This window comes from Odocoileus virginianus, chromosome 15 (assembly GCF_023699985.2).
Source record: "Odocoileus virginianus isolate 20LAN1187 ecotype Illinois chromosome 15, Ovbor_1.2, whole genome shotgun sequence".
Taxonomy (NCBI): Eukaryota; Metazoa; Chordata; class Mammalia; order Artiodactyla; family Cervidae; genus Odocoileus; species Odocoileus virginianus.
In genome coordinates this window covers 10,827,184-10,899,272 of record NC_069688.1, presented here as the reverse complement: position 1 = coordinate 10,899,272, position 72,089 = coordinate 10,827,184, and the positions used below count along the sequence as shown (strand labels likewise).

At 45.1% G+C, this 72,089-nt stretch overlaps 1 long non-coding RNA gene across 1 annotated transcript; it reads right to left on the bottom strand.

Annotated features, from left to right (window-relative positions):
• Positions 1–31,055: 31,055 nt before the first annotated feature.
• On the bottom strand, positions 31,056–57,928 carry LOC110125886 (uncharacterized). Its single transcript, XR_002310219.2, has 3 exons — positions 57,638–57,928; positions 32,732–33,008; positions 31,056–31,225 (listed from the first exon to the last, which is right to left on the bottom strand). It is a non-coding gene; the product is annotated as an uncharacterized lncRNA (long non-coding RNA).
• Positions 57,929–72,089: the final 14,161 nt, after the last annotated feature.

Below are 72,089 nucleotides of genomic sequence, written 5' to 3'. Positions count from 1 at the left end.
GGAAAAAGAGAGCAATCAGATCTTTTGACTCCCTCTTGCTCTCCCCAAGGCACCGCTCCTTCTGAGTTGATAAGGGTGAGAACATTCGAGCCACAGATAAGACTTCAGCTCCCCAGCTCCCTCCACTCCCTTGGATCAGCTTTGAAGTTCCCCAAACCCTGCCTCTCTAACCTGATTGTGTTATCTTGGAAGCCAAGGTAAGAGAGCCAGAATGACTTTATGGCTTCCCGTAAGCAGTCTTCCCTGGAGCCATGACTTCTTATAATGGGAGGGAAAGGAACTGGGGGCCGAGGACTGGGGAGGGAAGACCAGCAGCTTCCTAGCAATTAGAGTGCTGTCTGGCCTGGAGTAGGGCTTCCCGGGTGGTTCCGTCAGTAAAGACTCTGCCCGCAATACTGGAGACCACCTGCAATGTAGGAGACCCAGGTTCTGTTCCTGGGTCTGGAAGATCCCCCGGTGAAGGAAATGGCTACCTACTCCAGTTTTCTTGCCTGGGGAATCCCGTGGATGGAGGAAATTTTCGGGCTGCAGCCCACGGGGTCACAAAGGTCGGACACGACTTGACTAAACCATCACTAGCAGCTGGCATGGAGTAGGGGCCTGTGAGGGTTTAGAGAGTGGGAGAGAGGCAGGTAACAGGTACTCAACTGAGATCAGAGCAGTGGTTTTCAACCAGGATGACTGCACTCCCCTGGGGAAATTTGGCAAAGTCCGAGACATATCTTATCATTACAGCTTGGGGGATGCGTGTCACTAGCATCTGGTGGGTAGAAGCCAGAGAATTCTAAATATTCCACAAAGTATGGGACAGCATCCCTCATCAAATACTTCTCAGGCTCAGAATGGAATAGTGCTGAGGTTCAGAAACCCTGCTTTAGAGAATGGAGGAAAAAGAAAAGGAAAGAGAGAAAGGAAACACATAGATCTCACTTTTACTGTACCCTCTTTAAAATTAGAGTGGGATTTGGGACCTCTTAAGAATGCAGATACATGAAAATTAAAACATAGCAGAATAAGACTGCCAGAGCAACTTGCTTTTATATTAGTAGAAAGATCACCTGTGCTTACAGTCCATTGGTCAAAATTAGGCATCTGGCCACAACCAACTGCCCAAAGCCTAGGACAGGGAACCTAGCTGTGTGCTCCAGAGAAGGAGAAAATGCACTGCCAAGAGGCGGTGGCAGGTTCTCTCACAAGGGCTTGGTGTCCTGTATGGGGTCCTTGCCTTTCAGAGTGGCTCAGTGAAGTGTGCAAACACTCCTCGTGGCCTCGAGGGGAGGTCTGGCTGGCCCAGTCAGGATTCTGGCCAGTAGATAGAGGTCAAGGTCAGATTCCACAAGACTGGAGCTGGGAGCCAGAGGAGCAAGCAAGCCAAAGGCTACTGGGTGGGGGAAAGCTGAATTGAATCCTGCAAAGACCAGAGTCCGGAGAGGGGAATTAAAGTTGAGTGGCAAAGCCAGAAAATCAAAAAACAGGAAAAAGAAGAGGAAGGAGAATGGGGAGGGGAAGGGGAGGTGGAGGAGAAAAAGGGTAGAAATTGGGAGAAGAAACAAGAGCCATTCAGAAGGGAAAAGGGGGGAAGGATGCAAGCACAATGAACCCAAACTCTAATGGAGGTTCCTGAGCCATATTTAGAGGCCAGTGGCTGTATAGTGCGGACACAGGTTGGATTGGCTCAAAAATCTAGGACCAAGAACTTTCTGGAAGAGTGAGGAGAGGAGCACATAGTTGACTATCATGGGCTGAATTGTATCTTCCTCCAGATTCACATATTGAGGTCCAGACCCCCAGTCCCTCAGACTGTGACCTTATTTGGATATAGGGTCACACTATATGCATTAATTAATTTAAAATGAGGTCATAGTGGAGTTGGTTGGACAGCTAGTGCAATCTGACTGGTATCCTTATAAAAAGGGGAAATTGAAACTCAGACACACATGTGGGAAGAATGTCATGTCAAAATCAAGGTGAGACTTCTATAAGGCAAGGAATGCTGATGATAGCCAGCAAATCACAAATCACCAAAAGCTAGGTTGAGAGGAATGGAACAGTCTCCCTCACGACTCTCAGGAGGAGCCAAACCTGGCAACACCTTGATCTTGTACTTTTAGCCTCCAGGCCTGTAAGAACATAATTTGTTGTCATTTCAGCCACCCAGCTTGCAGAGCTTTGTTCCATCAGTCCTGGCACACAAACGCCCATGGTGTTTCAGAGGGAGTCTCCAGGGAGTGCCATGTATGTGCTAAGTCACTTCAGTCGTGTTCGACTCTTGCGACCTCATGGACTGTAGCCCACCAGGTGCCTCTGTCCCTGGGATTCTCCAGGCAAGAATACTGGAGTGGGTTGCCATTTCCTCTTCCTGGGGATCTTCCCGACCCCGGGATCGAACCCACGTTTCTTAAGTCTCCTGCATTGGCACGCAGGTTCTATACCACTAACGCCACCTGGGAAGCCCCAAGGGAGTGCAGAGGAGATGACCTCTGCCCAGGGTGGACACCATCTCCAGCCATCGTGGGACAGTAAGGGACAAAAGAATGCAAGGGCGGAACCAAAGCAGGGCCACCCATTGCCACTGACTATGTTTGTTATACTCCGCTTTCTGTCAATTGTTTCAGAATAGACTGTGCTCCCCGGACGTGCCTGGCTCCGAGGATCTAAGGAAAGAACACAGCTGGTGCTGTGACGTCATCTTCCCAGGTGCATCCCCACTGAAGGAAAACTGGCGTCTTCATGAGGGTTGTCATCTGAGCCTCTGAGTCAGCAGCGGTTAGCAGGAGGACAAGTACCAAAAGTAAAGAGGGGCTGAGTGAGTGGAAGGGAGATCAGAGGAGAGGGAACGGGCTGTGCCCAAGGCTGGAGGAAATGGGGACTGACCTGAGCCTGGAAGGTTGAGTTCATCAGGAAAGCAGAGAATAGAGAGAGAAAATGCTGGTGCTGTGGACCTCTCTGTAGTAGTCCTGCCACACGTGGTACCGCTTCCTCCTCCATCTCTGCTGTAACTATAGCAACAGAGGATGCTGAACAAGCCGGCTGCATGGGGTGCAAGCAGAAAATAATGTCATCCTGTTCTCACTGTCCCTTTAAAGTATATTCAGGGACTTTCCTGGTGGTCCAGCGGCTAAGACTCCACACTCCCAATGCAACAGGTGGCCCAGGTTCAATCCTTGGTCAGGGACCTAGATCCCACAGGCTGCAACTAAGACCCAGCCCAGGCAGATAAATATATAAAAAAATAAACTTAAAATGTATTCGGTTGGGGAAGGCAATCATGCTCTAGGAGGAAAACTTATACAACCCAATGAGTTCTCTGATCACTCTTAATTCATAAAAATTGATGTCCCTTTACACCACCAGAATCTGTATTCAGATACTGGAATGTCTTGTCATACAATGATTTTTACTCCAAATTTGATTCCAGCTTAAATCGTGTCTCCTTCCTGAGGTAAGGTTTGTGCTAGATGAGAAGCTTAGACCTGGGGTTCTCATCTTCTTCCATCAACCTGCTAAGAGCTTTCTTTCCCTCCAATCCCCACCACCCACCCAGAGTCAGAAGAAGGGGAGGCAGGGAGGCAAGAAGTGTATGAAAATTCTTGCTTGTCTGGTATTGCTGCAAGCTGGCTTCAGGCTAACTGAGCCTAGCATATATTTAATGCTGACTTGTTTTCTTAAGGGATGCTTTTGTGAGTCCTTTGGTCCCAATTGCTGAGGAACCCTGGCCCATAGCTCCCTTGATGCTGGAGATGGAGTGCTTTAGTTCCAGCTAATGGGCTATTCCTTCCACATGTCCCAGGAGAATGGCCATAGTGTCAACTTGAGGTCCTAGGTCATCTTTGTGAACAGTATCAGCTAGTCTCACAGCAGCTCTCCTGCACATGTATCCCAGTCTGGTCCATGAAAACAGTCACGCATCCTTATTGCTGACAACTCCCAGAGGATAGGCTACCTTTCCTTTGCAAAGCCATCAGCAGCTGGCCAGCCCATCTCTAACCCCTCAAATGTCTCAGGTGGGAGTCAGACTTTGGTCCAATGCAAACTCTAACTTCTAACCACTCTTCTGGGGGACCTTCCAAAGCCCCCCTCCAAAGACATAAGGTAAGGTAAACATCTTGCCCTTATCATTTCGCAGCATCACAGAGCTCAACAAGCAAGCTGTTCTGCTTCCTTCCCATTAAATCATCTCTTCTCACAACACTTTCATACCCTGATGTGGGTCAGGGGCTTAAGAGATAGCTAATTGACTCTTCACTGCACACTTTTTACAGATTCTTTGGATGGTCCATTTCAGCACATCATGATGCATCAGGATCTATTACCTTAGGGTCTCAACCAAAACGTCCATGTTAATATCCTCCTATAACTCTTCACTATTCTGTAAATTCCCCACAAGCCAAGTCCCCATCTTTTCATCTTTGTAGCCCAGCCCTAGACACATAATTCAAGAGTCGTTAGTTGAATGAATGAACTGACGATATTGGAGAGTTCTACACAGCATGTTCCTCAAACATTAAGACAGCAACCTGGCTGGAGGAGAGTTTGTTTAAGAAGGATCGGGAGCTACGGTAGAAAGATTCAAAAATATTTGGAGCATAGAAAACTATAGATTGGAGACTGGAGAGCAGAGCTGGAAAAGCATGAATTTCAGGAACAAATGAATGCAACTGGACACAGTCTATTGCTGAGGTTAACTGTAGACCAACGGCAAGTTAGCTAACTTCTGTGACTCTCAGTATTCTCATTGCAAAATAAATACTACTGTTCCTATCTGGTAAGGTTGATATGAAGTTTCATGGAAACAGTGGGTACAAAGCACCTGTTGCGGAGCTTATCACAGTAAATGATTGACATACAGTCATAATAACAATTTAAAAGCCATCTTTGAGTGCTTGCTATGGGTCAGAGACTGTGTCAAATACTTTTCAGGCAGTATTTATTTAATCCTTACACAAAGCCCACAAGACAGGGAGCATGTTAGCCTGATTCTAGCACAAGGAACTGAAGTTCAGCACCTTGCTCAAAGTCACCAAGCCAGTGAGAAGCAAACTTGGGATTCAGAGGCACATCTCTCCTTCTGCAGAGCCGGCTGTCTGTCAGCTTGACATCCTCATGCATCTTTAACAAAGGATCATTGCATGTCTCCCATTTAGAGACTCTAGGAAAACACGTGAGAAACGAAGCCAGATCTCAAGGAGCAGACATGCTTCAACCCCCACGATAAAAGCAATTATGAATTCTCTTCTATTAATTAAGAACAGATCAGTGATGTTAGGACCAAAATACGTGTTGAAACTCTCTAAAGACATGGGCCAATATTAGTGTGATTGAACCACACCCTGTGGATAGCGACCCCTGGAGAGGGTCAGATGAGCAAAATGGGTTAAAATACTTGGAAATCTGTGAAGTGCTTTTAAAGAGGGAGGCAGAAGCTTTCCAGAAGATTTGGGAGAGTGAGGTGACTCTCCTGCAGGCTTGAGTCCAACTCTCCCATCAAGATGTTTCTCCCACTGAAAGCAGAAGAAATTAACACTAAGGAGAAAATGAAAGGCCAGGAGAGAGGAGAATATTGTGAGATTCCCTTTCCAAGCCTGCTATGCCCCAGTCACTGTTCTAGCTATAGAGGATACAGCTATTATTTAAAAAGCAATCTCTGCCTAAGGGGATTTATAATATAGTGGCTGCAGATAGGTAGATAGGTAATAAATACACGTGTCAGGTTCTGTTAACCTCTGCAGAAAAAAAAAAAAAAAAGCTATGGAAAGACACAGAGGAAGGAAACTTAAATGCATATTACTGAGTGAAAGAAGCCAGTCTGAAAAGATTACACCATATGATTCCAACTATATGCCATTCTGGAAAAAGTAAAACTATGCAGACCGTAAAGAGATTACTAGTTGCCAGGGGATGGGCATAAAGGGAGAGATGAATAGATGGAGCACAGAGGATTCTTAGGACAGTGAAACTACCCTGTATGATGCTATGATGATGGATACATGTCATTATATATTTCTCTACATTCATAGACTGTATAACATGTACAGTGAACTCTAATATAAACTTGAACTTTGGGTTATAATGATATATCAGTGTAGGCTATTTAGATGTAATAAACCTACCACTCTGGTGAGGAATGTTGATAATGGGAGAGGCTGTGTGTGATGGGAAATCTCTGTACCTTCTTCTTAATTTTACCATGAATCTAAAACTGCTATAAAATAGATAGGTGAGTAGATAGATAATAGATGGGTGAATGGATGGATAGATAATAGATAGGTGGGTGGATAGATAGGTAGGTAGATAGATAGAGCTGGAAAAGAGACGAGCATGACAAAGAAAATAGAAAGTTCTTTCTTTTCAGGTGGGTGTTCATGGGAGGCCTGCCTGACAGAGTGACATTTGAATAGAGATGCCTGAGACAAGGTGCTCCAGGCTGGTGCACTGGGACGACCCTGAGGGATGGGATGGGGAGGGAGGTGGGAGGGGGTTCAGGATGGGGAACTCATGTACACCCATGGCTGACTCATGTCATTGTATGGAAAAATCACTACAATATTGTAAAGTAATTAGCCTCCAATTAAAATAAATTAACTTTTTTAAAAAAGAAGTAAGCCACCCACATGGAAATCCAAGGGAGAAGCACTCCAAGCAGAAGGAACTGTAAATTCAAGGCCCTAAGGAAAAGTAAGGAGACCGTGGGCAGAGTGAGCGCAGGAAAGAACCATGAGTGATGAGATCAGAGGTGCAGCTGCAAGGGGTGTCCATCAACCCTGTAAAACACTAAAATCTCTGGATTTTTCTCTGAGTGGGACAAGACATTCTTGGAGGATTTTGAGCTAAGGAGTATGGTAATTGAACATTTGTTTTTAAAATGTCATCCAGAGAATAGGCCACAAAGGGAGACAAATGGAAGCAGGGGGAGGAGTAAAGAGGTCACTGTAATAGATGAGGCAAGAGAGGAAGGTGGCTTAGGCAGGGTGGGAACATGAGGTGTGATAAATGGTCAGATTCTTTATGTATTTTAAAGATAGAACCGCTGAAATTTACTAATGGATCCAATGTAAAGAGAAGAAAAGTCAAGGATGACTCTAGATCTCCAAAGTGATCACTTGCAAGAAGGAGATAGTCACTGGCTAAGAAAGGAAGACTGGGGCAGGTATGGTCTTGGGAAAGATGGGGAGTTCAGTGTTGGACATACTATGTTTGAGATGCCTATTAGGCCAGTAGTTGGATATGTAAAAGTCAGCAATCCAGAGGAAAGATTTGGGTTTGACATAATTCAGGGGTCATAAACATACAGATGACACTTTTAAATGTGCAACAAAGAGAAGAGAACAAAGACAAGGACAGAGCTCTGCTGAGGCCTCTAACACTTAAAGGTCTGGAAGGCAAGGAGGACTAACGAAGCGAGACTGAGAGCAGCCTCAGCGGTGGAGGAGGACCAAAGGAGAGGGAGGTTCCAAGGGAAGAAAGGATTCCACAGAGAATGGCCAAGTGAGGCCACTTCAAAGATGGAAGATGAAGCTGAGGCTGAGGGTGCTGAATCAATAACTGGACTGAACAATGTGGAGGCCATTGGTGACATTGATAGAAGCTGGATTTAGTGGAATCGTGTGACCAAGTTCTGCTTGGAATAAGTTCAGAGGGACTAGGAAGAGAGGAAATAGTGACAGTAAGTCTAGACAAATCTTTTGAGAATTTTTCCGCAGAGGTTTATAGAGAAATGTGGTGGTTGCTGGTGGGCATCCAAAGTCAAAGACAAACTTCAGTGTCTTTTCATTCCATTTTCCAAAGACAATAATTGTGGAAAAAATTCATTTCTAAGGGCTAGAAATGCTCTACTGATTGATCCATGCTGACTATTTAATTATCTAGGGGTCTAGACTAATGAGACAGCTCCCTGGATGAGATACACTGGACTGCCCATATTTACAAAGACCAAAGAGGTCATGTTGAAAGTGTCCCATGCTGAGGTGGGCACAACACCAATTATCTACAATATTCCTAAAGAGGAAGGCAGGAACCTAGTTTTTGTTTTGTTTTTTGAATGGAGCAAATATATAGGACTAGGAAAATAATAAGATTGAAATTCTGAAAATCTTATCAAATCATTGTTTAAAAAGAAACATTCTCCTCACCAATCTCCAGGCCTACACTAGACAAAGGGTGGACTCATTGATTCTAAAAACAACATTTAACATGTATACACCATTATGTATAAATAGATAACTGTTGAGAACCTCCTGTATAGAAGTCTACTCAATGATCTCTGGTTACCTAAATGGGAAGGAAATCCGAAAAAGAGGGGATACATGTTTGAGTAGAGCTGATTCACTTTTCTGTACAGTAGAAACTAATGCAACATCGTAAAGCAACTGTACTCCAATAAAAATTAAACAGATAAATAAATGTCTTACATTTACATGTTAACCCATTAAAGCCACACAACAGCCTGTGATGTAGATTAACTGTTGCCCTGCATCTACTGCTGTGTAACAAACAAGCCCCAATGTAGGGATAGGATCACAGCTATTTTATTACACAAACAGAATCTGTGGGTCAGGACACACAGTTCATAGTGTGGGATATGGCTCGTCTCTGCTCTTTATTGCCTGTGGCCTCAGGTGGGAAGATGCACAAGGGCGACTCAAGGTGCTGGGGGCTGCACTTATCTGAGGTTCATTCATCCACAGGTCTGGCTGCTGGGCAGGGAGGACTCACAGGCTGTGGACCAGAGGCCTCTTCAAATAGGCATTCTCATCATTTTGTATATGCATCTCAGAGCTCCATAAACAAAAGTTCCACCAAATGAGACAGAAACTGCTTGACCTTTAAAATCCCATCTCAGAAATTATAGCCTCACTTCTTTTTTTTTAATTTATTTACTTTTTAACTGAAGGATAATTGCTTTCCAGAATTATGCTGTTTTCTGTCAAACATCAACATGAATCAGCCATCACAACCTCACTTCTGATGCCCTGTATTGGTCAAAGTCTTCATCCAAATTCAATTTCCCCAGTTCAGTTGAACTCTGCCCAAATTCAAAGGGAGGAGACACAGACCTCTCAAAGAACTCGCAGCCATGTTTTGAAATTACCACACTCTATTTTTGCAGAGGGAGGAGAATTAACACCAGGTGCTTAAGTAACTTGCCCAAGGTCATAGAGCTGAGTTAAGTCTATCTGAACTACTCACCCTACTCCTTCCTGATCTCCTGTACGAAGCAGCAATCCCAGCCCCCTTCCCAAGATTTACCCTGGTTGCATCACTCTTTTTTTCTCCATAGCACTAATCACCCCAGACATGACCTATGATCACGGGGACTTTGTCTCGTTTAGTCTTACATTCCTGTCTACCAAGACAGTATCTGGCATGTCTTTAAAAAATGATGCTTTTAAAAAAATGGGAAAAAAATCTTTTTATTTTACCAATACCAAATATTTAAAGAAACTCAAAAATTCCCAAGAGGTCAATCTTTCAAAATTAAATTTTGCTCAACCACAAGCCTTTTTTTTTAATTTTTATTTTTCATTTATTTTTATTAGTTGGAGGCTAATTACTTTACAATATTGTAGTGGGTTTTGCCATACAATGACATGAATCAGCCATGGATTTACATGTGTTCCCCATCCCGATCCCCCCCTCCCGCCTCCCTCTCCATCCCATCCCTCTGGGTCTTCCCAGTGCACCAGCCCTGAGCACTTGTTCAATGCATCCAACCTGGGCTGGTGATCTGTTTCACCCTTGATAGTATACTTGTTTCAATGCTGTTCTCTCAGAACATCCCACCCTCGCCTTCTCCCATAGAGTCCCAAAGTCTGTTCTGTACATCTGTGTCTCTTTCTCTGTTTGGCATATAGGGTTATCGTTACCATCTTTTTAAATTCCATATATATGTGTTAGTATACTGTATTGGTCTTTATCTTTCTGGCTTACTTCACTCTGTATAATGGGCTCCAGTTTCATCCATCTCATTAGAACTGATTCAAATGAATTCTTTTTAATGGCTGAGCAATATTCCATGGTGTATATGTACCACAGCTTTCTTATCATTCATCTGCTGATGGGCATCTAGGTTGCTTCCATGTCCTGGCTATTATAAACAGTACTGCGATGAACATTGGGGTGCACGTATCTCTTTCAGATCTGATTTCCTTGGTGTGTATGCCCAGGAGTGGGATTGCTGGGTCATATGGCAGTTCTATTTCCAGTTTTTTAAGGAATCTCCACACCATTCTCCATAGCGGCTGTACTAGTTTGCATTCCCACCAACAGTGTAAGAGGGTTCCCTTTTCTCCACACCCTCTCCAGCGTTTATTGCTTGTAGACTTTTGGATAACAGCCATCCTGACTGGCATGTAATGGTACCTCTTTGTGGTTTTGATTTGCATTTCTCTGATAATGAGTGATATTGAGCATCTTTTCATGTGTTTGTTAGCCATCTGTATGTCTTCTTTGGAGAAATGTCTGTTTAGATCTTTGGCCCATTTTTTTATTGGGTCATTTGTTTTTCTGGAATTGAGCTGCAGGAGTTGCTTGTATATTTTTGAGGTTAATCCTTTGTCTGTTGCTTCATTTGCTATTATATTCTCCCATTCTGAAGGCTGTCTTTTCACCTTGCTTATAGTTTCCTTTGTTGTGCAAAAGCTTTTAAGTTTCATGAGGTCCCATTTGTTTATTTTTGCTTTTATTTCCAATATTCTGGGAGGTGGGCCATAGAGGATCCTGCTGTGATTTATGTCGGAGAGTGTTTTGCCTATATTCTCCTCTAGGAGTTTTATAGTTTCTGGTCTCACATTTAGATCTTTAATCCATTTTGAGTTTATTTTTGTGTATGGTGTTAGGAAGTGTTCTAATTTCATTCTTTTACAAGTGGTTGACCAGTTTTCCAGCACCACTTGTTAAAGAGGTTGTCTTTTTTCCATTGTATATTCTTGCCTCCTTTGTTGAAGATAAGGTGTCCGTAGGTACGTGGATTTATCTCTCGGCTTTCTATTTTGTTGCATTGATCTGTATTTCTGTCTTTGTCAACCACAAGCCTTAAAGATAGAGATTATAAGCCCCTAAAACACTCTCAACTTTATCCCTATAGACTCCTGGACTCATAACACTGAAAGGCTGCATATTTGTGGGCATACTTTTTTATTAGTGATAAAGAAAAATGGAAGCCACCAAAACAGAGACTGGTTTAGCTAGCCTTTGTAAGAGCCTGTGGTTCTATTCTACTTGCTAGATCATTTGCTGAGACTCTCTGGTGTCTCATCCCTTCCCTGCATCCAGCATCAGTCTCTCATCTGTCCAACACAGACCCAGTCATCCCCAAATCCTTATAGTCCCCCGGAGATATCGTGTTTCACCTTTACCAGAATATGTTTCCCTCCACTCTTCCTTGCTTTCCTGGTTCAAATGAAGCATATGGGCTTCCACAGTGGGCTGAATGGTGCCCCTCAAAAATGTTAGTTCCTAATCCCTGGAATCTGTGACCTTGCCTGATTTTTAAAAAAAAAAAAAAGTTGTAAATGGGGATTAAAGGGAAGATTTGGAGATGAAAGGATTACCCTGAATTATTCACATGGGCTCTTCAATGCCATGACAAGTATGCTTATAAGAGACAGAGGGAGAACAGATAGTAGAGAAGAGGAAGTGGCCACATGAGCCCAGAGATGCAAACTGGAGTGATATGTTATAAGTAAAATAAACAAACAAACAAAATAGCAGCCACTAGAAGCTAGAAGAGGCAAGGAGGGGTCCACCCCTGGAACCTCTGAAAAGAGCCTGGCTGACAACGCCTTGATTTCAGCTCAGTGCACTCGATTTCCAACCTCTGGCTTCCCAAACTGTGGACCTCCAACCACAGCTCTGCCAGCCCCCAGAGGTTAGAGTTACCTTCGGCTCCCACTCCAGACACTGAGGAGTGAAGACAAGCCATCCCTCTGTGTTCCTGTTCAGATTCCTAACCTGCAAAATCTCTGAGCCTAGTGAGGTAGTTGCCTTATCCGCCTAGGTCTGGAGACAATCTGTAACTCAGTTCATAAGTCATGAGAACATGCTGCTACTACTGCTCAACGTCCTCTATTTCCCCCCAATGACACGAGTGCCTAGATTAGCTGAATATTCTACTGTAAAAAAATCCAGAGTTTTTCTTCTGATTTTTAAATTTTAGTAACTAGCCAAAACTTTTTCTAAAATTCAGTGGAGGGTGAAGAAATTCCATCTGCACTTCCCAATTGGCCCATGAGTCACCGATTTGCGACCTCCTAAACTGTAATTAAGTACTATCTGCCATTACCCCAGAGGTTTGTAAGCTCACAAATGCTATCTTCATGTCCCTCACACTTTACAGCCTGAAGATGAGGTTAACCAGGGACTTGACCTACAAGCCCTGGATGAGGTCAGGAGACCTAACCAGCAACCCAACCTAGGGCTTCCCCTCTCTTCCCTTAACTGACAAGTGAGGGCAGAAGTATCAACCTTCATTGCTGTGAAGTTAGTTATAAACAAGCATGTGTGTAAAGAAGCAATTTGTAACGGATGATGTGCTAAGTACTTTTAATGGGTGCATGGTGGATCCCAAAAAGGTGTGTCCTAATCCCTAGAATCAGTGAATGTGACCTTTCTTGGAGAAAAGGTTTTGCAGAGATCAGCCAGGCCCTAAATCTATTGAGAAGTGTCCTTATGAGAGACACAAAGGGAAACACACACACCCACAGGAAAAGGCCACGTGCAGAGATGAAACAGATGTAGCCGCAAGCCAAGGAATGAGAGTGACCCCCAGACACTGGAAGACACAAAGAACGAAACCTTGTCCTGGAGGTTCCAGAAGGATCACAACCCTGCCGAAACCCTGACTTCAAACTTCTGGGCTCCCAAACTGTGAGAGAATAAATTTCTGTTGTTTTAAGTCACTCAATCTGTGGTCATCATTACATCATCTTTTTAGAACACTAATGCAGAACATAGCAGAACGGTCATGGCCTCACTATGGATTCCTTTGAGTGTTGCATCTTGTGGGCACTTTGTAATCCATTGGTCATCTGTCTGGCCAATCTAGCTTGAGGAGACTCCTCCCTGAAGTCACCCATCTGGTCATTAATCAGTAATGCCTTGTGAAATCACATCCATTCTGGGAGGAATTACTCAAATCATGCATTGTTGTTCAATGTTGTATTATCTCTCCTATTGAGAAGCTCCTAGAGGTGGTGAGTCATATAACATAAGAGACGTCCTGGAAAAGCGGTCCCCAAACCACACTCATCAGAACTGCCTGGAACAGGTCCTAGAAATGCTGAACCTCAGACCCTATCCTAGACTTAGTGAGTCAACCGCCAGAGGTGGGTAGGATAAGAGAGGGGATTGAGGATCAGTAGCTTGAATAAGCTCATTAAGTATCTGCTATGCTCACTAAAATTTGAAAACCACTAACACGGGAAGGATCTATCATGGCCTTCAGTCGGATAGCCTGGGACTGATTTCTAGCCCTGCTCATCATTATCCATAAAAGCTGAGGCTCTCTGGGACTTCTCTGGTGGTCCAGTGGTTAAGATTCCATGCTTCCAACACAGGGAGTCCAGGTTCAATCCCTGGTTGAGGAGTTAAGATCCCACCTACCTCACAGCCAAAAGAACAAAACATAAAACAGAAGCAATATTGTAACAAACTCAACATAGACTTAAAAATGGCCTAAAACAACAGCAACAAAAATCTTAAAAAATAAATGTCTAAGGGTCAGTTTCCTCCTCTGTAAAATGGAGATAGCCAGGATGGCGCATCGAAGGGTTGTGCTTGCTTAAACCATGCATGTAAATTTCCTAGTGCAGTTGCTTAATAAACTCCAGATATTGTTAGCCATGATGGGGGTGGCGATGATGACCCTGCCCCCACTAAGCAAGTAGTCTGAGGTCACCCATATTTAATACCACGTGAGCCTCCTGATTTTTCCAGTGGTCATGAATGGATGTGAGAGTTGGACTGTGAAAAAAGCTGAGTGCCGAAGAACTGATGCTTTTGAACTGTGGTGTTGGAGAAGACTCTTGAGAGTCCCTTGGACTGCAAGGAGATCCAACCAGTCCCTCCTATTGGAGATCAGTCCTGGGTGTTCATTGGAAGGACTGATGCTGAAGCTGAAACTCCAATACTTCGGCCACCTCAATGGAAGAGTTGACTCATTAGAAAAGACCCTGATGCTGGGAGGGATTGGGGGCAGGAGGAGAAGGGGACGACAGAGGATGAGATGGCTGGATGGCATCACCGACTCGATGGGCATGAGTTTGAGTAAACTCCAGAAGTCGGTGATGGACAGGGAGGCCTGGTGTGCTGCGATTCACGGGGTCGCAAAGAGTCAGACACGACTGAGCGACTGAACTGACCTGAACTGAGCCTCCTGAGTGGTCCCCCTGTTCAAATCCACCATTCGCCATCATGAGTCATTCACTGCAAAGTTCTAATCCGGATCCCATTTAACTGATGAAATTTGTACCACATTCTCCAAGAAAGAGGATGAATATAGTAATGATTCAAATCTCTCTCTTTTTTTAGATCTTCTAAGACTACTATTAAGTCTTTGGTATTTGTTGCTGTGCTTAGTTGTTCCAACTCTTTGCAACCTCATGGACTGTAGCCTGCCAGACTCCTCTGTCCATGGAGATTCTCCAGACTAGGGTACTGGAGTAGGTTGCCATGCCCTCCTCCAGGGGATCTTCCCAACCCTCAGTATATGTTCTTAAGGGTAAAAGAAGAAAATTTTGACTTTGTCAGTCTTTTGCTTAAAGTCATCTGTCTGAGCGTGACACACAGTAACCCATGTGACCCCTTCAAACTGCTTCCCCCATCTCAGCTCATTCTGCCTTCTTCCTTGAAACATTTGCAGTTTCTAAACAGCCTGGTACAATTTCAACCCTCTGTGCCTTTCTGCCTTCTCTCTCCTCTGTCTCCGATGCCCTCCTCCTTCCCTAGCCCTCATCCAGTCATCTGTAGCAATCGTATTCACTTTGCAGGGCTCAGCTAAACCGTCACCTCCTTTCTGAAGGCTTTCCTGAATCCTTTATATTACTCCAATGATCCTCAGGACTGAGCTCTTCTTGCCTTCTCTGCTCCACCCTCTTCCCAGCACACACACTACATAGCAGCTAGAGTCCCAAGCTAAAACCACAGACTACCTGTCATTAAATCCTAGGACCATGACTTAGTAGTTAGTCGTGTGACCTAATCTTTCTGGGCCTCTGTTCCCTGATTCATACAATCTGAATTGTTGCAAACCTTCAATGAAGTGATTCTCAGTAATCATTGAACATGGTGCCTGACACAGTAAGTAACTAGAAGTATTTACCACTCTGGCTATTATACTTTGGCATCGTCTAAAAATAATAATAAAGTCGCCTCTGTCTTTTGCTTTCCAGACACCCACAGAATAGTTTTAAAGACCATCAGTGATTCGATATGTGAGTCACAGAAGCCTGGGCTTGGAAGGAACCTCAGAGGTCATTTGCTCCAACTCACTTTTAACCACAGGAGGTCAACATCACTGTCACTCAGGGTAGAAGCCAGAGGGCTCTGTTTACATGACTGATGGACCCAAGCCAAAACAAAACACTCTGCAAACTTCACTGTCACAACTTCCTTGAGAAGCAGGTGTGGAGCAAGGACGCAGAGCCCCAGTGTCTCAATGAAGAAACTGAGTCACACAGTGAGGCGACCAGCAAAAGGTCACACGGTCGGCCAGGAGGCCAGTTCCTAGAGAACCTCCTCCACCTATCAGTTGACAATCTCAAGACCAGGAAGTTGTTTGGGTCACAAATAATGTTCTTATGGGAAACGAATGTGAGGATATAAACATGAGCTTATGAGAACCGAGCAATGAGGTAACGTTCAGCGCTTTGTTGTTCTTTATTGGACCTTTGTTTGCTTTCATTTCAGAAAAGCCTTGCAATGGAAATGGATGATGAAGCATCCTGGGAAGCAGCATGGGCTCAGAGAAAATAGGAAAGTGTTGTCATTAGACACAGCTCTGCCTCAATCCCCACACTGCCTGTCACTGGATGGATGGATCTGGCCCCATCCTGCAGACCCTCAGAGCTTCATCTTCATCTGTAGGATGGCAGTAATGGTAATGCCTCCCTTATGGGGTTGTCAGTAGAATCTTGGATGATGTATCTAGAACCCTTGACACATAATAGACGCTCTATAAATAGCTACTATTGCTATGATTGGGGGTGTTAGGACACCTATAAGTGTGAACTCTTTAGAAGGAGGTGGAAAGTGCTAGAAAAGACTGATGAGGGTTAGGGAGTTAGTACCTCCAGGAAGTAAATATTTGTGGAGCACTGGCTGTGTGCCAGGAACTGTTCTAGAACCCTACAAGTGTGCCTTCACATTTGTAACCTCCTCCCCAGGTATGGTGCCTAGGAAGCATTCAATAAATATTTGCTACTTATTGTATAAGTTGAAGGTATGAATTGAATGAACCATTCATTCATATAATCCTCACAGATCTACTAAATAAATATTATAATTTTCACCTTAAAAATTTAAAAAACAGAAGCCTGGAGCAGAGAAACTACTTCTCCAAAGTCACATAGTAAGCAGAGGAATTGACCAGGTAAGGCCTCTTTCAAAAGTGTGTTTAAAACCTCTGGTGGCTCAGACAGTAAAGAATCTGTGTGTGACATGAGAGACCCAGGTTTGATCCCTGGGTCGGGAAGATCCCCTGGAGAAGGGAATGGCTACCCACTTCTGTATTCTTGCCTGGACAATTCCACGGACCCAGGATCCTGACAGTTGGACACAACTGATCATCTTTCACTTTCAGAAGATGAGATGGGTGTAGCTAAGGCAAGAATACGAGGGAGAGAATTCTAGGTAGAGGAAACAGCCCATGTGAAGGCTGTGAGGTAGGCTGGAGACCAGCGTGTTAGAGGGGCAAAGAAAATGCCAGTGCATCCAGAGCACAAGGACTGTGGCCTAAGATGAGTTTGGAGGACTTCTCTCATGGTGCAGTGGTTAAAAATCTGCCTTGCAATGTAGGGGGACACAGGTTCAATCCCTGGTGGGGCAACTAAGATCCCACAGGCCATGGGGCAACTAAGCCCATGAACCACAACTCCTGAGTCCTTGTGATGCAGTTACTATAGCTTGAGTGCCCTAGAGCCCAGGCTCCACAACAAGAGAATACCCCCCACTCACCACAACTAGAGAAAGCCAGAGACAGCAACGTAGAGCCCATGAGCCACTACAAAGACCCAGTGTAGCCAAAAATAAAAGATAATAAGGTGATTTGGGGGAGCAATGTGGGAGTCAGAGCAAGTAGGAGATTATGAGATCTGGTCAAGATTTTTGGATTTCATTCTAGGCACAAAGGGAAGCCTTGTCTTTAAAGCAGAGGAGGGACATGAGTCAAATCTCTTCTTGGTGTTGGCCAGGAAGAGAGACAGGAATAGACTCCAGCAGGTTGTCCTAGCAGAAGCCCAGGCAAGCACTGCTGTGGCCGGTCCCAGGTTGAGAGGAGCAGGATAAAGTGGACAGTCGGGAGGGAGCTTTGGACAGTGTACCCAGCAGGCTATGCTGATGGCTGGTGTGAATGGTTATGGGAAAGTGAAAAGTGAAACACAATCCTCTGGCCTAAGCCATTTGGTGAGACTCTAAAACCTAAATGAAAAGCAGAGGGAGAGATTAAAAGCCTCATTGGGGCATGTTAGGTCGAAAGGCTTGTGAGTCACCCAAGTGGAGGTGATGTGATGAAACCTAAGGGCTAGCTGGAGACCTGCCTTAGAAAGTTCTTCATATAGGGATATTTAAAGCTGTGGCAATGCATGAAATCCCCTGGGTTTGGAGTGGAGGATGAGGGAGTTCAATATAGCATAAGAAGTGGACCAAACCCTGGGAAGCTTTCCTGGTGGTTCAGATGGTAAAGAATCTGCCCACAATGCTGGAGACCCAGGTTCAATCACTGGGTTGGGAAGGTACCACAGAGAAGGAAATGGCCACCCACTCCAGTATTCTTGCCTGGAGAATTTCATGGACAGAGAAGCCTGGCAGGCTACAGTCCATGAGATCACAAAGAGTCAGACACAACTGAGCAACTAACACTTTTACTTTCAAATCCTGGGGAACCCTAACAGGAGGCTGGGAGGAGTGAGAGAAGGAAAATAAGGAGCAATTAATCACCAAGGAGGAAAACCAGGAGGGCCTGGGATGCTTCAGAAACCAGGGCCAGTAAGAACAGCCATCATCAAAAAGCCTACAAATAAATACTGGAGAGGATGTGGAGAAAGGGGAACCCTCCTGCACTGTTGGTGGGAATGTCAACTGGTGTAGCAGCTATGAAAAAGAATCTGGAGATTCCATTTAAAAAATTAACAATAGAGCTACCAAATGATCTAGCAATCTCACCCCTTGGCATCTATCTGCAAAAGACAAAAACTGTAATTCAAAAAGATTCACGCACCCCGATGTTCATAGTAGCAGCACTGTTTACAATTGCGAGACATGGAAGCAACCTAAATGTCCATCAACAGATGAATGGGTAAAGAAGATATGGCATGTATATACAGTGGAATGTTAGTCATAAAAAAGGGAAATATTGCTATTTGCCACAATAAGGATGGACCTAGAAATATCATACTAAGTGAAGTAAGTCAGAGAAAAACAAACGTTAGACGATATTACTTATTTATGAAATCTAAAAAGAATAAACAAATTACAAATGAACTCATTTGCAAAACAGAAACAGACTCACCAACATAGAAAACAAACTTAGGATTACCAAAGGGGAAAGGGTAGAAGGATAAACAAGGAGTATGAGATTAACAAGGAAAAAAAAGAAAGAAACCAGGAGAAAAACTGGCACTGGCTCAAAGGACACAGAAGCCTAGAATCAGAAGGTCAGGTCAACTCGTTCAACGGCCTCGTTTTCATATGGGAATCTGCAGTGCAGATAGGGGAAGTGACTTGCCCGATTGCACATTTAGATAACCTCAGAACTTTCTAACAAGGATAATTATCACCCTGTAGTGAAATAGACTCTCTCTCTCCTCAGGCAGTGGACCCTTTGCCACAAAGAGAAGCTGGCTAGGACCACTCAGTGTGACTGAAGAGTCCTATGTGTTTCCAGGGTAAGGGGTGGCGGTGATTTCTCTTCATTTTAAGGTTGTAAAATAAGTGGCTCTCAAGTATAACTGGAACACTTTGGGTCTCAGGATCCCAGAGGTTTCTTGCAATGAATTAAAACATCAAGATCCATAAATGCAAATAAATGACCCTATTGATGAGCAATAGAATATTTGCCCAAATCAGTTTGCGAAAAGCATGCACCACAGAAGTTTCTGGCTGAGGCTCTCTAACGATGCCAGGAAAGAGATAAAAGGTATTAGCAGGCTTCACTATGGTTGTCATAGCAGAGATGGTTGGATGGCATCACTGATTCAATGGACATGAACTTGGGCAAACTCCAGGAGATGGTGAGGGGCAGGAAGGCCTGGTGTGCTGCAGCCCGTGGGGTCGCAGTCAGACATGACTTGGCAACTGAACAGCGACCATAGGGTTGTCCCCTCTGTTGGGGAATCTCTCTGCACCTGTATTGTGACTGAAAAGTATCAAGAGCTTAGAGATGGAAGATCGTGCGTCTCCAGTGTCCCATGAACTCCAGAGGGGAATCCCAGATCCCCCCACTCCCGGGAGCCCAGGTGCACCCTCCCCACCAGGGCGCACAGGCTAAGACTCTGCAGGCATCTGGGGGAGAGAGCACGCTGCCTCTGTAAACGTTATCTGCTCAACTTCTTCGTGAGAGAAGCCGGTGAAGCAATACATCCCCAACGTCTGGAGGGAAGCAGGCGAAGATAAGGCCGCTGAAAGAAGGCCTCTTCTTTCCTGGCCGCAGAAGTAAATCCCTCAAAAAACCCTTAGAACATTTTAGCCGAGGCGTTGGAGGGTGGAGAGGACTAAGAGCCTCTCTCACTTCTCTTGCTTTTGTTACCATATCCCCAGCCTTCCGACAGGCTTTCTCTTTTGCTCCATCTCCTCTCTCCTCCTCTTCCCTTCGCTTCTCTTAGGATCCTGTGCGCATGTCATCTGGCTGCTCTGTTTAGTCCCAGGTGCTAGGAGTAGCAGGTCCTGACATAACCAAGGTGATTTGGTCCCTGAAACTTAGAAGAAGGAGGCAAAGGTGGGTGTGAATAAGACATATAAAGGCTATTGACACTAGGTATAAAGTAGGTAACTGACCTGAACCTATTGTATGGCTCAGGGAACTCTATTCTATGCCCAGTGGTACCCTAAACGAGAAGGAAATTTTTGAAAGAGAGGATATAAGTTTAAGTATAGCTGATCTACTTGCTCTACAGTAGAAAAGGACACAACGTTGTAAAGCAATTCTCCTCCAATAAAAATTAATTTTAAAAGAAATTTGTAACTGTGCAGGGGATGAAAGAACCAGAGAGAAACTGCACTAGGGGCAGTGATTCTATTTTCTCACAAAGTGATGATATAGAATGAGGAAGCTGAATCAGAGCTACAGAGGAGAATAGGAGTGAGAGCTAGCCAAGGGTCACCACGAGGACTGTTAGAGGTCACTGGGCATCAGCTGAGTCACGATGCTGCGAAAGTGTGGTGGCACCCATCAGCCTAGTCATGTATTTCGCTCCAATAGCACTCAGAAGTCAGGGTACAGGAGGCTGTATCCTGATCACAAATGATCAGCCTGGGAGTTTTACTGAACAGTAGTGGCAGAAAACCAAGGAAGCAAAGCTGTTACACAGAGAACACTTCTGATAATCAACCAAGTGGTCCAGGTTAAGTGGGCAAGCAGTCACGGTGGGAGCCACTGACTGACCAAGAGGAAAATGGAGGAGAAACCCGAAAGGGGCCAGACATTTGGAAGCCAGAGTCGGAGGAAGAGAGGCTGACAGTGAAACTTTCAGAGCTGGAGCCCTTTGGGGCTAACATGAGATGAAGTATGACCATGGGGTTGGGATGGAGCAAGTGTGAAGGCCACTGAGGTCAACAAGGTCAAGGAATGAGGAAGCAATGATGCTGAAGGCAGTTTCATTGCCACTGAGGTCAGTTGTGATGATGGAAAAAGTGAGATGAAAGGAAAGACACTGAGCCAGGACCAGTCTCCAGTAAATGGTGGGGAAGGGACAACAGCAGGTAAAGGCTGGTGTGAGCCTCCAAGGAGAAGGCGTCATGATAGGAGGAAGGAGCAACAGAAGTCTGAAAGTAACAATGGGGATCAATGAGGGAGCTGGTCCTCCACTGTGAAGCCACCCAGGTGATGGCTTCACACAGGATCATTATGCTATTAGTCTCTCTGTTTTTGAATACATTGGAAGTCTTCCATAATAAAAAGTTGGTGGAAAATGGATTTTGATGGGATAATACCAAGAGGAAGATATTTTAATGGGCATACATAAATTCTATGTTTGAGCTTAGAATGGGGGAGGGAAACCAGGTTTCGAGAATTCTCATGACTATGATCTGGAAATTATTTGGCCCCAAATCAATGGGTCAGCAAAGTGAGGCATCTGTTACAAAAGTCAGTCCCCCTTTTGGTCAAGATCCCAACAGGATCCTCTGGGTCTAGCTTTGCTAAGGCATATCTGGGGTAGAGTGCTCAATTCTGGACCAAGAACTTACAGGGGACATTGTCAAACTCAAAGCTACTTACTGCCAAGTTCAGCCTGGAGAAGAGAAGACTTGGTTAAGGACACATAAGGACATGATGGTGGAGGGAGGCAGCTTTAGGCTACGTAAAGGGTTTTTTTTCCACATCAGGAAGTAATCTGGGACATCACAGTGCTTCTTGACATTTTCCACTCTATCATCCCTAAGAATAGAGGAGGAGAATAAATATATCCCTGGAGGTAGCAGCACAGACTAGAAATGTCTCATAAATGTGTCTGGTCTTTAAAAACCATGTGGATTTGCATTCTATTCAATGATATCTTGAAATGGCAAAGATTGATCTAGAACCTTGCCTTCACCATGCAGCTTCCTCTGCCACTGGCTCATGATCCCATATTGGGACGTAAGTGGTGATTTACCCCCCGGGTTAGGTTCATAGAAGTGTAAACAGAGCTCTTGCCCCTTCCTATCTCTGTGCTCGTGAGCACGTGAGTTAACCTCTTTGAATCTCAGTTTTACTCTTCTGTAGATGAGATTATTTATACAAACGTTACTGGGGTTTAATGAATGGATGAGAGATACCCTATGGAACAATTACTAGAATTCTTCATTGAGCACTTACTGTGAATTCTGTATAGTCAGTTCTGCTACAGCACTTTTTTCGAAACATGAATTTGTCTCAGCACAACTGATGTATCAGAGAACCACTGGAGCATGGTGCAGAGTCTGTTTTCTTATGTGAGATTTTACCTGCGAGAAATGCTGGATACACCCAGCTGAACCAGGCTAAGTCGGAGTGTGCGGAACACCTTTCAAACATCTGCCAGTGATCTCAGTTGCAAATGCAGGGTGTGTGTGATGAGCCACACCTGTGCACATCTGGTATAACAACTTCCCTCTTGACTTCAAATAAGCCTCCTATCACTACTCCACAATAACTCACAAACTGCATGGCTTCTGACACCCACTTAATCAAGTAAATTTTAGGTCTCTCTTAAGATAAGCTATCCTACTTATTGGGGCTTCCCAGGTTGCCCAGTGGTAGAGAATCTGCCTGCCAATGCAGGAGACACACAGGAGATGCAAGTTCGAAACCTGGGTCAGGTAGATCGCCTGGAGAAGGAAATGACAACCTGTTCTGTATTCTTGCTGGGATCATTCCATGGACAGCGGAGTCTGGCAGGCTACAGTCCATTGGGTCTCAGAGAGTCAGACATGACTGAGCACGCACACCCTATTTATTTTTATTTTTTTACAGTATTTAAGCAGGTCTTAGCCATTTAACATGTAAAACTGTATTAACTGTTTTATTAGGTTTGTATATCTATCTATCTCACCGGTGACATTTTTGACTATTTTCCCTTAATCCTATTTTCCGACAAGCCCTGTGGTTTTCATTGTGTGATTTTTTGCATAGCACAGTGATTTTTAGGAATGCATATGTCGTGTTATAACAGAGCTGGCTGTACTAAGCAATTTGCATGCTTTCCATTTTCACTAACTCAGTGAGATGGATGCTATTATTGTCTTCACATTGTAGGTACTCAGTAAATGACAGCTGCTGCTGTTACTAATAATAACATGAAGTACATCCAGGATTGTTAAAAAGTGCCCTTGCCAGCTGCCATGGCACGTCCCCTTACTGATGGTCAAGCACTTGAATGATCAATGATAGATGATAATTTGGATGTCGTGGGCTCTTCCATTTCTCAGTCTCCAGTTTGGGGGCTCTCTGACCAAAGAGCCCTAATCAGAGGCCTCGCTGAGCCAGCCCCTTGGCCGCCACTCACCCACCAGACAGGTCAGGCAAGTCCACAGCCTGGCGGCTCTCTCCTGTTCAAACCTGAGAGATGTCTTCCTAATCTGTGTCTTCCTCTGTGACTCAGAACCTGAAAGATCAACTTGATCAATTTGTTGCAGGACCTTATTGCAACTCCGCCAAATACTTTCCATAAAATCTGCATGACTACTTGTGGCCCAGATGTCTGAAACATCTGTCACTTCCTGCCCTATTTTCTCTGTGAAATGAAGACCCAAAGTGAGTCACTGGAAGATTCATGCTGCGGACCAGGGTCTGCTCCAGAAGCCCGCCCAGGAACTGTAATTCCCAATGTCTGTGTCACCAGCCACCCTTCTGGATGGCTTTATTGGAATAAGCAACCTCTTGAAATCAAAAGCTAAGAAGGTCGTTTGTTCATCAGTCAACACATTTGATTGACAGCCTCCATCCCGCCGGGCTCCCTGCAGGGTCCTGGGAATGGAGCTGAAAGCAGCACAGCTGACACTGTCTACCCACCTGCAGCATACAGTCTAATGAGCTCATAGAAATGATTTAGCACAGCCTGCATATGTTAGGCATGTTCTCAATTTACACTGTGGGAAGGATGCCCACAACTCTTCTCTTCACTCCGATTTCTAGGGCAAAAAAAAAAGTTTAAAATCTCAGATTTGTTGTTTTCCAGATTTATCACCTTGAATAAATATTTGGGTTATTCCATCTAAACCTCTGTTTCCTCATCTGTGAATGGGGACCATGCCTATAATGAAGTGCTGCTGTTTGAATTACAAAGTATATGGTAGACGAAGCATCCAGCAGGGCTTCCCTGGTGAGGAATCTGCTTGCCACGCAGGAGAGCCAGGTTCAACCCCTGGGTTGGGAAGATCCCCTAGAGAAGGAAACAGCAGCCCACTCCAGTATTCTTGCCTGGAGAGTCCCACGGACAGAGGAGCCTGGTGGACTCCACGGAATCGCAGAGTCGGACATGACTGAGCGACTAAGCACATGGGCACAAAACATCCAGCACCTCGTCAGATGACACTGCAGACGTGTCAGTTACCCTCCTCTTTCAACACAGCTGGCCCTCATCCTTCAGGGTAGCAGACAGTTAGCGCAGTGGCCTCCAGCCCATAGTTCCTGAATGTTCATCAGGAAGCAGGGCTTCTCGTAGGCTGGGAGCCTCAACCCAGCACTGCTTCTTGTGGATTGGGATTCAGAACACGAGGAAGTAGCCTCAGGCTACATTTCGGAAAAGCAGTTGACCAAAACATCACGGCCTGAGATAGCCTCCCCACTCTGCAGCCTCCCCAGCTGAGCCCCTGAAGAGCCTTCAGTGTTCTGGGTGTGATGCAAATCAACCAGTGGCTTGGACAGGAAACAAGCAACAGAGGGATTTCCCCGGTAGTGGGAACTCTGTGCTTCCACTGCAAGGCGGTGCAGGTTCCATCTCTGGTCAGGGAACTAAGATCCCGCGTTCCACACAGCACAGACACACACACACACACACACACACACACACACACACACACAAGAATTTCACGATGGTGACAGCAGAACATTAAATCAAGTGTGGGACTTCTTTTAAAAAAGAGAGAGAAAGAACAAATGAAAAGAAGGAAGCAACAGAGCCATGGCTCTCCCCCTTCCCCATCTGCTTTTGTTCCTCTAAAACTGAGTTCTCTTTACCCTTCTTAAATGGTCATTTTAATCTGTGAATCCACTTCTTACCTGTTTGCCACAGAAACGCTTAGTTGCTGACTCATTTTTCGCCAGGGGCTAAAGAGGGAATGATTCTGATAGCCATCAAGTTCACAGAAGTTTTTGGTGTTTTTTCCCCCCTTTGTGAAATAAATGATACCTTATTTTCCCCACATTGTCAGGAAATAGTTGTGAGAAATTAACACCTGTTACTTACATGCTGTGACTTTAGGTTTGGGTCTAGGTCCACCAACATGCGAGAGAATTCCAACGCAGCATCATCACACTTCACTTTTCCTGAGGACTTACCAGTTCTGCGTTAGAAGATATTGAGTGAACTATGTCCTAGAAACTTTCAGTACATTGTCTGTAAGCTCTCCACAACCCTTGGGAATAAGAATGATTATTTTCAGCTTACAAACAAGGAAATTGAGGTCCAGAGAGGTTGAGACCAAAACATAAGAAAACGCTTGTTGGCTCACTTCTTGGGACAAGTCAAGAAAGAGATGGCGTTTCTTGACTCTTTTGGGTCCCCAAAGAATTTGGGTCTAGCCCTCCCAACTATGTTCATATAATTAAACTCATCAAAATTGTGTTCAACTATCCATTTCATCTCTTCTTAAATGCCTGTTTCTCTCCTAGTCAGTGAGTCTACATGGGTAAGGATGGTGTTTGTTTTGCTCATTTGGTCAACAACTATGTGAGCCCCCTGGACACCAAACTCTGGTCTCACTGCTGGAGGATCAGTGGTGACCACGGTGGGGTTACACCCTCGAGATGTTACAGTTCAGCGCCGAACGCTGCAGCCCCAGCTCCCAGCCCAGAACCTGGCGCACAGTAGGCTTTCAGTAAATGCCCTTCACTTCGTAAGTGCCTGGAAGTCAGGTTCCCTGCTTGAGTCCTCCTGTGCATACACCTTCACCGACGTGCCTATTGGTGAGTCCTTCACAGTCTTTTGTGATCTGATTACTTCCTCCGGCTTCATTCTCACCCTTTACAGCCCAGTGGTGCCAAAGCAAACAAACCTTAATCAAACAAGTCTCTCCCAGATCTCTCTGCCTTTGACCGTGCCATTCTCTCTGCATGGACTACAAAGTGCATCTGATCAAAAGTCCACCTAAAGCCTCCTCCTCTCTGAAGCCTTCCCTGACCCTATGTTGCAGACCAAGCTTACTCCCCTATGCCCTCCTGGAGCACCTGGTTTGCACCTGTATTCAGGCGTGCATCACACTGTGCTGGCATCAATTACGGCCTTGCTACTTTTGAAACCAGGCTGTGAGTTCTTGGTGGGTAGATGGGCTCCACGTGTTCCTCACTTTCGCATCATCTTGCATGTAACAGAGAGAGTCGCTCAGTTGTGCTCGGCTCTTTGCAACCCATGGACTGTAGCCTGACAGGCTCCTCTGTCTGTGGACTTCTCCAGGCCAGAATACTGGAGTAGGTAGCCTTTCCCTTCTCCAGGGGATCTTCCCAACCCAGGGATCAAATGCAGGTCTCCTGCATTGCAGGCAAATTCCTTACTGTCTGAGCCAGGAGGGGGGCCCTGCATGTATCAGAGGCTTTCAACTGTAATAGCCAGCGCAACTAAGTGGCTGGAACAACAAAGACACTTCACAAAATAAGAAGCCTTGCAATAAGAGACAGCTTAATTCAAACTCTCAATGAACCCTTTAGTATCTTCTCCAAAGACCCTCTCTGTCCTTCCTGTCAGCAATAGATCTCCTTATCATTATAGGATGGTGGTCATAGCTTTGGCATCACATGTGGACATAGCAATGCCCATAAAGGAAAATGTGGAAAATGGGGAAATACCACCCCCACACACCGATGTCTCTAAGACTGATAACTCTTTCTCAGTCATCCAAGCAGATTTCCCCTTATTTATAGGCCATAAATATGTCACATATCCATATCCAAACCAGTCTCTGGCCAGAAGAATGAGACCACTCTGATGGCTGAAATAATTTTTTTCTCCCCTTCTGAAAGGTCAGTGAATGAGATTAGGGCTTTGCTAATAGGGAAGAAGGGATGGGAATGGATTAAGCTGACACACCAGTATGTGTCTGAAACCCCCTTTATGACTTTTTACCACACAGGTTCACTATTCTTTTAAATAACTCAGGTATGCTGGCTACAATGAAACTCTTGTTTATGGTGGCATTGATTTAGTCACTAAGTCATGTCTAACTCTTTGCAACCCCACAGACTGTAGGCCACCAGGCTCCTCTGTCCATGGGATTTCCCAGGCAAGAATACTGGAGTGGGTTTCCATTTCCTTCTCCAGGGGATCTTCCTGACCCAGGGATGGAGCCTGCATCTACTGCACTGGCAGGAAGATTCTTTATGGCTGAGCCTTCAAGGAGGTCCTTTTGCCTATGGTAGACCTAGGTAAGAACTAGCTGGTTTATTGGAGAAAGTTACCCAATCCCCTCGAGCTAGCCTCCAGTATGAAGGCCCAACTCCATCTAGGTCTTATGGTTTGCTCTGGATTTGTGCTGTGAACTTATTTGTTCGTCAAGCAGAACTGTGTTGAGTTCCATCCTTGCTCATGAACAAGGTGTTGGGGACTCAGGAAATAAAATCACAGACTTGTCCTCAAGTAGCTCTGTCTATTGCTCAGTCTCATTTGATTTTCCCTACAAAATATGAGATAGGCAGTGGAGAAGGAAATGGTAACCCACTCCAGTATTCTTGCCTGAGAAACCCCATGAACAAGGAGCCTGGTGGGGTCCATGGGGTCCCAAAGAGTCGGCAATGATTTGGCAACTGAGCATGCATGAGACAGGCAGGGAAGACGTCCCCCTTGTACAGACTAGCCTTGTGTGGAGTATGCCACTCTCGTGGCAGAGGGAAAAGACAAGACAGCTCACAGAGGCTTGTAGTGCTTCATAAAGTCTTCTGCTCAGACATGGCACCCATCACATCTACTGTCAATCTACTGGTCAAACCTAAAGTCAGTCAGGAAGGCAGGGAGGTGCCCTCTTTCCTCCTGTAGGAGTCGCTCATGCTCACATGGCATCGAGGAGGAGGGGCGTGTGCAATCCTTGTGTAGGTAAGGGGCAGGGAGTAATTGTGGATGACAACACAGTGACTTGGAGAAGAGAAGAACAGCAGTGTGTAGGGTTACAAGAACGGGCTCGGAAGCCCAGATCAACCTGAATTTGAGTTCAGCTCTGCCAGTTAATCACAGGGTAATCTTGGGGGCATTAGAGAAACTCTAATCCTCAGTCCTTTCGTCTGTAAAATGGGAATAATGGTGTCTACCTCATCAGGTTCTGGCAAAGATTTAACAAGATAACTCTTAGATTCTTAGGACAATACCTGATATAGTCAAATCCACAGTGAATGGCACATATAGTCACACCAGAGTTTACTTTGCAAACTAAATCTCATGAGCGCTTATGATTCCTACCCCTCCTCACACCATCCTGACCTTCTTTGGCAAGTCTGCGTCTCCTGGCCTAAAAGAGGCCACTGGGTCCTCGGCGAAGTGAAGGAAGAAAAACAAAGGAAAAGATAGCAAGTGACAGGTGTGACAAGCTGTTTCTTTGGGAGCTGCTTAATCATAGACAGGTCAACCCTAGCGACATACGCAAATGACATGCCCAGAACAAGTAAATATACGTTGGTCTCCTGGTATCCAAATCTGGCTTTGGAAGGAGAAGAAAATTCTTTCAGGATTCAAAAACAAAATGAGGAAGTGAAGGCTTGCAAGGGGAGGGTTAGTATGGAAGCCTCCATATTCTCTGCTACCAGCCTAGGTTATGGGGAGGACAGGCCATTCTCACTGTATCTACTCAAGGAGGCAAAGCAGCCTTGTTCTCACAAGTTCTAATTGTTAGGGGCCCCAGCTGGGTGCGCCTCCTTCCTCTTTGATGAGGGGGGCTGGTTTCAGCAACATGAAGTCATGCACTTGCAAACCACATCAAGGTCATTAGCATGTCACCATGATGACCCACTGAATCTTTGGGGTAAGAAATAATGTAAGAAGCATCTCAGGGAGCCCTGGGACTCCTGTTCTCTCAGAGAGAGAGCAGGAGGTTCCGAGAAGCTGCTCTGCTTCTCTTGAGAGTGTCTGCATGAGGTTCTGAGTGTCAGGAGCCTCACCCTGACGCCTCTGCAGAGCCATTTTTCTTCCTCTGCCCTGCTGCTATGTGTGTGCTCAGTCGTGGCTGACTCTTTGAGACCCCGCAGACTGTAGCCCACCAGGCTCTTCTGTCTAGGGTATTTTTCAGGCAAGAATGCTGAAGTGGGTAGCCATTCCCTTCTTCAGGGGATCCTCCCAACCCAGGAACTGAATCCTTGCCTTCCGTGTCTCCTACGTTGCAGGTGGATCCTTTAGTCACTGGGCCATCAGGGAAGTCCCCTATCCTGCTTCTAGTTCTGTCCAAATCCAGAAGACAAGCAATCTCTGCAACAGAGGCATTGCCTAAATGCTTACTGTGTGCAGAGCCCTGGGCTGAATCCATCAAGTCTCCTGTCTACCTGCAACCCCGTGAGATGGCTGCTGCTATTGCTCCCATTTTCCAAATAAGGAACTGAGGTTTCAAGAGTTGAAATAACTTGCTCTAGAATGTATGGGTAGTGAGTATCAAGGCTATGATTCAAAGCCAGCCCATTTGACTCTTTCTTGGTGACTCAGAGTGTAAAGAATCTGCCTGCAGTGTGGGAGACCCGGGTTCAATCCCTGGGTCAGGAAGGTCCCCTGCAGAAGGAAATGCAACCCACTCCAGTATTCTTGCCTGGAGAATCCCATGAACAGAGGAGCCTGGCGGGCTACAGTCCCTGGGGTCGCAAAGAGTTAGACACGACTGAGCAACTAACACACATACTTGTTGCACTATAAGGACTTGTGTTGTGGAGCCAAGGAGAGCACCAGCTGTGAAACCTGAAAAACTAGGAAATTCTTCTCTTTCCCAGGGACCAGATAATTCCGCGATCTGAATGTAGCCCGTCAGATCATGTGGTTTATATGGAGACCCAAATCACCAGCAAGAGGGACAGATGGACGAGAAGCAGCATCCTCCCAAGTCATCCTCGTCCCTGCTCTATTGTCATCTTCTGCAGTCCCTCTCTGTCCCTCGCCAGCAGCTACAGTTGATACCATAGTCGCAACAGCATCCATCAAGATCACTTGGGCAGGCCCCACCAGGACTGACCCAGATCATAAGAAATACAGAGTCTCAGGTTCTAGAAGGGGCAGGAGGGGTGAAATCTAGACAAACAAACACAGAGATGCTCACAAGACAAAAGATAACCCTCTAGTTGCCTTCATCCCAATCTCTGTACTTAACACGTGAACTTTCATCTGTATGAGATGTTCTTTTCACCTCCCCTTTCTTACACCATACCTCCATCTCCCCCGTTGGACTGAAAAAGTGTGTATTACAGGGAGTATGTTTTATTCATCTTCAGGTGCCTTGAACCCAAACCATTGTAGTACCTAGTGAGTGCTCTGTAACGACACAAATGAATACGATTGTTCAACGGAGGCCTGGAACTCCATGTTTCTACAGCACTTTCCTGATGCAAAATGCACCTTTGTGCTTCTCAATAACTCTGCAAGTCAAGCAAGGCAGGTTGTATTCCGCTTTTTCAGAGGAGAAATCAAGCCTCCAAGATGTCAAGTGACTCGGCCAAGATCACCAGTCAGCAAGGTGAACAGCTGAAAACCAGATCTTGTTAAACACACAGCAGGAGCATAATAAATACTTACTGGGGAGATAAGGAAGAGAAGAGGAAAAATCAACAGAAAGAGGAAACACAGGGGTGATTTGGATCCAACTCCAGTGCAATAGTCTGACCATCTGCCCATGACAATCTGGCAGTACCCATGTTGAGAGACTGAATCAATGATTGTTTTTATAGCCGGAGATAAGTGGACACATTTTCACTTTGATGGATTATCAAACGGCAATTTTAGTAATGTCGTTAGACTGCAGTAGAGATAGAATGCAATTTAGATATGCATATCCTCTTTCTAATCATCATTTATCCATCAGCCTTGGAGGTCAAGTTGAGTTTAATCTTCCTCAGTGGCCGTACTTTCGGTTTCCGTCTCCCCATAGTCACAGAACCTCCTGTTACTTCCATTTCAACACATAATGGGAAAGGCATGTGTCCAGAGTCTGGGAAGGTAGGGTGATTCTTTAAAAAAAAAAAAAAAAGACAAGGAAGGTTTGTTTGTAACACTGGTTTTCCTCAGATACCCAGCCTTGTCCACACCTCCATAGATATACCCACTTGAATCTACCACTGTATATTTTAGGAAACTCCTCATGGTTCTGCAAAAGGAGATGGCTGTTTGCATGGACGTTTTCAGCAGCCTTAACAAGCGTGATGTTGGAATCTCTCTTTGGAATCATCTATTTTTTATGTGTAAATAGTCGGAGGAAAGGAGAGGCATCCATACAATTTTAATGAACAAGATTCTCATTGGTCATCAAAAGAAAACAAAAGACAGCTTAATGGGCACAAGGAAGCTATTTTTCTCTTAATTTTGCTTCTCAGCTCTCCTGGGATGAGGAGTGGCTTCTAAATTAAAAAGAAAAAAAGAATGATGCTCTGACTATATTTTTTTCTGTCATTTCATTGTCTTTGATCTTGCATTTCCTAAGAAAGAAGCACTTAACCTCAAGTGTCAGATCAATGTCGGAAATCCATGCTTTACTTTAAGATTCTCTTCTAGTGCCTAGAGACTCTGTGAATTAGGCCAAATCTGTATCTTCACCTATGAACTTAAACAAATTCAAACAGTGGGTGGCATTCAAACAACCAATACGCTTCAATCTATTGGCTGAATTCAGGCATATAGCTGGATTTTCCATCCACTCTATGAATTATTTTTGAGATAGTAACTATCTTTCAATAGGATGTATCTAACTAAATCTAACCAGTCAGAATACTTTAAAACCAGTTCACATGTGAACACTAACCATGTGGACTCTCTCTTCACCAAAATAGCAGATTCTCCACCAATTTCTCCTGAAGGGAGGTGAAAGCCCCCTCCAGTTCCAGCAGTCTATCATGAATCTGTTTGAATTCCCTTTCCAAGTGAATGAAGTGTATTATGTTGCCAGAAGGATACTCCATCATCTATAATAAATATTCATCTGCATGTATCGTGCACTTGAGCTGCATGACTGATGAACTCCAGCTCCGGAAATGAATGGGAAGCTCACTAAGACAAATGTCACCTTTCAGTACTATTCTTACAGATAAATTGCAGTTAGATTTAAACAGAGTCAGTAATTTCATGCTTTCCAACTGGTACCTGATTCAGTTCAGGCAGCCCCCAATGCTCTGTATAATGATGCTAACACCCAATTTGATCGTTTGGGTTCTGGCAAGCTCTCCAGGGAATGGTCAACAGTTTCTGCTCAGTGGTCTTATTATTGAAATACAATTATGTTAAGTACACCTGTCCAGGTACTTATGCAATTTGGCTAGTCTAAAATTTGGGCAGTTTTCATCCATGGTTGGTAGGAGTATACAGATGTACAGGTCTCTTGGAAAGAAATTTGGTCACCATGCCATAAAATTACATTCGCCCTTTGACTCAGGAATCCCTCATGGGATTAAATCAAACTATTTCTAACGGGGTCCACTTACCTCCCAGTCCTCTGGGTTCTTTTTATGGAAAGAAATTCTTACCCTAGAAGAATCAGCAGCCTCTCCTTTCTCGTCCTCTTCTTCATGGAAGAAGATGCAGCTGATGGGTGCTTTTGGGAGAGCGGGTCCAACAAGACCCTTCTCACATGTCACACTCCCTTTCTCCAGGCTGCCTTTCAGGAGCTTTGATTCATTCTATGCTGAGCAAGAAGAGATGTGAAGTTCAACACAGGGGAAAATGTCTTAGGAAATCCACATGGCTAATGTTTCTTCTTCTCTTTTCATCCAACTCTAACATCTCTCTCTCCTTGTGTTGAATCTTATGAAAGGAAGAGAAAATTTTCATATATTAGTCTTCATCAAACACCAACAAGCATTAAACTCAAAGACATCTACTGTGGAGTTGTTTATTAATCAACAATGGAAAAATAGTAGGAGCATGATCCACTCCATGTAATGCACAATGTTAAGCAGTCATTGCAAATAATGTAAATACAATGTTTAGAATTTGCTTTAAAATAATATAGCAAAAAGTGGAAGGATGGATAAAACAATACTGGCACATCAGTAATTGTTAAAGCCATGTGATGAAAATCTTAGTGCTTATCCTACTCCCTTCTCTCTAAATATAATCAGGATACAAATGAGATAAGCATCATATTCATTTAACTTCTATGAAAACTATTTGAATATCTATTTTTAAATGAATTTTGGTTCATTTTTTATATACAATAATAAGTGGTGTTGTTTATCTGCAGAGAAAGTTTTACAACTTGTAGCAGGGCAGAATGGGCAAAGTTCACTAATGTAATATAGTTCAAAACAGTGTGTACTGATCCATTTAGATGTGGAGAGTGCTATGGAGTGTACGTGCCAAGATGTTCACTTTATTTACTGTTTCAAGGAAGTAGGAATTCATATCTTCACCTCCAGGCACCTCCCATTCTGCCCCCATTGAAATGTTTCAGGTGCGATTGTCCTTATATAAGTTTGTAGAGAACTCTTACAAATAACGTGTATCTCGACTTAAGTTAACAAATATAAAAGCAAAAACTCACACACAATCTAACAGTTGTGTTCCTTGTTATCTACCCAAGTTAGTTGAAAACTTAATGCTCACAAAAGCCTGCTTGCAAATATTTGTAAGCTTTATTCCTAATTATCAAAGCATGAAAGCAAACAAGATGTCCTTCAATAGATGAGTGGATAAATACACTGTGATACATTCAGACAGTGGAACAGTATTCAGTGATAAAAATAACTGAGCTACCTACCTATGAAAAGACATAGATGAACCTTAAATATATATTGCTAAGTGAAAGAAGCCAATCTGAAAAGGCTATATTATTCCAACTATATGTCATACTGGAAAGGGCAAAACTGTGGAGAAGTGAAAAATCAGTGTGTGGCCAGGGGCTCAAAGGGAGGGAGGGAGGGATGATCATAGGACCACACAGGATTTTTCAGGCACTGAAATTATCCTGTTTAATACTGTAACAGTGGGTACATGTCATCTGTTTGTCAAAACCTAGAATGTACAACACAAAGAGTGAACGCTAATGCAGACTGTGAACTTCAGTTCATAATAATATACCAATATCAGTTCATCAACTGTAACAAATATACCATATTTAAAGCAAGAAGTTAATAATACACTGTGAGTGGGAGTGGGGAGCAATAAGGAACTCTATACTTTCTTCTCAGTTCCATGGACCTAAAAATGTATTGAAAATGGTCTAGTAATTTTTTAAATGATGATTCTACCATGACTGTGATATCAACTCTGCAACCAAATACACAGAGGCGGCATCAAGTAGCTAAGAGAATGATGGAGTCAACCAGTGTGACTGTCAGAGCACTGCTTTTCTGACACATTCTTTTCACGGCCAAGGCCAACAGAAGCCCTCAGTGACACCTGAGATTTTACCTCCTTGGATTCTGCTAGCTCCTCTAGTTCCTTGAACTCTGGGGAAAACGTACACAGTTGGGAATAAGTCACAATGCAAAGCATTTGAAAGACGCAAAGCCAGACAACTCAGATATTTAACAACATCTAATCGATGATACTAATATTACCTAGTAAGACTAAGCAGCGACATCAAACTGCTTACATAGTACTGAATTCATAAAGGGAAACACAAGGACAGAAAATCTTGTGGGCATGAAAAAATGATGAGAGTGTTCTGAATTGAGTGTTACAATTAATATCTTATTCAGGACACCTGTGGTCCTAAAAAAATCATTATGTGTGCAATTTAATGGCAATTACAGTTAAAACTGCACTTGAAAATGTAACAGGGGGAAAAAAGAAGACAGGAAGAAAAATTCAAAATGAGAATTGTGATGTTAAGATGCTGGGCTGTGTGTGATGACAGCATGTCGAGACCTGGGTTTCATCCCTGGGTTGGGAAGATCCCCTGGAAAAGGGAAAAGGCTACCCACTCCAGTTTTCTGGCCTGGAGAATTCCATGGACTGTATAGTCCATGGGGTCACAAAGAGCTGGACACAACTGAGCGATTCACTTTCATATTCATATAACTTGGGCTGTTTCAGTGTATTTGGGGGGAAGTTGATCATCAATCATTTGATTATTAAGCAATGATTCTATATAGGCATTATGCATTCTTAAGAATTAAATCCTCTGTATGGCAAACATCTTCTACATTTCAGGCTCAAATATACAATGAGGAAATTAAGCCAGAAGTTTCTTGAAGTCCTATTGTTTGTAGAACCAGTACTAAAATGTAAAGTTCAGTTCTTAATTCTTTTCTTGGGAAAACATTTTTAACGCAGACTGTACCAGTCCTCGTTGAAACTCTTGTCTACAGACCCCACTAGATTGTTAGTCATGTTCTTCTGATTCATTTCTATGTCACCAGTTCTTTACTTGGTCCCTGATATGTAACAGTTGCCCAGTTAAATGAACAAATGATTTCTATCCAGTAATACCCTGTCTTGTCTTTGAGTCGATTCCTCACCAAGAACTGTCAATTCTTTGACATCTGGAATGATCTCACCTTATATTTTTTAGCATCTTCCCAAACACACAATACAAGCCAAGTAAACTGTCAATGAATTGATTGGTGTTTGAAGACAACTTTTAAAGCTGACCAACTTACCAATTCATTTGGCCTCATTGTAAATCGCTGCCCTTGAACATTTTAAACCCTACAGAGTTATAACAATGCTTCACACTACTCTGCTCCAGACTGTCTGGGGCATTTTATGTACAATTTCTTAATCATCACAGTTCCATGCAGTAAGTATCACTCATGCCTCTATTTCCTAGTTGAGTAAAATGAGGCACCAAAGAGCTAAGTCCAAAGTTCACAGGAGCTAAGGTGTAAAAAAGCAGTTCAAACACAGACCCCAGAGTCCAAGTTCATAGACATCCCTTTAGTCATACCTGTTCCTTACAAATAAGATCTTAGGAAACACCCTGATGCTAGAAAAGATTAAAGGCACAAGGAGAAGGGGGCAGCAGAATATTGTATGGTTAGATAGCATCACTGACTCAATGGATGTGAATTTGAGCAAACCCTGGGCGATAGTGAAGGACAGAGGAGCCTAGCTTGCTATGGTCCAGGAGGTCTTAAAATGCCGAACTCTATTTAGCGACTGGATAACCATACCAAGATCTTCCCTCTTGTAGAATTTTCAGGACAGGAGTAAGAATTTTATCCACAAAAGATCCTCGTATGTTTCTGTGATGACCAGATAAATCTAACTGGCATTACAGTATATTTCATCCTGGTTTCCATACAACATGAAATCTGCCAACGTGCTGCCATACTATTTGACTTAACATTGACACGGAGAGATGAGAAGTCAGATCACAGAGGTAACTCTGTCTTGATTTCCAGACAGATGAAGCCTGGCAAACAATATATTTTTCCACTCAACACTGACGCCAACTCCAAAAATTTCTGAAGCTGGCAGGAAAATGGCAAAACAAAATGTAAACATTGTCAGTGCTTTTAATAAATGATAGTTCATAAAACCTGAAAAGATTATAGCTCAGAAACTTAACCTCCTGTGTTTCCCATTATTTAATAATTTATTGTATGGAATCCATTGACCTTTCAGTGGGCTTTTTTTTAGAGGAAGCTGGAGCGTTAATTATGGTTTAGCTACTTTATCGAGCAACATTAGCATACAAATAGGACATCAATAACCAATTACAATCTCCATCTTGGCAAAGTAGGTCTCTTCCAGAGCCTCTGTGACTGCTAAGTCAGCCACTTAAAGGTCTCAGAGCTTAATGATGGTGGCATTCAGGGCTCTTCTCAATCGACCCCCAGGGACTGTCTCCAACCTGATGTCTACAACATCCTGCTCCTCCCTTTGGCCAAGCGAGTCCACCTGCTGCAACCAAACAGAGCCTGTGCTCACCGGCCAGTTCCTTGTCTCATGCTAACCCAGTTCATCCAATCTCCAACCCTTTGATTTTTTTGGCTCCATGCACCTCCTCTCCCATTCTTCATTCATTCAACAGATGTTTATTGGATCCTAGCTAATGCCAGTCACTGGGTGACTTTGGGGAAACACCAGGAAAGAAGTAGACATGAGCCCTCTCCCCACCCCAGAGCTACAGGTTCAGTGAAATTTCTCTCTAAAGAATTAGGTAGTGAATATTGCCATCTCTGCAAGGCCATACAGTGTCCACCCCAACCACTCAGTTATACTGGTGTGGTGAGAAAGTGGCCATTGACAATGCATAAATGAATGACTGCGGCTGCGTTCCAGTGAACCTTTAATTACAGACAACAGGTAGGATGCTGGACGTGGCCTGCAGGACACAGTTTGCTAGCCTCTGCCTTACAGCCTGGACTCTGGAGTCAGAGAGAGCTGGGTTAGAAGTCCAGACACACTGCCTACCACTGTGTGACCTTCTACAAGCTGTTCTGTTTCTCTGCATCTCGCTGTTTTCATCTGTGAAATGGGAATAATGAACCAACCCATCGCAAAGGCCTTGAACAATGTCTCTCACCTATCTCTCTCAACCTGTTCATACCCAGTCTTCCATCCCTGACTCTCTTTCTACCATGCGGATCTGCTTTCCCAGCCCAGGGCCATTCTGATGCAGTCCCCAACGCCCAGGACTCTCCTTCCTACCTAGCACATGCTCAGCTCCCACCCACCAGAGTCCAGTTTCCGGCACGGTTTCCTCTAAGGGGCCTGCTAGGCCATCCAATCTAAAAGTCCTTCATGCACACAGGAAAATATACCACTGGTCCTCTGCTGTCTCTGCCCCTCGTTTCTCTCTTTTGGAGCACTTAATACAACTTGTGTTTGTTTAATTCTTCATTTTATGTCCCCCACTAAAGTATCAGTACCTTGAGCACAGAGGCTTCACCATTGTGTCTCCAGCATCTAACCCAGGGAATACCATGAATCATCAATCAAATAAATATTTCTGTCGCTAATAAATAAATCAATAAACATCAGTGGGCGAATGCATCTTGGTCAAGGAAGTGGCCTGGTGTTTTCTCTTTGCCACTGTGATATCAAGCGTGGTAGACCACAGCTCATGTTTCTTAAAAAAAACTCCATTTCCTTTCATATTGATTCTACCTTATTGCATGGCTATATTTTGATTCCTGGGATGATTAAATTACTGACTTGCAGCATTTGAGTGTGCCCTCAATGTCCCTTGCTGAGCTACCTCTAGTGTTCCTAGGGCTATCTACTTATTTATTTCTGGTGAGATTCAAGGACCAGAAGGATCAAGGCAAGAAAAGTGGAGAGCCCGAGGTTCTGGTCCCAACTCTCTCCAATTAGTAGCATGACCTTGGACAATTCAAGTAGCCTAAGCTCAGCTTCTTCTGTTCCAAAGGAAGACCATGAACAGTTTTAGCAACAACTATCTAATACTCTGTGAAGCACCCCTGAGCAGAGGAGCCACTGGTGTGGGCAGATAAACGTAAATAAGAAGAATATTTGAACACCCCTGCTTCATAGGAACAAACCGATTCAAAACACTTATGCCAATGCTATCCACTCTTGTAGAGCTCTCAGCCAGAATGGACTTTCGAGGCCAAGCCAGTCTCTGAAATGATTAATTATTGTAACAGCAGAAAGGTAGCTGAAGAAGCGACAGATGGTCTGTGTGAAATCGTCTAGAATCACCTGCTATGAAATTAATTCCACATCGTGGAGGCTTGGGGCTCAGAACACTGTGCAAAAAAATATGACTGTTGATAAATCGTGTGTGTTTGTGTGCCAGCCTCTCTGCAAACACCTAAATAATATATGTCGTGTCATGTTTTCTTTCCCCCACCTCGTTTTAATACATTATCATTTATAGAAAACTGTGGGGAACTGTGGAACATCAATCAAGCCATTAATTCCTGAGATTATGCTAATGAGATGCCTGGAGTGTTTGTTTCCCAGAATAGCTGCTCCCCTGGGGGAAGGATGCTCTCCGCGCTCCCCAGCTCAAGCCTCCCTGCTTAGATCAGGAGTCGGCACCGTGGTGTTCTTCTTAAAAGGGCACCCAGCACGTCAGCGCTGGCATGGGAAGGCTTTACCCAGCCAGACAACAAAAGCCAACAGCTTCCCTGGCAAACTGCAGATGAAATGGGAACATTGGAAACACGAAGGGGAGAAAGATGTGAGCAACCAGCTAATGAACTTAGAAAACTTCTTCCAGTTTTGCTGGGGAGCAGAGTGGAGGAGGAAGACAAAAATGAAAGAAAGCCTCACCAGAGAGAGGCTCCATCAACTGGGATGGCAAGAGGGGACCCGAACAGCCGTGAATTCTATCCATGTGGAAGAAGTGAAAGGGATGAGACTGAGGCCAAAGGAGAAAACCTCAATGATGTTGATTGTAACTGCCGCTCACTTGGCACTGACTGGTCGCTATACCACAAGGCTGAGCCGTCACTGCAAGCTTGTCAACCTGTTTTTATCAATAGGGATTGCGGGGCGATACAAGGGTGCCCAGGTGTGAGGAGCTGTGCTGGTCCTCAAACTCAGGGATGCTGGAGTCCAGAGTTTATGCTCATTCTGTTTTGTGTATTGTATACATATTATAGATGTGAGAGTTGGACCATAAAAATGTTGAGCACCGAAGGATTGATACTTTCGAGTTGTGGTGTTGGAGAAGATTCTTGAAAGTCCCTTGGACAGCAAGACAATCAAGCCAGTCAATCCTAAAGGGAATCAACCCTAAATATTCATTGGAAGGACTGGTGTTAAAGCTGAAGCTCCAATACTTTGGCCACCATGAAGAGCTGACTCATTGGAAAAGACCCTGATGTTGGGAAAGATTGAGGGCAAAAGGAGAAGTGGGCGACAGAGGATGAGATGGTTGGATGGCATCACTGACTCAATGGACATGAGTTTGAGCAAATTCTGGGGGCTAATGGAGGACAGAGGAGCCTGGTATGCTACAGTTCATGGGGTCACAGAGAGTCAGATATGGCTTAAAAACTGATCAAGAACAAGAGAAACAGAAAACGGATTTAATGATCGACATCTTTAAGATGCTTCAAAAGGAAAATCACAGGCTAGCTGAGAGTAGCACAAGGGGCCACTGTGGTGATGGGGCAGTTCTGTGTCTTGACTGTGGTGGTGATGGGTTAATGGAATCTGCATCTGTGATACAATTGCACAGAACTGCAGACACGCACATACACTCAGGAAGGCAAGTAAAATGGGTGAAATCCAAATAAACTCTGCAGATTGAACCGATGCCAACTTCCTGGCTTTGATATTGTATTTTAGCTGTGCAAGATATTACCATCGGGGGAACCTGGGTGTTGGGTATAGGAAATCTCATTTGTTACAGACTGAATGTTTGTATTCCTCAAAGTTCGTATGTTGAACCCTTAAGCCCCAATTCGATAGCACTTGGAGATGAGAACATGGGGATGTGATTTTGTTTCCATTAGGTCATGAGGGTGGGGCCCTTGTGATATGATTGGTGTCTTTATTAAAAGAGGAAGACGCACCAGAGCTTCCTCTCTTTCTCCCTCCCCACGTCCTTCTTTCTCTCCCTGGCCCCCACACCTCCTACTATATGAAGACACAGAGAGAAGGCAGCCATCCATAAGCCAGGAACCAAATTTTCCAGCCCCACGACCTTGGGCTTCAGGAAACATGAGAAATAAATGTCGAGTTTTCCTTTGCTTCAGCCCCCACTTATTCCTGTCTGCACTCCTGCCTTTGCTTCCCTCTTCTTATTGGTACATAGATCAGGAGTAACAATCATAAAAAATTTAAACTAGAAAGGAAAAGATGGGAAATTTGACTCCATAAAATATATTTTTTCACACAGACACCATAACCTACATGAAAAGATAATGCATACACGAGAGGAAAATATTGCAATACATATAAACAGAACAAATAATCTAGAACATACAATCATGTGTCTCCTATATGGAGACATGTGTATATCCAGAATATACGAGATACTCCTAGGCAATCAACAGGAAAATAATACACAACCCAATCAAAACTGAGCAAAGACTAAGAAAAGTCAAAGAAAACAGAATTGGTTAATAAGCACAGGTAAAGATGTTCACCCTAAAGGTCTGCAAAATATAATTTTTTTTATTCAACTATAGTTGATGTGCAATATTATATTAATTTCAGGTGTATAATATAATGATTTGATATTTTATAGATTATATTCCATCTAAAGTTATTACAAAACAAAAGCTATACTTCCCTGTGCTATACAATATATCATTCTAACATTTATTTTATACAGAGTAGCTTATAACTCTTAATTCCCTACTCCTATCTCATGCCTCCCTCCATCCTTCCCTCCAGTGGTAACTTCCCTCTAGTTTTTTGGTTATTATGTCACTTCCCTGATAGCTCAGTTGGTAAAGAATCCACCTGCAATGCAGGAGACCCAAGTTTGATCCCTGGGTTGAGAAGATCCCCTGGAGAGGGAAAAGGCTACCCACTCCAGTAGTCTGGCCTGGAGAATTCCATGGACCGTATAGTCTATGGGGTCGCAAAGAGTCAGGCATGACTGAGCTACTTTCACTTCACTTCACAGTCATTGAACATAGGGATATCAGACAGAAAAATGCCAGGGACAAAAGCATCCCACAATTGTCAGACTCAAACACATGCAATGTTTCATTTGACCTTGACTGTGACCATAATCAGTGAAGGTCATCATTAGACCCACTGTACAGAAGAGAAAAGAGTAAGACAGCTAGAGGAATAGTCACATGACAAGATACAGAGCCGTGGAAGGGAAGAGGTGGAACAGAAACTCAAGGCACCTGACTCCAAAGCAAGATTCATTGCTTAGGCCTTATTACAGCAACTTCATCTCCGAAAGCACCTGTCCTTTCTCATCAATGATCTTTTCTACTCTTTACAGTTCAAACAGTTGATTCACTAGTAAGTTTCAACTTTTCCCCGAACCCAAGCAATGACTTTTCCCCTTCTCGACAGCAGTATTCAGCCTAGCCCCCCCTCTCAAGCAAGATGCTTTTTCCTCCAGATCAATAGCACAAACACACCAGTGAGGAGGCAGGCACTGCAGACCTCAGTCAGAGCTCACTTACTAACCTGCTGGATGGCTCACTTTGCTCTGTCTTAGCTTCGTCACATCCAGACGGGAGCTCCAGCCCTTAACCATCTCATGGGATGTTGTGAAGTCAAACTGAGATAACATATGTAAAGCATTTTGTAAACATTACAAACACGATACAAATTTAGGCGTCATTATTACAAAGGCAATAAAAGGATTGATCTGATAAATGGTGAGCATGTTTTCATGCCTGCGTAGTTTCCAAGAATGGCAGTCATTGTACTTGGCAGATAAATCCACGGCAGTTAACCAAAGCCGAGAGTATTGGAGAAAGGCACAAGTTGGCCAAATCCAAACGATTTTAAAAGACTATAAAAATAAACACGTATTCCAATATAATTAATTCCAGTTCCGTCAATCCTGCCTGCTACTTGCTACAATGTAGCTTGTTATGAAGCAATTATCCTTTGAATCCTTTTAATCCCTTCTGACCATTTTCAGCTTTAATTGTCTTGCTGGGTTTGAATGTTGTTATAGTTCAAATACAGCTGATTAGCACAGGCCTGGCCATCTCGTGATGATTCTCGTGCAAAGAACACTCCTTGAAATCCCTGGTGGACTTGACTCCAGATTTATCTGAGTAGCCAGAGTTTACACTCTCAGGTGCTGTTTGGGGGAGGAAGGGCCAGCACATACTCAGAGAAAGCACCAGAAGCAGCGGGCCACGTTCACTGGGGCTCAACAAAAATGCACAAAATTCCTACACTGCTAGTGTCCCAGGGTATCTGGGCAGGATGCAAGCCCTTGTCACTGGAGACGTTAAAGCAGATGACAGAGGAAGGATCTGAGCATCTAGTTGCAGGTGTGGAGAAGCAGGAAGGTGATCCTAATGATCACAAAGATTTCTCCCTTCCCTTAGGGTCTATGATCCAATGTGATTTGGTGAGACAACAAATATGGTGGAGAAAAATGGAGGCTAGGTTAAGAGTCTCAGCATCAGATCTGCCATCTACTAACTGAAAACATAAGATTCAGAGCAAGAGGGTAAATCTCTTCATGGCTTGTTCCATTATGATAGGAACAGTTGGTATTTAACCTCTCTGTGCCTCAATTTCCTCATCTGGAAAGTGATAATAGTAGTATTCATATCGTAAAGTGGACCTGAATATTGAATGAGTGAGAGCATGTAACACATTTAGCACAGTATCTAGCACCTAAGTGCCCAGTCCTGAAATCATCTCATCACCATCAGTCTATTCCCTCTCTTTCAATGGCATTATAATTGTTGTTCCTACTTCCTGCGCGGCCCCTGGCCCCCTGCCCTCTGTCCTCCAAACTGCTTCTGGATGCTCTCTCTAAGTACAAGTCCAATCCTCTTCTTCATTTGAATAAAGCCCTTCTGTGATTCCCCAGCACCCACAGGATAATGCTCATGTTCCTACCGTCAGTGTTCATTTGCTAAGCAGTTGTCGGACTCTTCAAGAACCCATGGACTGCAGCATGCCAGGCTTCCCTGTCCTTTACTATTTCCAGGAATTTGCTCAAACTCATGCCCATTGAGTCAGTGATGCCATCCTGTTCCTGAGCCCAGTGGATAATGCCCTTGAGTCAGTTCTGCCCCCTCTCTCATCATCATCATTCCTTCCCTCCTCCCTCCCCCCTCCCTTGCAGCTTTTTTCCCGACCACTCATTGCTCTCCAAGTCCCCAGTGCCTGCCACACAGTAAGCGCTTAATCCATGCTAGCTGTCTGGTTTTTAAGTCAATGATCTTCGCACATCATTGGGATACTTACAGAAGGAGTTTAAGTATTAGGAAAAGTATGAGTCCAAATCTTAGTTCTCCTGGGTGGCACTGGGAAAGTGTCTTAACCATTTTGAGCTTTCATTTCTTCATTAGGAAAAGATGGAAATGATAATTCCTTTGTCATAGATTAATGATGAAGACTATATGGGATAATCTGTGTGTTGGTCCCACTGTGACTCTTGTCTGGAACTGCAGGCTTTCCTCCTTTCATCCAAGCCTTCCCTGGAGCCAGTGAGCAGCGCATCACCAGGAAAGACCTAAACACCCAGAGCAGCTTCACTTGGCAGCAGATATGGCTGTGGAAATGCTCAGTGGTCAGTGACCAACGCAGACACTGGCACAGGCGAGGAGCACAGACGGGGCTCCCGTTTGGGGGAAGTTTAGTTGCACTTAAAAGACCTCAAACCAGACCTGAAGCAGGCTATAAGGAAACACTACTCACCGGCAGGGTCTCAGAGGACATGAGTTTGAAAATCTAATCCATCCCCAAACTGGGGAGAATTACTCAAGCTTGCCATTTCCCTCATCAAAAGGCCATCAAGAATGAGGGAATGGAGACTTCCCCGGTGGACCAGTGGCTAAGACTCCTCACTCCCAATGCAGGGGGCCTGTGTTCAATCCCTAGTTGGGGAACTAGATTCTACATGCTGTGCAACTAAGACCTGGAACAGCCAAATAAATAAATACAAATAAACATAAAAAAGAATGAAGGAGTGATGTCAGTGACCTCTTCAGGGACTTCCTGATGAGTGAAGAAATTCAGACCACATTGACAAAGGACATACTTTAAGACACCACCCTACATGCCACCTTAGCCAGCTATCTTATTCAAATCTGGAATAAACAGCAAATTATGAAAAGACTAATGCTAATGCTAAGCCACTTCAATCATGTCCAGCTCTTTGCAGCCCTAAGGACTATAGCCTACCAGGCTCCTCTTTCCATGCAATTTTCCAAGAAACAGCCACTGGAGTGGGTTGCCATGTCCTCCTCCAGGGGATCTTCCAGTCTTGTGGATCAAACCTGAGTCTCTTATGATTCGTCTCCTGCATTGGTGCTAACCACTAGCACCACCTGTGAAGGTGATTCTGATACTTTAAGGCACCACCCTACATGCCACCCTACATGGCTATATTATTATTCAAATCTGGAATAAATAACAAATTATAAAAAGACTACTTGCCTCATACTTTTGGGATCCCTACAGGTTGGTGGAATCCAAGGGTGCTATGTGCTCTGAATCCATCATCAGCCACAAACCCACCCTCACTGTTGTGTGTACCCACTGCTCCACCATCTTCCAGATCCTTCCCCCACACTGTATGTCTGTTGGATAGACTCCTTTTCCATTCAAGGTTGATTCTGACATAGATTTTAATTTTATTTCACCTGGTTATAAGTATTATATGGGAAAGCACGAAGCTTGACTTACTTGTCCACGTTACAATACCTCTGGGGGATTATGTGAAACCTGAGCTTCCATACCCTTTCCTGAGAAAAGCCTGGTATTTGGGGAAATGGAAGAGAGAATGGGTGAGAGAGTTAAGAAGAAGAAGAAAGGAAGAAACAAGAAAAGGACAAAGCAGGAAGGGAAGAAAGGGGAGGAGGGAAGGAAAAAGGGGAGGAAGTTAACCGAATTTTAACTCTGAAGCAAGGAGTACCATATGCATGTAAGTCATTGGAAGCTCTTTGCAATGGAAATTCTAATTATATTATTTGACCTTCATAAACAATAATGAAGTGAAGTAGCTCAGTCATGTCCGACTCTTTGTGACCTCGTGGACTGTAGCCTACCAGGCTCCTCCCTCCATGGGATTCTCCAGGCAAGAATACTGGAGTGGGCTGCCATGTCCTTCTCCAGAGGATCTTCCCGACCCAAGGATCGAACCCGGGTCTCCCACATTGCAGGCAGATGCTTTAACCTCTGGGCCACCAGGGAAGCCCCCCATAAACAATGGCATATATTAATTGAACTAAACTAATATTCGGCTTTAAGTGTCCGGACATGACCGGGCACTCATATACAGGTGCAGACACTGAGATGAAGATCCAGCAACTTTCCTAACACTCCACCACTGGGTGGAGAAGCAGGGAATCTAACCCAAGTCTTCTGAGATCAAGATTTTAGCTCTTCCCTCACCTAGAAGAGGGTATTTGTGTGACTTCTTATTTGATCTGCTGCCTTGTTCCCAGAAGGGTTTAATGCCCCTTCTATAACTTTTTCTCAGTCTCAGAATCCCAGATTTTCCCTTCGCATCACCCCTGCAAGGAAGAGCATATGATTGCACTCAAGCTCAGACCACTTGGTCCCTGTGTAGAAGGAGCACCCTTGCTGAGGTCAAGGTTGCTGCCATCAGACACTGAGTGGGGCCCGTGTCATGTGACCATGAACATCAGAGTCTGGGGCAGAATTTCCCGAGTCCCTTTCTGAGCAATTTCTTCCCTGATTCTCCTCCACCTGGAGTCACCCAGAAGGTTTCCTCTCCAGAAGTTAAGACTGAAATTTGGAAGTAAAAAAAAAAAAAAAAAAAATAGGGAGAGATTATCAGGAAGATCCACTGGAGTAGAAAATAACACCTGCTCCAGTATTCTTGCCTGAGAAATCCTAAGGACAGAAGACCCTGGTGGGCCACAGTCCAGGGGGTCGAAAAGAGTCGGACATGACTCAGCAACTAAAGTAACAACAACAGCAATTCAAAAATCTACACTGGTATTTCTGAAATACCAATATCCATACAAATACCTGACATCTTGGTAAAATATAGGTTCTCACCCAGCCGATCTGGGAGAAGGCCTGAGATTTTGCATTTCTAATAAGCTTCTAGAGCTTGGATACTGAGCTGTGAACCAAAATTAGAAAAGCAAAAGTCTACACAACTCATGATTATTTCAATTCAAAGGTGCCCAGTAGACTTCCATTTCTGGCCAGGGACCAGATTTACCTTCAAAATGTAAGTCAAAAGAAAATAGACAAAGCAATAATTTTCAAGATGTTGGTATCAGGCAGTGAAGGTCAGTGATTCCTAGGAGGTGGAAAATCAACAAGGTGAGCCCTTGTAATTGCCCCAGCTTATTGCCTGGAGAGAGCTTCCAGGTCCTAGTGCATGGAGGGAAAAGCCAGTTGGAACCTGGTGCCCCTCCAGAGTTGAGGTGATAGAGCTGAGAATCCAGAGAGAACAGGGTGGCTAGACTTTGCAGGACTGAAGACCAGGAAGGAAAGATCTGCACAGAGTAAGAAACCCAAAGAACTGTACAGGATTCCCTGCGAGTATCCAGCAAAATACAATTCAGCTCCTGTTTGAGGAGACTGCCCAAGTCCAGAAGAAGCTCCTGCAAAGACCGGTGGGAACAACCCACAGCACACAGCACTCTTACGGAATCAGAAAAAGTGCCCGTTGGCACCAACCAGACTAGGAAACTTCATAACTCATGGGACATTGCGAGGAATACTCAGAAAGGTTTTGCTTCACTGGGGGAACACTAGCCCTTCACTAAATACAGCTCTAGTCCCACCTAAAAAATCTCAAAAGCTAGACCTGAAAGAATCAAGTTATTTCCAAGGAACTTAACTGCTTCCCAGGACCACACACAAGAGTATTTATAGTAAAACAAAACTATCCAACACAGAACAAGGTAATACTACATTCACTATGTCTGGCATGCGATCAAATATTGTCAAAAATTACCAGTCAGACAAAGAAGCAGGAAAATATGACTTCTACTGAGGAGAGAAAGCATTAAGTCAAAGCAGAACCCAGGGACTTCCCTGATGGTCTCTGGTTCAAACCAGAGAGCAGTTCCCCCGGACCACAGCTAGAGAAAGTCTGCGTGCAACAACAAGGACCCAGCACAGACAAAAACAGTTAATGAATAAGAGTTTTTAACAAGCAGACCCCAAGCTGACACAGATACTAGAATCAGCAAACAAGAACATAAAGGGTTTTAGTAACTGCACTCCCCTTTATGTAAATTTTTAGAAAATGCAAACTAACACCAAGTAGAGCAGAGAGAGCAGAGATTCTGGGGAGACAGGATATCTGTTTGGGGGAGTGATGGATATGTTCATTATCATACTTGTTATGATGGTTTCATGGACATGCACATAAGTGAAACTGTAACAAGCGTATCATCTAACTGGGTCAATGTACTGTGTGTCAATTATACCTCATTAGAGCTGATTGAAAAAGAAAAGATGCCTGATACACTGTATTAGATGAGAAAAGATGTGTCAGATGAGAAAAGAAACAAAAGCAAAGAGATATATAAGATTGTGTAGGGGAAACCTGAATCTTGAGTGCAGAATCCTGCTCCCCAAACCCTTTATCCTTTATTGCCAGAATCAGATTTTGATCTGCCAGAGTTCAGCAGAGACAAAGCAGACTGAGAAAACGCTGAGAACAGATCAATGTGCTATAGCCTCAGGTAAAATCCAAAGTATTCAGGCAGAGCCGGTCTCCTCAGATGTGTATGACCAAAAAATTTGGATGACTTATTTAGAAGAAGTACACACACACACAAGCTTAAAACAGTACCAGCAACCAGTGTGAGATGAGAGTACATTTAAACCCAACGAATCATTCTGTGCTTCTGATCCTGCTAATATGTCAAACAGTGGCAGCTGGAAGACAGAAACGTGAGTTGAGATACCAAAGAGGTCTCAGTGAGTCAAAGGGTTGGACCAGAAAGAGGACAGGAGAGGAGGCTGAGCAGGGGAACAGCAAGGGAAAGGCCAAGCAGACCTGTGTTCATTTCAGTGCCCAGAGGTGCTGCTGAAATCACCAATGGATGAGCATCAGAGGACTTTCTTGGTGGCCCAGTGGTTAAGGTTCCGCCCTTCCACTGCAGGTAGGACAGGTTCAATCCCTCATCAGGGAACAAAGATTCCACATGCCTCCCAGCCAAACAAAGCAGAAGAAGAATAAGGGTATAATTTGTAAAGCATTTTCACATCCATGGTGTCATTTGATTTTCATCTTTTGCTGTGCTTAGTCATGTCCAACTCTTTGTGACTCCATGGACTGTAGCCTACCAGGCTCCTCTGTCCATGGGGATTCTCCAGACAAGAATACTAGAGTTGGTTGCCATGTCCTCCTCCAGGGGATCTTCCCAACCAAGGGATTGAACCCAGGTCTCCCACATTGCAGGCAGATTCTTTACCATCTGAGCCACCAGGAAAATCCAAGAATACTGGAGTGGGTAGCCTATCCCTTCTCCAGGAGATCTTTCTGACTCAGGAATTGAACTGGGGTCTCCTGCATTGCAGACAGATTCTTTACCAGCTGAGCTACCAGAGAAGCCCTTAGTAAAATGGTAGAAAGCAAAGAACTAAAAAGCTTCTTGATGAAAGTGAAAGAGGAGAGTGAAAAAGTTGGCTTAAAACTCAACATTCAGAAAACTAAGATCATGGCATCTGGTCCCATCACTTCATGGCAAATAGATGGGGTAACAGTGGAAACAGTGACAGACTTTACTTTTTGGGGCTCCAAAATCACTGCAGATGGTGACTGCCACCATGAAATTAAAAGACACTTGCTCCTCGGAAGAAAAGCTATGACCAACTTAGACAGCATATTAAAAAGCAGCGACATTACTTTGCCAACAAAGGTCTGTCTAGTCAAGGCTATGGTTTTTCCACTGGTGATGTATGGATGTGAGAATTGGACTATAAAGAAAGCTGAGTGACGAAGAATTGATGCTTTTGAACTGTGGTGTTGGAGGAGACTCTTGAGAGTCCCTTGGACTGCAAGGAGATCCAACCAGTCCATCCTAAAGGAAATCAGTCCTGAATATTCACTGGAAGGACTTATGTTGAAGCTGAAAGTCCAATACTTTGGCCACCTGATGTGAAGAACTGACTCATTGGAAAAGACCCTAATGCTGGGAAAGATTGAAGGCGGGAGGAGAAGGGGACGTCAGGGGATGAGATAATTGGATGGCATCAGCAACTCAATGGACATGAGTTTGAGCAAGCTCTGGGAGTTGGTGATAGACAGGGAAGTCTGGCGAGCCATAGTCCATGGGATCTTGAAGAGTCACATATGACTGAGTGACTGAACTGAACTGAACTGAACTGAGAGAAAAAAACACAGTGTTCTGGAAAAATGAAGCATGACCTTCATCTTAACATGCTTCATTTTTCTCAGAACTCTATGCTATTTTTCTCTACCATTTTACTAAGGTATATATTTCACAGATAAGGAAAAAGAGGCACCAAAAGCTTTTGAGGTGTCTTAACCCAGGTCACTGGAGAAGGAAATAGCAACACACTCTAGGATTCTTGTTTGGGAAATATCATGGACAGAGGAACCTGGTGGGCTACAGTCCATGGGGTCACAAAGAGTCAGACACAGCTGAGCAAGCGAACAACTGCAAGCCCAGTTCAGATGCCTGGTTAGCCACAGACCCAGGGCTTGTGCCCCATTTTTCTGGGACAGCTCTTCCTTGCTTTCACTTATGTCCGACCCTGTCTTTCTACCCATTGCCTTCACAGAAAGCTGACCTGCGGTTATTTGCCACTTTACTAAGGTTGGTGAATACTGGAGCAATTGCCCAACCTAAAATAATCCCTTTAATTTTTTCCACCCCCTCACATCCAAACAAAGGGCTCCCACCAACCTTACTTGATGATATGATACCTTAGTGCTGCCTTGGTGAATTGAACCAGCTATGCACTTCTGGCTCAAGCTGAGCTGATCAGATTCTCTGCCTTAAGAATTTGGAATTACACTGAGAGAACAGCTTTCCTCTGTGTGGCCAGAGCTGTCACATATCTACTTGAAGCTTCGTCGTAGGTAATACTAATGTGGAAATCATCACAGTGGTGTTTGCCAAGTATTTCCAGCTCCCTGATTTTGGGGCAGGAGGCAGGATTGGATTTTCTAGGTCCCTTGTGATGGGGTGGGTCCCTCTGCCTGGTACTGACAACGAGTCGTGAGTGGATCTGCCGCTTGTACTCCTGGGCAGGCTCATTTAATCGCTGCTTCAGGACCTTCCAAAGTTCTCTCTCCCTCTCCCTCAGAGGCCAGAAATGTTTGGCTGCTTTTTCAGCCTGAGTTTCAAAGCGAGGAATTATGGGGTGGAGCTCCCAGACAACTCACAGTGGATACGCAGTGTGAGCAAGAACAAAACCCTTCTACGGATAAATCACCAAAGCTTTGGAGTTGTTTGTTAATGCAACATAACCTAACCCATTCTGTTGGATAATTATAGAAATAAGAGTAACCCTCATAAACCAATAAGCTTCGGGGATTGAAACTGCAGCATAACCTAGACCAAGGGTTGGCAAAGTATAGCTTGTGGGTTGTAATTACAGAAATAAAGTTTATTGCAACCCAGCCATGCTGTTTTATTTACATATTGTCTATGGCTTCCTTCATGACATTACAAAAGAACTGAGGAATTGCAAAGTAGGCCTAATGGCATGGAAAACCTAACAAATTTTCTATCTGGTTCTATCTAGAAAAAGCTGGCTGACCTTTGACCTAGACCATCCCGATGACAATTTGTATATGCTCAGTTATGTTTGACTCTTGGATCCCATGGACTGTAACCCACCAGGCTCCTCTGTCTATGAAATTTTCCAGGCAAGAATACTGAAGAGGTTTGCCATTTCCTCTTCCAGAAGATCTTCCTGACCCAGGGGTCAAATCCATGTCTCCTGCATCTCCTGCATTGGTGTGCGTGCTTAGTCACTCAGTCATGTCTGACTCTTTGTGACCCCATGGACTGTAGTCTGCTAGACTCCTCTGTCCATGGGGGTTGTCCAGGCAAGAATACTAGAGTAGGTTGCCATGCTCTCCTCCAGGGGATCTTCCCAACTGAGGGATCAAACTGAGGTCTCCTGCATCGCAGGTGGATCCTTTACAGCCTGCGCCACCAGGGACGTCCCTACAACAACAATAGGAAATACTTTACATCCTACTGTGACTATGACAGGTGCTATTGTCTGTCACTGACATGAATTAACTCACTCAATCCACACACCTACCCTGGCTTCCCTTCCTTGGCCTTTTAACATCCACTTACGGAAATCAAATCACGTGGCTTTAAAATCACTCAAGATCACCGCCTCCTACCTGCTATTTAGAAAAAAGGAATCCTAACTCCTTCCCTTACATACGAGAGCCTCCATAATCTGAGCCTCTTTTCTCTCTCCAGCCTCATTTTTACTACTCTTGTCATGAATTTTATCCTCAATACTTTATGCCTATTCTGGGGATTCTTCCTGGAACTTCTTTCCTTCCCCTCCTTCTTGGCATAATTAACTCCTCAAGTCTTGGATCAGATTCTACCCTCTCCAGCAATGATACCCTAAAATCTTCCACACTGACCCCTCCAAGACTGGCCATGTGCCTACACTCCGGGCCCACACTGTTCTGTTTATCTTCATCGTGAACACTTAAAACATTCCTTTTAAAAAACGAGTTCTTTACCTAGCAACCCCTTGGTGGACTGTGAGCTCCCTGAGGGCCAGTTGTGTCTTGTTCACATTTGTAACCTGAGATCAGGCACAGGTTCTAGCTGGGAGTAAGTACATATTAAACACTTACTGAAATAATATCTGTTTTCTTATCATCAATTTTGATATTTATTTCTTTGATTATTGACTTGAGGAGGAGAGGGATGTATTTCCTTTCCTAAGTTCAGAACCAATGGAGAAATAAGACATAGAAAACCCTGATGGAGATCAAACCATCTTCCAGATGGAGATATGTTACTGATAAATCAAGGAGGAGAATTGAGCTTTGGAGCTACAGCATTACAAGCCAGTGTGCTGCTTCAGCACCCTGAGTTAGGCAGACTTACCACCCGCCCTGGCTGAGTTGGAAAATTTGGGGTGTCCCTAGAGCAGGCAGAGAGTGCCCCAGTGAACTTACAGAGTGGAGGATGGAGGAGGTGGGTGTCCTAGCAGGCTGCCCCCAACAAGGCAGAAAGGTGCTAAGACAATGCTGCTCAGACCTTCTTCCAAACCGCCCTCCTTAGTGAGAGTGAGCGGGGTGCATCCATGGAATTCCCTCATCATGCAAACAGGAAGCCTGGGAAATGGGGAACCCCCGTGTTATTGTTTGCATCTACAGAGAAATTTGCAAATAATGCAGTGCTATGAAACACACAATCTCTTCTGCTCACAAATAGTATAAACTGGGGTGTGCCTGTAAGTGGATCCAACATAATTCTTCTTCCAACCATAGATGGGTTAGCTGAGGGGTAACTGTGGCTCCTATGCGGCCTCCTGGCACGGATTTAGTAGACTTTCCCAAAGGTGGCGATGATGTCAGCTGACATTCTAGCCCTCAGCATGACCAGGGGCAGAGGGAGCAGGCAGGGGCTTTTGCAACCCTCTGCCTGCTCCCCGCCATCATGAGTTCTGGACAAGATCTTCAAAGGCTGAGGAGCTGAGGGGTGGGATTTGGGAACACGAGAGAACCAAGATTAAATTATGGCACTGCTTTACTGGCAGTGTGTCCCTGGGCAATTGACATGCTCTCTCTGAATCTGTTTTATTTCTAGCCAAACCATTTCAAGGGCTACTGTGATTGTTTCAGGCAGGAATAGTGGGAGGCAGAACTAGGGTTGTGATGGAGAAGAGGGAAAAATTTCAAAAAATTCTTCAAAGTAAATTCCACAAGATTTTGGTGGTAATGGTGAAGGTGAGAGAGGAGTCCAGACTTCAAACTGGGGGCATTGGATGGATTGTGACTCTGTGCTTAATTAAGATTAGCAGACAAAATCAAACTGAGGTAGAAGACACAATTTGTTGTTGTTCAGTCGATAAGTTGTGTCCAACTCTTTGTGACCCCGTGGACTGCAGCACATCAGGCCCCTTTGTCCTCCACTGTCCCCGGAGTTTGTGAAAACTCATGTGCGTTGAGTCGGTGATGCTATTCAACCATCTCATCCTCTGTTGCCCCCTTCTATGAAGATTATTAATTCAGGTTGGGACATGCGAAGTTTAAGGTGCCTGAAGACACCCCAGTAAAGGTGTCCAACAGACAGATGACCGTAAGGCTTAGGAAAAGAGGACTAGGCTGGATATGGGTGTAGGCATCATCATCCCCCTGTGGGATTTACAACAATGAGTTAAGTTTCAATCCCTCCCCCAGATCCCATTTTATTGTCTTCATATCATTTGTTATCACCGATAGACTATATATTTTATTTGATTGATATTATTACTTGCCATCCTCCACTATAGAATGTGACCTTCTTTGGAGCAAAGATTTTTGCCATATTGTTCACTGCTGTATGCTAGTGTCTAGAGAGTTACCTGGCACATAGTAGATGCTCAAGACTTAGGGGTTTTGTAAGATTTTTTTTTTTATGTGGGCCATTTTTAAAGTCTTTATTGATATTGCTTTGGTTTTGTGTTTTGGTTTTATGGCTCTGAGACATGTGGGGTCTTAACTCCCCAACTAAGGACTGAACCCACACCCCCTGCACTGGAAGGAAAAGTCTTAACCCTGGACCATCAGGGAAGCTTCTCAAGACTTTGTGAAATGAATATATAAATGATCCTACCATGGAAGTTCATCACTGTATTAGTTCAGGAATGTAACAATGCTAGCTGCTGTAGTAATTCTCAACATCTCAGTGATCCTATTGACATTTTTGTCCATATGCTAGTTTGTTTGTAGGGTGTATAGCTGTATTCCTAACCTCTACATACTGGATGCCAGTAATATGTCCCATCTCCCATTCGTGACTCCAAAAATGTCTCCAGACATTACCAAGTGACACAATTTATTTTTCAGTCACATCTCAGTTCATTGTGTATGGTCCAGAAGACTCCAGTGTACCCATTTCAAGGACTAAGTCTCCTTCCATCCTGAGGCTCCACCATTCCCTAGGGCCTCACTCTTCCTTGTGGGGTGCTCAACATTCAGCCAGAGAGGCAGAGAGTATTATGTGAGAGCCTAGCCTAGAAGCAGCATCCGTCATTCCACTCACATGCCCCACCTAGCTGCAAAGAAGGCTGGGAAATGTGGTCTATTTCTGTCTATAATGGAAAAGAAATGAACTTGAATAAAGAACACTTGTACTTTGTTAGTGGAAATGTAGATTTGTACAGTCATGATGGAAAACAGTATGGGGATTTCTCAGAAAATTAGCAATAAAACTACAATATGATGAAGCCATTCCATTTCTGTGTATTCATCCAAAGAATGCAAAAACACGAATTCAAAAATTATAGATGCACCCCTATGTTCACTGCAGCATTTTTTACATTAACCACAATATGGAAACAACTTAAATGTCCATCAATGGAGGGCTGGATGAAGATGTGTTATATACATATACACACACACAATGGAATACTACTTAGCCATAAAAAATGGAGTCTTACCCCTTGTGATGACATGGATGGACCTTGAAGGATCTATGCTAAGTGAAATAAGTCAGAAAAAAACAAATGCATATAATTTCACTCATTTCACTCATGTGTGGAATATAAAAACAAACAATAAATAAATGAATCAAACAAAAATAAAGACACAGATGACAGAGACATGAGTAGTGATTTCCAGAGGAGATGGGCGAGGGGACACAGTGGGTCAAAGGGGTCAGTGGCTGGTGATGGATGGAAACTGAAGCTGTGTGGTGGGTACATTGTGGTACACACAGAAGCAGAAGCAGAACATCATCATACGTGGAGCTCATGTGATGTCATAAACCAGTGTCAGCTCAGCCAGTCAACCTGCCTACCCATCTACAGCCCATGGAATCCCAAGAGTCAGACATGACTCAGAGACTAAACCACCACCAACCGTCCATCCATCCAGCTTTTAAACACTTGTTGCTGAAGAACTCGGCAAACACAATGCAAAGGATTCCTGAAGCCAGCCACTGTGTAAGGCATGGAGACCTTTCTGTCTCTAGAAGTTTTCATTCTTTCCCTAAGTCCACTGTAGGCTGTTTTTAAATTAAGGTAGATCATAAACATACAAGACCTACCTCAGAGTTCATTATTGGATTACCGCCCTTGGCATCAAGGGAGGAACCACACTGGTTAAAATGATCCGGTTTGCTCCACCTAAGAATCTCTGGGGTTTTATAGTTGACCTCCAGCAACTTTCTTCTCAACCTTCCCAGAGGGACTATCTGACTTATCTTTAGAACCCTAGTGCTTCCTTCCCTAAATCCCTTTGTATTTAACAGGTAAAAAAAAATACACACTGGCACAACATGCCAGTCCATAGTAGGGGCTCAATAAATAGTTATTAAATAAATGAATGTTTATTATTCTCATGCCTAACTCTGACTGCTGAAGACAGTGGTAGGTGTATCTCCTTCTTCAGTCCATAAAGAAATATTGAACATCTCCATTTGCTTCCCTAATCACATGAATGCCATCACGCAATTGCCTCTGAAGCCATTTCCACTGCTAGGATGCTATGAAAAAGGTTGTTCAGTTCACTATGTGGTAGCTGCTGTGTCATTTTTAAGCAATGTATATTGTGAATTTCAAAGGAAACGTGTTGTATAAAAAGGAACATTGTTTCATGAATTTCCTCCAACATTATCTTATTTGCCTTTAAACTGGGCTTATGTGTTTAAACTTGCCTTTGGAGTCTTAGTCACTCAAAACACAAACACATACTTTGCAGAGAGAGTTTGCCACCCATAAGATCCATGGGCATTTGATGATATTTTTTCTTTTCTTCTTTTTTAACACGCACTTTGCTCTTCTGTCACTCAGAGCTTAGCTTAGTTGCGCCTACGCTCCCTTTTGAAATGCTATCTCTATGAATCTCATCTTGCTCATTCTTTCAAGCTGCTGTCTTTCAAGAAGCATTTCAAGGGAAATACACCCTGAACAGCCTCATCAGGCCACACTGATGTCTTCTCATTATGCATTTGATTTCTCTCTTCTGCTTTCCTCATCACAATAACTACAGTCTCTCCCAGACAACATCAACACACCAGCCTCATAGGGCCATGATGAGGAGTCCTTTCAGGAGATTAGACCAAGCATCCCTAGTTGGTCTGAATTTCATGACAAGAAGCAGAGGAGAGAAGAGAGGGTAGGAGATTGAAAGCACCAGGACTTCTTTGAACCCCAGCCTGGGGCATCACCAGGAACAGAGATATGGTTGGCTGGAGAGCATGGGGTCCATCCCCAAAACACAATCTCTGTTATTGTCACCTATAACCCATTGTGATGTATTCATTCCCACAAAACAATAAAAATAAATGAAGCCTGGGACTCAGAGCAGCAGTAAGATAGGGGAAAGTCTAATTAGAAATGCAAAGGAAGATTTAGGGAGGTGAGTGAAAGCTGGTGAACACAAGTCATCAGGCCACAGAGAGAAGCTAATATTGTACAAAGCTCTGGGGTAGGGGGATGACAAAGTGAACAAGGATACCCAAGGGAACTTTGTGTTTTTGTAAAGATTTTTTAATGGGGACCTTTTTTTTTTTAAGTCTTCACTGAATTTGTTACAATATTGCTTTGTGTTTTATGTTTTAGTTATTTGACTGCAAGGCATGTGGGATCTTATTTCCCAGACCAGGAATCAAACCAGCACCACCTTCGTTGAAATGCAAAGTCTTAACCACTGGACCACCAGGGAAGCCCCCCGCCCCCCACATGAGAACTTGTAAATCATGCAGAAATGCATATTGCTGGCCTGGGACACTTACCATCCAGTTTTAGCCTTCTTAAAGAAAGTGCTCCTGTGTCACAGGCGTGAACAAGGATTCATTTACCAAACGGCGAGAGCAGCAGGTGCTTCATCTAGGGAGCTGGGAGGATGGGTCTTAGGATGAACGTCTTGGTACGACTGGTAGAGAGACTGAGGACTCTTGCCCATCTGGATAACAGTACAGTGAAGGGGCGTCAAGGGCTTCCTGTGGGCCTCCCTGCAGTAGTTTCATTCAGAGCTGGCAGCCACCAGCTGAGGTAGGTATCAATATCCCCACTTGATAGATAGGAAGACTAACACTCAGCCAGGTTAAGAGGTTGCTGGGAGACCACCTAACTAGTGAGTGGTTGCCTGTTCTCTCTTGCCCTATGTCCTCCTCGGCTGCCTGTGACGCGTAAGAAAACACTTTGCTATGTGTTTTTTCTTCTTCTGTCCCTAAGTCATGTCTCACTCTCTGTAAACTCATGGACTGCAGCACGCCAGGTTTCCCTGTCCTTCACCATCTCCCAGAGTTCACTCAAACTCATGTCCATTGAATTGGTGATGCCATCCAACCATCTCATCCTCTGTTGCCCCCTTCTCCTCCTGCCCTCAATCTTTCCCAGCATCACTGATATTTATTTAATGTCTTACAGATAGAAACAATGATCACTATTCAGAACTCCAATGGCCAGAGGGGTCCACAGTGAAAACGACTGCCTCCAAAAGTTGTCTATTTGCCCACCCCTCACTGACAGGTCGCGATAGGGAATATGACCTCCGGAGGTGGAGCAGGTGCCTTCATAAACCCACCTTGCTCTCGTGTTCCATCCAGAATGATTTGACTTCACCTGTGGTTCCTTGATCCTCACCTCCCTACACCATGCCAAGCCTCCCGTATCTCTTCCTTCTCTCCTCTCAGCCCCTCCACTTTCGAGCACTCTGCCTGGAGTCTACCCACCCACCCCCACTCTGGCCAATGTCCACGTATCCTTCTGGAGTCAGCTCAGAAGCCCAAAAACTCACTGTGGCTTCCACTAGCGGTGTCACGCCCCCTCTACTCCACCGGCATGTTGGCGTCTCTCTCCCCCCCACACTGGGCAGTGACTGGAGAAGCTGGGACCACATCTCACTGGTGTAGCCCCCAGTGTCCAGCACAGAGCCAGCCTCATCAAGACTGGCATGCTGATTCTACGCTGAATGCACAGTTACAGACAGAACTCAGGCTGTCCGCTCTTGCTCTGATGTCTCTTCTCCTCTCTCAACTCCGCAATTCTACACCCAGACTTGTTGATACAGATGATGATGCCAACAGCAAACTGCAGACCTCTTCTCCTCATCTGCCACACTTTCAGAAAAGTTCACCCACTGCAAAGTCTAGCTTGCAGAGTGGTAGGAACAGGGAGATCCAGGGCCAATTCCTAGCTTTGGAAGGATCTGATGGAGCCTGAGGAGGTGGTTGGGCTCTTTTTTCTTCCTTAAATAGATTTTTTTGCCTGAGGCCAGAGGTCTCCAGCTGCTCACTGGTTTGGTCAGGCATCTACCGGCTTCCCTCTTGTCCCAGGGCCCCTGTGACATTACATGTCCAGTCTGCACATACAGTCCTGGAGAACTTCAGTCAAAACGAAGCAAGCTGGAGAGTCCTGCCAAGGTGATGGTGCTTTAGTTGCTCAGTCGTGTCCGACTCTTTGAGACCCCATGGACTGTAGCCCGCCAGGCTCCTCTGTCCATGGGATTTCCCAGGCAAGAATACTGGAGTGGGTTGCCATTTCCTTCTCCACGGGGTCCTCTCTACCCAGGGACTGAATCCGCATCTCCTGCATTTCAGGGGAATTCTTTACCAACTGAGCCACCAGGGAAGCCTGTCTTTCCAATGGGCTTAACCAAATAATTAGAAAGGTTGGTCTGGAAACACTTTGAACATTCTGACCTTTATGTCATTGGAACAAGCAAGAAGGCCAGACTTCTAAACCTGGAGAACCAGAGAAGGGCATTCCCAAAAATGGAACATGAGCTATAGGTTCAGGACTCTACCTGGGAACAGAGACACAAGGAAAACCACAAGTATATTCCACATTTGTAAAGTGAGATGAGAGGCACGGGCTGGCTTTGGAAGGCAGAGAAGTAAGAAACTGTCCTTTCCCTGGAGGAATCATAGTAATTTTGAAAGAGGAAAGTCAGAAGAATTATATAACTCAACATCCTAACTCCAGGCCCAATAGACTTTCTCCAACTTACATACTTATCAGATGTCCGTTCACCCAGGACCTTTCATTTTTCACACTGTGGACCACTTCATAAAGGGCAAAGACCATGAAGCCCATCAAGAGAGCTATAGGAGAAAAAAATTACTAAGAGGTCTGGGATAAACTTACTTGCAATGCTAGTGAATGCTTTCTTCTATTAATGTTATAATTGAATTAGTTGTTCATACTTAAAGCCAGTATGACAAGAGGCCAAGTTTGAGATCACTAAAAGTACTACAGTTGGAAAGCATTCAATTCTATCTATCCTTCCAGACATATGTGAGATTTCACTTCTTCCAGGAAGCCTACCTTCATTCCCTGCTGTATTCAACAGAATGAATTCCTCCTTACCCTTTGATCATGCTGCTCCATCGTTTCTCTTTGTTTATTTTTAAGTCCAGCCTTGAACCGTGAGCTAACTTCCCAAGGGCGGAACTGAGTGTCTGCCCTTACCAAATCCCCAGGATTTATCACTCTGACTAATGGCATCCATAAGGCCTAGTAATGCTCTGTTGAATCAAACTGACATGTGTGTAGAAGAGAAACCTAGTTCACAGGTTGTCAGGCCTCACATATGAACCATTTGAATGCCTTACCCTCTTCCTCAGCACAAGTCAAGATGCCTTGGAAAACCCACCAACCTGGAAAAGATAGGCCAATTAGAGGGATATGTTGCCTTGGTGAGCCACCAGCTGAAATGCCAGCCAGCCTTCATCCCTTTGAAATCACCTACCTGCGTGAAATTAAATATTCCACTTTGTTGCTGTTGTTTAGTCACTAAGTCGTGTCCGACTCTCCTGTGACCCATAGGCTGCGGCCCTCCAGGCTCCTCACTCCATGGGACTTCCCAGGCAAGAATACTGGAGTGGGTTGCCATTTCCTTCCCAATCTAGGGATCAAACCGGCATCTCCTACATTGGCAGGTGGATTCTTTACCACTGCGGCACCACCAGGGAAGCCCAAACTCTCCACGAAGAGCATGGAAAAGTCCGCTGAGTCATTCTTGGCCGAAATGTGGTTTCCAGTAACCTAAACTTCTTCCACAAAGAGATGATCCATCACATACGCAGGTTCCTAATTCTCTCCTAGGGAGTGTAAGAGATTGGCTATTGACCAGAGAAATCATCCAATTAACCCTCCCGCTCAGACCTGATTCATGCCCCATGACACCTGCCAGTGGGTCCCCTGACCTGGTTCCCAGGGGAGGACAGGGCAGCCTAAGAGAGCGAGGCAGGGAGGCAGGGCGGGGGCACCGCTTGCCAGCGGGGAGGGAGGCTTCCCTGGAAGAGGGACATAAGCCCGGCTCCTGGCACACACAGAGCCTGTGTACCTGGGAGCCTGACACTCCGTGTTGAAAGAGTTCCTCCGCCAACAGATTGCAGCCTGCAGATTACTCAGCAGCAGCGTGGGGGAGCCTGAGGGGAAGCAACAGCCTTCACAAGGAAACCAGCCCACGCCCAGGTTGCGCCTTTTACCCGGGGAACTTGCCCAGGGCCAGTTCCTATGCCCGCTGCCAAGACAGCCAGGTTGGCCTGTGCATGGGGAGGCGGGGCTGGCTGGCAGAGCTTCTGCAGGTTGGGGATTTATGGCTCATCCCTTCTGCCTTCTCCCTCCACCAAATCCCCCTATGTATTCCTAGGGTTTCCCCTCCTGAGAGCCCAGGATGAACCAACGGAGACAAGAACGGAGCTCCCCACATGGAACTCTGCTCAATGTTATATGGCAGCCTGGATGGGAGGGCAGGTTGGGGGAGAATGGATACATGTTTTTTGTTGTTGTTGTTCAGTTGCCAGGTCAGTCCAACTCTTCTCAACCTTGTGGACTGCAGCATTCCAGGCTTCCCTGTCCCTCACCATCGCCCAGAGTTTGCCCAAGTTCATGTCCATTGAATTGATAATGATACATGTATAGGTATGACTGAATCCTTTTGCTGCCAACCTGAAACTATCACAAAACTGTTAATTGGCTCTGTTAACATTGCTAATACAAAATAAAAAGTTTTAAAACAGGAAAGTGAAAGTCGCTCAGTTGTATCTGACTCTGCAATCCCATGGACTATACAGTCTGTGGAATTCTCTAGGCCAGAATACTGGAGTGAGTAGCCTATCCCTTCTCCAGGGGATCTTCCCAACCCAGGAATCAAACCAGGGACTCCTGCATTGCAGGTGGATTCTTTATCAACTGAGCTATCAGGGAAGCCCTCAAAACAGAAAAGGTGGTCCCAAAGAATGCTTTCCCCAGGGAAGATCCCAGCAGATGCTTGCAGCAGCCTTGACTGCCCTTGCCCTCAACCCCCATCTTGCATCATCCACTCCATCTTCCTCAAAGCTCCAGAGTGAATGCTCTAGAAGGCTCATCAGAACCTCTCACTCATCTTCAAGGACAGCTTCAAAAGCCCCTTGCTTGCTCTCAGCAGAACTCATTAGCAAGACAGACGCCGCCTCATCTGCCGTTAGTCTCCCCAGATTTGTCTCCAAGCTCAGTGAAGCCCTGAGGAACAGGGGGAGCTATGATCCCATCGCCCCCATTCATGGCACCCTGTGCATAATCTCACAAATCCCATCGCCCCCATTCATGGCACCCTGTGCATAATCTCACAAGTCCCATCGCCCCCATTCGTGGCACCCTGTGCATGCACGCTTGGTCTTTCTGTAGTCTCACAAAGGGCTGTGCCCACACAACTTCCTGGTCCTCTCAGTTACCCCCAAAGCCCCTCAAACACAGAGAATTTGGACCCCTAAATGTCTCATCGCATTTTAGGCCCCAGTTAGCACGCATGTGTGCTCAGTCAATCGGTCAGGTCCGACTCTCTGTGACCCATAGACTGTAATCCACCAGGCTCTTTTGTCCCTGGGATTCCCCAGGCAAGAATCCTGGAGTGGGCTGCCGTTTCTTCCCCCAGGGGGTCTTCCTGACCCAGGAATCGAGCCCGCGCTGTCCTGTGTCTTCTGCACTGGCGGCGGATTCTTCACGCTGAGCCCTCAGGGAAGCCCCTCAGGCTCCGGAGTGCAAGATGACTTAGTTTCCTGAACATTCCGTGCTGGTTTTTGCGGTCACGTGGCAGTGCTTCTGGAGCCAGGCACTGGCAGCATCACCAGGAACCACAAGCAGACCCAGTGCTCTCAGGTTCCCTAAGAGGGAACATGACGCTGGAAAGCAGCTGTACCTTTGCCCAGCTGTCCCCTCTGGCTGGGGTGCCCTTTCTCCTCTGCTTCCTGGCCAGGTCGCAAAGTCCCACTCCTTCTTCAAGAGAGTCTAGGGACTTCCCTGGTGGTCCATTGGCTAAGGTGCTGAGTTCCCAGTGCACGGTTCAATCCCTGGTCGGGTAACTATTAATAGATCCCACAAGCTACAACCAAGACTTCACATGCCACAACTAAAGATCCTGAATTCTGCAACCAAGACTGAAGATCCTGCGTGCTTGCCATATTAAGACCAGCCGCAGCCAAATAAGGGCTTCCCAGGTGTCGCTAGTAGTAAAGAAACTGCCTGCCAATGCAGGGGATGTAACAGACACGGTTTGATCCCAGGGTCAGTCCGTGGGGTCGAAAAAGTCAGAAACCCTAGGTCAGTCTGTGGACTTGAAAAAGTCAGACATGCCTTACTGACTCAACACTCAGGCACGCACAGCCAAATAAATAAATATTTAAAAAGAAAGGAAAACTCAGCCTAAATGCCGTTCAATGTAGGTCATTCTTAGCCTTTTACCTTCTGGGTTCTCATTCTATCTTGGTCCAATGTGCTGTGTGTCTCTCCCTGTTAAGAAGAATGCAACTTCCTTGGTGATAGAACACACATGACCTCATCTCTGCCTTCTCATGATACGTGCCCCAAAAATATTGGTGGGTCAACAGAGCCCCATATCATAGCCTTTTGGATCGCCTTCAGAATGAAGCCCCGATCTGACCAGCCCACCCCTCCACCCCTCCTGCTAGTGTCCGAGGCCCCCTGGACCTCCTCAGTCACCCCCTCCTGGGGTCTCTGCTTCCGGTCTTGCTCCCTACAGATCCCCATACAGAGGCCAGTCTGACCCCTTGCTGCATAAATCCCATCACATGGTCCCCAGTTCAGACCCTCCCACACTTAGTCTTGCCCTGGTCACCGCCACGGCCCACAAGACGCCATGTGAACGGGGCCCCAGGTTGTTCAGGCACCTCCCCCTCATGTTGCCCCCACTTCCTGGACCTTGTGGCAGCCACCCTGACCTGCTTCGGAAACCCCCCAAACCTGCCCCCACCTCCCTGCCTTTGCCCTGCCATCCCCACTCCCCAGACTGTTTCCTCCGACACCCTCACACCCCGCTATTTCCTTTCCCCAGTTCTCTGCAGGCTCCCCTGGCTTCATATCTCCATCATCCCCCCTTCCTGTCCCCTGCTTCACTGCTGTGTTGCTAGCACGTCTCGTCCTCATCGCTAGCGCCAGCCTTGTTACGTGTGCTCATTGACTTGCTATCGGCTGTTGTCCACATTCCGAGCCCTTGGGGGCCTGAGATTTGCCGCAGGTTATTTGTGCAGCAACACTCTGCTACCTGCAATCACTGGACGCCCTCAGACCCTCCCCCTGGGGGCAGACACGAGGGGGTCTGAGGTGGGTGAGACCAGCTTTTCCTTCTCCCCTGTCCTGAAGCCACGATTCTGAAGCAGCAGCAGGCTGGAGGAGGCCACCCGCAGCTCGCCGCTGACGGAAGGCCTGTTTGTGAGCCCTTTCTCACCTCGCGGGCCCGCTCGGGAGGGGGAGTGCAACCCAGATACCTTCGGGCTTTGGGAAAATCACACTCCTCAAACCATTTCCTGGCAGAACATGGGGCACCTTGGAAGGTAAGGACTACACAGACTCACCGGTGTCCACACTGCAGCCAGGGCCATCATGTGGTCACCATCTTCCTCTGCTTGACAGCCTCGAAGAACCCCCGTCCTCTTCTGGGGCTTCCTGGAGCTGACGAGACTTTCCAGATGTGGCTCCTGACTCCACACCCAGCTTTCCGCACACTCAGCAACTCTCGCCAGTTCTGACATTCACCCCTTCATACTGTCTACTCCAGCTCTCCTAAGAACTGTGGTTCCCTGAAGTTCCAAGCTCTCTCAAGCCTCCGCGTGTCAGCTTAAGCTGGTCCCACTGCCCGGACCACCCTTTCCTCTGTCTTTAATGAATACGACCCATTCATCTCCCAAGCTTCAGCTCAAAGACCAACTCTATGAAGTGTGTCCTGACACCTCCTCCGAGTGTGCCCCGACCAGGCACAAATGCTGTCCTGGGTGCCCTCCTGGACCTCCAGGAGAGCAAGATCAAGCAAGCAAATACAGTGCAACCAACAGTAGGCATCATTGGGACTTCCCTGGTGGTGGAGTGGTAAAGAATCTGCCTCCCAGCGCAGGTATGCAGGTTCAATTCCTGGTCGGGGAACTAAGATTCCACATGCCACAGGGCAACTAAGTCCATGCACCACAGCTAAAGAGCCCTCATACCACAGCAAAGACCCAGCACAGCCAAAAAAACCAGTAGGCATCACTGGCGACTGCCCCACAGCTAAAGACTGAAATGCTGTGGGTTTTTTATAAGCATATTCAATTTAGTTCAACAGGCATTTATTGTACAACTGCTTAAGCCAAACACATTCACAAATAACAACTGCATTATAACAGGTCCCTATACTTATACCTGGATAACCAAAAACTGACTGCTTTTACGTTTCAAGGCATTTTTTAAAAATATTCTTAAGCTGCTATCTTCTTAGCCATGTCACTGGAGTCTGATTGTCAGAAGCATTTGATGGAAGGAAAGCTAACAGACTTTTCTGGAGTCAAAGCACAAATGAGCTAATTTACGTACTGCTCAAATATAGTTAGTGTTGGATGCAGTGTTGTAACGTTAAGCACATAAGATGACGGAAAGAAATTAAGTGAGAATCCACCCAATGCTACGGTGGACACAGTCACTGATGCTTTAAGAAAATGTGGGTTTTCATAATTGAAGAAGACCCATGTACCCCAATGTTCATTACAGCACTATTTACAATAGCTAGGTCATGGAAGCAACCTAAATATCCATCCACAGATGAGTAGGTAAGGAAGCTGTGGTACATATACACAATGGGATGTTACTCAGCTATAAAAAGTAATGCATTTGAGTCAATTCTAACCAGGTGAATGAACCTAGAGCCTATTATACAGAGTTAAGTTGGTCAGTAAGAAAAAGACACATATCATTCATTAGGGCATATATATGGAGTCTAGAAAGACGGTACTGATGATTCTAAATGTGGGGTGGAAAAGGACACACAGACATGAAAAACAAACTTTTGACATGGTAGGGGAAGGAGAGGGTGGGATGATTTGAGAGAACAGCGTTGAAACATACACATTACCATGTGTAAAAGAGATTGCCAGTGGGAGTTTGCTATATGATGTAGGGAACCCAAAGCTGGTGTCCTGTGACCACCGAGAGGGGTGGGAGGGGCAGGGAGATGAGAGAGGGATAAAAGAGGGAGGGAACATACGTATACCTACAGCCGTTTCATGCTGATGTATGCAAAAACCATCACAATATTTTAAAATAATTATCCTACAATTAAAATTTTTTAAAAGGTGGATTTTGACTGAGCTTACAGTGCACATTTGAGAGAACATATGTTTATGGCTACCAACCTTCCAAGTAGAACCAAAACCCAAGGAGGGGAGTGACTTCCTCTGTGCTGTTCACTGTACCATCTCCAGTAATAAAAAATAGTGCTGGACGCATGCTAGATGCACAAGAGATATTTGTTAAACTGTTGGATTCATGAAGACACCCTGGAAACCTGCTTAGGTCAAGTGAAAATCCTCATTTTCCTGCAGGAAATACCTGCAGGCCCTTAGCTACTAGTATCAGAGCCCCAGTAAGGAACCTCTCACTCCATCACGAAAACTCCAGTCCTTTCTCTTCTTACAGGGTGAGGGCCAGGGAGGGGAAGCGTAGTACCTGACATCGCACAGCTCCCCAGCAGCAGAGCTGAGAGGGGAGGGAACCAGTCAGGCTAGGCGTAATCTTCGGCCACTTGTAAGCTTTCTGACTTCTAAATAACCAGCGCAAATTTCTTAACCTTTCTGAGTAGCAGTTTTTTCATCAGTAAAAAGAGGATGGTATGGCTGTCCCAACAAATTTAGGTGGTTACATAAAAGAGCAAGCAGAAAGAAGTTTGCAACATAGTATTCAATAGGAGTTCATCAAATCTCAGGAAATACTAAGAGAGGCTCAGAAAAGATAACATGCTGACAATAATAATAGTCACATTTTGTCCCAGGTACACTGTCCCAGGCACAATGGTGCGAGGTTTCACCTGCAGGAGTTGATTCAACCCTTACAACACCCACTGAGGTTGGCACTGACGCTGCTCCACCTGACCGCTGCAGAAACCGAGGCTCAGAGTGGTTTCCTAGCTCACCCCAGATCACAAACGTGGCCTCCCATCGGTCTGACCCTGGACTCTGGGCTCCCAACCGTGATGCCGTGCTGCTTGAAGAGCATGACCAGTGCACTCTTGGAGCTCTCTTTAATATCAAGGACTTGAGAAATAGAGAGAACGCAGGACCAGGCTAACTGCATCTTCCCAGTCTGAGAATCGCTAACCCTCTGAAATCTCTGTGGAGATCTTTCAGCTGCATGAAGCGTATACTGCTGGATCTCCCAGTCTGAAAATAGGGAACACAACTTGCTACCGTTTAAGCCCGCCTTTCGGCTTCCCAGGTGGCCCCGTGGTAAAGAATCCGCCTGCCAATGCAGGAGACACAAGAGACGCGGGTTCGATCCCTGGGTAGGAAAGATTCCCTGAGGAAGAAATGGCTAACTACTCCGTGGACAGAAGAGCCTGGCAGGCTGCAGTCCATGAGGTCACAAAAGAGTCAAACACAACTTAGCAACTAAACAATTACCCTAGATGGGAAAATTTTCTTCGGAAAGTAAAGTCTCTGTCTTTCCTTCTGTCTCTCTCTCTCTCACACATACACACCCATATGCTTATCTCTCCATCACCTTAATTCACTAATTTCTGTAGCCCAGTAATTCTCAAAGTATAGTCCGTGCACCTCTAGCATCAGCATCATCTGGGAATTCACTGGACACGTGGAATGTCAGACCTACAGAGTCAAGCGCTCGGGTCCCTTGTTCCAATGAGCCCTCCAGAGGATCTTACACACACTAGAGTCTGAACACCGCCAGGTTCGCTGAGGAAAATCAAACCTCTCCATCCTCCCCGCCCCGCTTCTCCAAACCGAGCTGGAGAATAAATCACGGCTCTTCTTGGCCTTTAAATGTCAAGGATCCTGAGCTCGGAGAACGAGGACTCGAAAAGGCCAAACCAAAGCCCTGGTCTGGGAGGGCCGGGCCTGGGGCTCAGCCAGGGCCCACTCCAGAGTCACAGCTTCTCCAAAGGTGCCTCCCTCTCCCTCAGAAACACAATTGAATCCGCAGTTGGCAGGACAATGGAAAAAACGGACCTGGGAGGGAAGCAGCAGCTGGCTGCAGGGAGGGGAGGGGCGGCTGAGATGGAGGGTCCCCAGGGGCCTGGCGGCCTCGCCGAGTTACCCCTAAACCTCCCTTCCCTCAGCCACCAAGACGGCCTCGTTCCGAGCCGCTCGCCCACTTCAGTCACATAAAGAGCGATAAAGGAAGACAAGGGCGGAATAACCTCTAAATAAAAGATGAGGTAATTTTGAAGGCACATTAGGGTTTTATGTGTATTATGGCTTGTGGTTTTTTATTCAAACCCGGGGAGGGCCGGCCGCTCCACCCCGCGCAGGGCAGTCACCCTCATAAAGCACCATGGCCGGCCCGCAAATGGCCCAGAGCTGGGCTGTGCGGCTCCGATGGCTTGGGGAGGGACGGGGGGAAAGGCGGAGAAGGCATTTTTCATCCCCTTAGCCTGAGTGTTATTGCAGCAGGCAGTGCTGCCGCTGGAATAAAATGAAAGCCTTCTGGGCTCTGCCCCTCCTCTCGGGTTTGTCTCCCAAAAGGGAGGGTCCTAGGGAACCCTCCACAGTACCAGAGAGACCAGTCCTGAAATGACTGGCTGGCTAACGGTGGCCTGGTACAGCTTGCAACTTCCAATGAAGGATAAAGAAAGGTACTACTTGACAATTCAGAGAGCGCTGCATTTGTAGAATCAAAATCTCCAAATGCCCAGAGGCCTGGAAGTGGACAAGAAACACCTCTTCCTCGGGGCCAAGAAGGTTCCGGGTAGGAAAGCTTGGGAGCGCAAGGCGGATGCCCTGATACAGGGTCATTCGTGCCTGCATGCATGCTAAGTCACTTCAGTGGTGTCTGACTCTGTGTGACCCCGTGGACTGTAGCCTGCCAGGCTCCTCTGTCCATGGGAGTCTCCAGGCAAGAACACTGGAGTGAGTTGCTGTGCCGTCCTCCAGGGGATCTTCCTGACCCTGGGATCGAACTCATGTCTCTTATGTCTCCTGCATTGGCAGGAGGGTTCTTCACCACCAGTGCCACCTGGGAAGCCCACAGGGTCATTCACCATTTATTTTCAGGCTCCTCAATACAATTAGGCTATAGCCAGAAGACAGTAGCCCTAAAATTAACTGCAGGCTTCTTGGTTCCCTGTTTATTCACATATGAAACTGGGACTGGGCCACAAACTCACAGCTTAATCATCATCTCCATGGTCATCATCAAGGCCAAGGGTGTTCCCCGAGCACTTCTATGTGTCAGCCCAAAACTAAGGGCATTACAGGCATATCTTCAGCATCCCATAGAGTAGAAACTTTATCCCCACTTTACAGATGTAGAAATCAAGGCTTACAGAGGTGCAGTTAATCACCCAAGACACAGCAGAAGAGCTAGGACTCAAATCAGGGTCTCCTTGACTCCTAGTATATGCAGCAAATAATTTGAGGATACTAATTCTATGTTAATAATATTAAGAATAGTTAACACTAGCAGAATACTTACCAAGTGCCAAGCACTCTTCTAAATTCTGTATGACCTCACTTAAACTTCATAACAGTGTAACTGAGGGCCAGAGAGGCAAATTGAATGGTGGCATTCTCCCAACAAAAACGCAGAGCATCCCGCCCATGAACCACAGGAGAATGTACACGAGAGTCACATTATGCTCATCACTTTTTGCATTAATAATGTGTTTACAGTACCTCCTATATACTGAGTGCCATGGCAGGTGCTTGGATGGGATGGAAGTCCACAAAGATGAATAAGACCTGGTCCCTGCCTTCAGAGCAGCTTCTAACTAGTGAACGGGAAACAGAGACATGCCAACAGGGCATGAAAGGGGCAGAGTTTCCGCTCCCGTCTTCTGTGAACCTGAGGTCTTCTGTTGACAGTGAGGTCTCCTACACCTGGCCTCCTAGAAGGCTTCATTGGATTTGTTCCCATAGATACATGCAGATACATGCAAGCTTAGAAAGTCCCCAATATCAGCCAGCCTAACTCCCTGAGTCAGCTACAGCAAAATACAGACACTTCCTGAATCTTTTCAAGGACAAGTCAGCCCAGTGTTTTCCAAACCCAGGAGAGGGTACCCAGGTCTCCACCCCCACCCCTAAGATGCAATAACTACTGCTTCAAGGTTGCCTTGGGCTTCCCTGGTGGTTCAGACGCTAAAGAATCTGCCTGCAATGCTGGAGACCGAGGTTCAATCCCTGTGTCGGGAAGATCCCCTGGAGGAGGGCATGGCAACCCACTCCAGTATTCTTGCCTGGAGAATCCCATGGACAGAGGAGCCTGGGGGGCTACAGTCTGTGGAGTCACAAAGAGTTGGACACGCCTGAGCAACTAACCCTTTCCCTTTCCCTCAGGAGACACGAGTTCATCCCCGATCAGGAAGATCCCGCACGCGGTGGCGCAGCTGGGCCCGTGCACCACAGCTATTGAGCCTGTGCTCTGGGGCCCAGGAGCCACGGCTACTAAGTTCATGCCCCCTGGAGCCTGTGCTCCCAAGCGAGGGAAGCCATGACAACGAGAAGCCCGAGCTCTGCACCCAAGACTAGCTCCTGCTCTCCGCAACTAGACAGAGCCCACATGGCGATGAGGACACAGCACAGCCAACAGCAAATAAAAAATAAACCTAAAAAAAATAATCGTGCTCCTTTATAGGGTGTGAGGAATACCTGAGTTAATACACCGTAAGCTCTTAAAAGCGGGCCTACCATCTGGAGTGCATGCCACAGGCGTCGCTCATTGCTATTCAATGTACAGACATCTACTGGGGACCTCCTAGGGTTAGGACGGCTGCTGCGCACGCGGTCCATACAGAGCACAGTGCCGCACGCGCTCCGGTGTGTGCATGCAGTGTAGGAGGCAGCAGTTCTGGAATGAGGAGTCTCAGGGTCTTCGCAGGAGAGAGTCCCAGCATGAAGAGGCCAGAGCTTTCTCAGCGGAGCTCAGTGGTCCGTGAGCACCAGACAGCCTAGGTCACATCTTGATTCCTCACCTACCAGCTCTAGACCTAGATGACCTAGTTTTCTGTTTCTTCATCCATAAAGGGAGGGATAATGACAGTACTGTCTCCTGTGGTATGTTTCACAGAAATAATCCATGAACAGGACATAGTACAGGACACAGAGCAAATGCTCAAAAATAGGAGCTATTATCATTATATTATTGATATCTGACCCATCTTTTCCAACCAGCTTACACCTCTTACAGGTGCCTCTTACAGGCAGCTTTCCAAACTTTCTCCTGTTAAAACTTTTAATCCCTTCTGTCAATCTCCACCCCTCCCTAAGGGAATGAAAGACTTTTTATTTGACTTAAATTTTTATCTTTCCACTTTATCCACTCCACAGGACTATGAGCTTCTTTTTTTTTAAAGATAATTGTCTTTAATTTTCTAAGTTTTCTAAGTTTTCACTCATGCAACATAATAAAGGCAGATTAACGATATCACATTAAAAAAAAATGTTCCTCCAACATCTGGGCAGTAGTGTATAAATATTTACAGTGGAAAAAATAGGCAAGGAAAAAGGCAATCTTCATTATTCAAAACAATTTCTTTCCAAAGCTTATCAGAATCCTGAAAATAAAATACTTCATTAGCTTTCGAGGCATCTGTAATTACACAGTGATTTCAGGGGATGGTTCAAGAAATCTACGTGTAAGGATTCTTTGTTCTACATCATTCCTGATTGTAGGACTATGGACTTCTTGAGGGCAGAGACTTTGTTGATTTGTTACAATACACTCTGCCCAGTTTTTGGCAAGTGTTTTTCAATCACTAAATCA